Source organism: Myodes glareolus, chromosome 8 (genome assembly GCF_982192425.1).
Source record: "Myodes glareolus chromosome 8, mMyoGla1.1, whole genome shotgun sequence".
Classification (NCBI taxonomy): domain Eukaryota; kingdom Metazoa; phylum Chordata; class Mammalia; order Rodentia; family Cricetidae; genus Myodes; species Myodes glareolus.
The window spans coordinates 27,233,041-27,305,129 of record NC_142033.1 but is presented as its reverse complement, the minus strand read 5'-3'; the positions used below and the strand labels follow the sequence as shown (position 1 = coordinate 27,305,129).

Sequence of the window (72,089 nt, the reverse complement as noted above, 5' to 3'; positions counted from 1 at the left end):
TTCAGTAGTAGACAAAATGTTTTAGAGTAGCTCCCAATGTGAGTTGCTGCTTGTAGGGAATCTACCACAAAGGTTGAAAATATCCCATTGTCTGGGTGAAATTCATCAGCTTTCCAACCCCTGCATGATCATCACTTCTATCGTTCCAACTGAAATGCTTTGATGATCAAAAGATTCTGCATATTTTCAAAAGACTTAACAGTTTCCACAGCATTTTGCCAGAAGTATTTTATACATACAAAATGATGTGAGCAAAATGGCCATCACCCTCTTACTCCTGTGACATTTTACCTTCTCAAGATTTGTTTTATTGTCTCTTAAAATTGCTTCAGTTCCCTTAATGATTTTCCACGCCTTACATGGCCTAGCAATCAGATGCAATTGATTGTTGGTCTTCGGAGGCTAAGAAAGTTCTCAACAAATAAACAGAAGAATATTTTTTTTCATTAACTCAAAATAGTCCAAGAAAAGAACCTGAGTTTTATATTTCTGCCTAGAGAGGTGAATATTAATGTGACAAATGTAAGGCTGTGGAGAGTGCTCATTCAGTAAACTGCGTGCTATGGACATGAAGACTGAAATTTGATTCTCAGCACCCACATAAAAATTTGAGTGTGGTGTCATGTGTTTTTAATAGTGCATAGCTAGGACAAAGGCAGGCAGAACCCCTGAGGTCACAATCCAGCCTGTCTTATCATTCAATGCGCATCAGGTTCATTGAGAGATCATGTCTCCAAAAGTAAGATGGAACATACAAAACAAATTAAAAATAAGAATCATCCTTATTAATAGTGCTAACATTTTGGATTTTTTGTGTGTGTACTGAAAAATATGTTAGGACTAGCGTTTCAGAAGCTTGTCTTCTAAATAGATATAGTTCTGTGGCTTAAAATTTACAGCCTCAGTAAAACTAAAGTTTGGCTGGGCAGTGGTTCGCCTTTTATCCCAGCACTAGGGAGGCAAAGTAAGGCAGATCTCTGGGTTTGAGGACAGCCTGGTCTGCAGAGTAAAGTTCCAGAACAGGCTCCAAAGCTACAGACCAATCCTGTCTCAAACAAACAAACAACAAAAACAACCAAAAAACTAAAGTTTGTTATTTATTTTCAAAAGGATTTGTAGCCATTTTATCAGACGTCTCAGCAAATTTTCCTTACAGAAAACAAACTATAAAATGAAAAAAGCCTATCCCAAATGATTTATGAACACTCTGAATGCTTAATAAATAGGAACAAAATATGTTTGTTACATACTTTTCTCAATTGTTTTATAAATTTCTTTTCTACTCATGATTTCCCAAAGATATTTTGAACTTTATCTCTTATGAAATTTGTGGTGTTTCTTTGCACTGTTGATTTTTCTAAAATACAAAGTGTCTCCTAGTAAGTGCCAAAGTCAAATGCCGACTATCACAGGCATCCATATGTACCTTGCACTCAACATTGAGAATCATTAGAAAAAGACCCATGCCTTACTTCTATCAATCTTAGAGCCAAGAACAAAGTGTTCATTAAGTACTATTTGACTTTAAGAGTATGTTTAAAATGCAGAGAATGGTATAGTGATTTTTTTTTAATTTCCCTTCAGAAAGACACAATTTTTACACTTGCTAGCATTGTAATATTTTACAACTTAAGATCTTTAGACATTACTTTCCTCAGTCTCAGAAAATTTGTGAACATCTGTGAGGTGCTGCAATATTTATAGGCATATTGAAAACCCCAGCACAGAACCTGCAATGCAGAAGTTGCTTCATGCAGTGACTGAGCATACAGAGAAGAGGAAGTACATGAATGTTTGCGTTGATTAAAGGACTTTTTGCTGCTGAGTGGATAAACACATTTTATAGATGCAATTTATTAAACAGAACTTTATGAACAAAAAATATTATTCAATTAAAATTGAATACTTTATTTTTCTTTGACTGGAAGACTACTGAGAGATACATTTCAAACACAATATTTCCTGAGGAATTCTTGAAGTTTATCCGATTATATTTTCAATATCAAAAATTAGCAAATCTCATTTGGATAATTTTCATGGATGAGTGTTTCTGCATTTAGTTCATGATTATATCAAATTATAAATAAATCCCATAAATCACCACATTATTCCTTTCCATACCCCTCACTTCTAGTAATTAGTGGGACTGATTCTTGGCTTACAGCAGCCAGCTCAAAGGAATCTCTACACTTCTGAACATGCTGCAGACTTCTAGATTTATATGAGAAATGACCTCAATTACTTACACTGTTCACTTGTTCCAATTCCTTTAGGTATCAAAAAAGTACATTAGCCAGAATGATGTTCCACATATTAATATTTTCATCATTCAGTTAAATTTTCTCAGTTCTGGCCACTGGAACGCATCCACTCTTGTATAAATACTATTTGGATCCAGGCTCAAAATGTACAAATTTTTGCAAATCAGTGACAGCCTGTTCTCTCCGGAGTCTACTATTTTACCTATTGATAATATGAAGGCTATTTTTGCATAATATATATGTACTTGCAAATTATTTTTACTGAGACTGTAAAATTAAAATATTTAGTAACTACTATATTCTGAAATCTGTAATGTTTTCATCAATTTTCACATATACAACTTTTTTAAACTACTAAAATATCCACAACATTTTAAATTGATCATTTAATTCACCTGTATTTTAGATTTAGTTCAACTTATCATATTGTATTTTAATTCAGCTCTCTAGAAATGACTTATATCATTTCTTGTAGAGGTTAATGTGCAATTGTCTCACTCTCCAGTTTTTCACATAGATTTTATTGTATCATTTGTGAATCTATTTTTATGCTTTTTTCTCTCTTATTCAATTCTGCAAAATCAAATAATATGTGCAATAAAAGTATTCATATTTAGAAAAAAAATAAGAATAATAAAACAAAAACAACAACAAAATTATTAGTGTCAAATATTTGATAAAGAACTTTATAATAGAGCATGATCAAATCCATGATGAGCATATAAAGTATGCTTGCTATTATTAACCATAAAAATGCAAAATAAACCTCAATCGACACCTCCATACACCCTCACATACGTAAAATTAAAGAACAAATAGAAGTGGAAGTAGTATACTTAATAAGTATATTACATTTTGGTTTTGTTTGATCTATTTCAATTGCTGAAATAATGTTACTGAAAGGTTTTCTGTTATAACAACGTATATATGTAATGGTTTTACTTTACTGTGTTTTACATGTTTTGATGGATTCTAATTCATTTATGGGGGCTTTCATTTACTACGGTAAATATATATTGCATCATATGTGTATTTTTCCCACATATATTTATCGGATATTAACATTATCCTACTAGTTTTAGACAGGAATAACTTTGTCATCATGCTGCGCCCATGTTTCCACTTCTGAGTCTCTGTGTTTTATGTGTCTTTTGTAAGTAGCATTTGAATTTCTTTTCCACAAATTCAACCTAGTGTTTCTCTTTCAGTATTTAACCTTTAAATACTCACTCCCCAGTCATAAAATTCTACTTATCAGTTTTCTAAAACCACAGAAACCCACAAACCACAAACCATTGCTCCACAGGTAGATTTCAGAAATATCTCTCGCCTAAAAATAACCTCATGTCTTAAGTAAAGGTTATGATATCAATCTTTAATGTTTGGCAATGCACTTAGGATTTTCTCCTGTTAAAACTGCAGTAAAGTAGAAAAGTGGAGCAAAACTAACTACGAGTTTGAACTCATAAAGCTCCAAAGACTGCATTCCGTTGTTTGCTTCAACAGAAATATTAATAGACTGGAATCTTGGTGCCGGCAAAACAGAACTGAACTGAAAATCCTGGCACTGTGATAAAGCTTTGCTGATGTCCCTTGTCTAGTGAGGACAGCCGATCACAACTGTAGTTTATAAAATTACTTTAAAATTAGTGTTTTGTGTTTTCAACTATGGAGTTTACGTGGGTCTGTGTTGTGGGACAATGGTCTTTTATCCTGTCACTTGAATTATTTTTAATAAAATGTTCATTGGCCAGCAGCCAGGCAGGAAGTATAGGCAGGGCAAGAGCGACTCTGCAGGAAGTAGAGGTGTGGCAATGACAATTATGGAAAGAGAAAAGTTGCAGTCTGCAGTTGTTATCGAGGCACAGAGGAAACCAGACACAGAGCAAGGAAGATGAGACTGCCTCACCAAAAAGGTACCAAGTCATGTGGCTAACACAAATGAGAATAAGGGGCTAATATAAGTTATAAGAGTTAATACAAAAGCCTGAGCTAATAAGCTAATCAATTTATAATTAATATAGACCTCTGTGTATTTCTTTGTGACTGAACGGTTGCCTGACCGGACAGGACTGGGTCGGACAGAAAACTCGGTCAACAGGCCTGAGGATTCTCTCCCTCTCTCTCTTTTTCTCTCTCTCTCACTCTGTGTGTGTTTCTGAGAGAGAGAGAGCGAGAGAGAGAGAGAGAGAGAGAGAGAGAGAGAGAGAAGGAGAGAGAGACACAGAGAGACAGAGAGACAGAGAGGAGAGAGAGAATATATTTGTATAAGAATTCTCATACAATTTAACTTCTTTCTAGATATGAAATGGTCAGATGGTCAGACTTAACAACAAATGTGCTTTTAGTTTGGTTTAAAAATAATAGTTTTTAAATAACTAAATATATATCAAACATACTTATTTTTCCCTACTGTATCTCTTATTTACGAATTTCTTTTCCCAAACCGTAATCTGATTTCCTAATTCATTGCAGTTTATTGCATCACCTTTTGAATCATTGATCATGTTAAAACCCAAATATTTTCATTCTCTTATTTATTCCCATCAAGTACCTCTAGGCCTTTGGACTTATTATTAAGGAGTCAGATCCTTTTCAGTAGTCATACCACCTTATTCCTGTATTTCTGTATTGTGAATACACATTGTATATTGGATGGGCATTTCTTCTGGATTGAGATCATTTTCTTGTTGAGTACCAATAAGTTTTAATATCCATCTATATACTAACAGGAAAAAATGGACTTCAGAGATAGAAATAAAAAAATTATGTCAGATAATTAATGGATCATAAATAAATAAATAAATAAATAGGACAACTACTCTCCAAAAATGGTTTGAAAATGAAAGATTCATGATTCCTATGTTAGAACTAGTAATTTAAAGATAATCAATAGTGTTAATTTCAAATAATTAGAAAGAAAGGTCCAGAAAAAAAAAGGAGACACTCAGGATTGATGAGTACCCATATATGAGATGAGAGCAAAAGAAATAGTAACTAAGGGACTATAATAATATATACAATAGAAAATAATATATAATATTTAATAATATATACAAATATATACCAAGCAGAACTATTAAAAGAAAATGCTAGTCAACACTTACTCCACACCAAGTCAGATGCTACCTCCCACCCTCTCATCCCCCATTCCTACTTTCTTGCTAGGGAGTGATCTACAACTGCTACAGAGATGAATTCCCAACAGTGTTTTCTGCATGCACATTTGCCAAAGCAGTATGTGTTGGAACCACCCTTCAGCAGCTCCTGCTAGCTGAGCAAAGCACTGTGTCACATCAGAGATCCTCTGCAATGTAGCTGTGGGCAAGAGGAATACCAAAGCCACATGAGCCATCCACACAGAGAAATCTTTGTTAGCAGTGGGAAAGGCAAGGTCAAGCTTGATTTTGCAGTACCTGCCCCCATTTATGTTCCTACATGGCTGGTCTCACTCCTCCTCAGGGAGGTAAGGTGGCATTTCGCAACTGTAAGCTTTCTGTGATTCCCTGTGCAGTACACCCGGTGATTCCTAGCATGAGTGCTTCTTTCATTGATTGGGATTCAAGTCACAACTGGTTCCTGGGTCCATACTGATTTTCAGGCAGTCACTTATTTAGTCAGTGGAGAGGGGAAGGCCACTGGAGTTTAGAGATATAAATTCCTGCTCTCCGGGGCTGAGAATTGCCTGTCAGACAATTATAAGACAATACCCCAGCAGAACACTCTTTGGCAAGGACAGAAGTGCAGGGACCTTTCTTCGACGTCGTTTGCTGCGCTTTTCACAGTCTTCTATTTAAAAATGTATTTTTGCATAGTGCCAGATGGTATCCCTGTAGAGCTAATATTCCTTTTCTCTCCTTTCTATGGCTCCTCCAAGAGGGATTTTCCCCTCCACTATTTATTTTGCCTAGTGTCCATGCTAGGGTTCCTTGGTATATGTTGCAAATGCTGTTTCTAGAATCTGACTGGTCTCTCATGTCTACTGCTTGCTGCTGCGTTTCAGCTCTTTCTCAGGCCAGGAGCCACTCCCTGCACCGACTACATTAGTCTTCATTTCTTGTATAGGAAGCTAATCAAGAGTATGCAAAACTACTGATACAAAGTTAAATTTGTACGTCTTCCTTCTGTAAATCTGCCCATTATCTTTTTTAATTCTCAGGCTCAGTTACACAACATGAGAAAAGAGAAGGGTATTTTTTATTGAAATGATCACTTTATAAATTAGGAAGATTATAAACACTTATTTTGTGTAGCATGCAAAGTATCAATAATTCCTTTTGTTATTATTTTATGTAAGGTTTTTGCTATTGTAAAGAGTTACAAAAATTCATGTAGCATTTTACATGTTATCTTATTCAGTTTCTGATTATATTTTAACTATAGTATATTTCAAAAATATAAGATGACCAAGGAGATGTGGAAACCCTCATAAAAGAGAAACGATAACTGGAAATTTGTCCCCAAAATTGTAAAGTGTAGTATAAAAAGTGGCCATAACTGTGGCATTTCTGAGTCAAAAATGCTGAGGGATAATGCTTTTATACATCTTTAAGATTTGTAACTCATATTGGTTAAATAATATGCTACTTGACCAGTAACCAGTCAGGAAGTGTAGGTAGGGCAACCAGACTAGGAGAATTCTAGGAAAAAGAAAGGCAGAGAATCACTCATCTTCCAGACACAGAGGAATCAAGATGAGAATGCCTCACTGAGAAAAGGTGCCAAACCACAAGGCTAAACATAGGTAAGAATTATGGGTTAATATAAGTCGTAAGAGCTAGTTAACCCTGACTGCTCTTTGGCCTGGAGAAGGAGTGGGAGTGGGAGTGGGGGGAGGGGAGGGAAGTGGGAGGAGGGAAGGAGGTGGAAATTTTTAATAATGATAATAAAAAAATAATGTGAAAATAATAATAATAAACCAGAGTTAATGGGTCAAACAGTTTATAATTGATATAAGCCTCTGTGTGTTTCTTTTCTACTGAACATCTGCAGGACTAGATGGGACAGAATCTTCCATCTACACATAAAGTTGAGCAAAGAATAGCTCATAAGATGAAGGTATGGGTTAGTGCAGTCATTTGAAAGATAATGGCCCCTTGGACTCAAAGGAAGTGGTAATATTAGGAGATATGGCCTTGTTGAAGTAGGTGTGACTTTCCTGGAAGAAGTATGTCACTGGGGGTGGGCTTCAAGGTCTCAGAAGCTCAAGCCAGGCCTAGTGTTGTGCATGGTCTCTTCCTGGTACCTGTGGATCAAGATGTAGAACTCAAAGCCCTTCTCCAGCACCATGTCTGTCTGAATGACACCAGGCTTCCCACTACAGTAATAATGGACTAAACCTCTGAACTGTAAGCAAACTACAATTAAATGACTTCCTTTATAGAAGCTGCCATGATCATGGTGTCTTTTCATAGCAATAAACCCTAACTAACACAGAAGTTAGTATCCAAAGAATGGGAACTTGCTATAATAGGTAGGATTTTGCTTTTGCGTTGGAATAATGTGGACATTGGAATTTTGGATTTTAAAAGTAATTACAGTCTTTGATTCACTTGGATTTGCATTTTGTGCAGGGCAATAGATATGAAACTATTTGCATTCTTCTACATGCCAACATCCACTTACACCAGCACCTTTTATTGAAGAAGTTCTCTTTTCTCCATTGTAAAATTTGGTTTCTTTGTCAAAAATCAGGTGTCCATAGGTGTGTTGATTTATGTCTGGGTCTTCAACTCAACTGTTTTAATTCAGCTGTCAATAACATGCTCTCTTTATTACTATAGCTCTGTAGTAGAACTTGAAATGTGGAACAGTGATACCACCAGAAGTTCCCTTTTTGTATAGAATTATTTTAGATATCCTGGGTTTTTTGTTATTCCTATGAAGTTGAGCATTGTTCTACCAAGGTCTGTGAAGAATTGTGTTGAAATTTTAATGGAGATTGCAATGAATCTGTAGATTGCTTTTGGTAAGATGGCCATTTTTACTATATTAATGAGAAGCATGAGCATGGGAGATCTTTCCATCTTCTGAGATCTTCAATTTCTTTCTTCAAAAACTTGAAGTTTCTGTCATATAGGTCTTTCACTTGTTTGGGTAGAGTTACCCTAAGATATTTCATATTATTTGTGTCTTTTGTGATGTGTGTTATTTCTCTAATTTCTTCCTCAGTCGTTTTATTATTTGTACATAGGAGAGCTACAAATTTCTTTCTTAGCTAATCTTGTATCAAGCCACATCGCTGAGTATATTTATCAGCTGTAGGAGGTCTCTAGTAGAATTTCTGGGTTACTTCTACATATTATCATATCCTCTGAAAATAGCAAAAGTTTGACTTCTTCTTTTCCAATTCATATCTCCTTGATCTCCTTTTGTTGTCTTATTCCTCTAGCTACAACTTTGAGTACTATAGTGTCTTGTTTCTGATTTTAGTGGAATGGTTTTGAGTTTATCTTCATTGAATTTTATGTTGTCTGTTGACTTTCTGTATATTGCTTTTATTATGCTTAGGTATGTTCTATGTATCCCTGATCTCTCCAAGATTTTTATCATGAATAGGTGCTCAATTTTGTCAAAAGTTTTTTCAGTACATAATGAGCTGATCGATTTTTTTCAGTTTTGTTTATATGGCAGATTCCATTAATATTTTCATATGTTCTGATAAATATAAAGTAGATATAAATGTTGTAACTGCAATTCTTGCTTGATATCTGTCTTGTTATATATAATTTTAATATGTTAAAGCTAAAACCTTCCATTTTATTTAAACAGCAAAAGGGAAAGTGCGGGAAGTCCTTCTGTCTACGTGATGCTTAGCAGAATAGAACTAGGCAGGAAAACTAGGTGGTGTCAATGAAAAGCCATGTAGCTCCAACACAGACATGTACTGGATAGAACTTTACCTGCTAAGCCACAGTCATGTGGTGATACACAGATTAATGGAGATAGGTTAGTTAAGGATATAAGAGTTAGCCAAAAATGCACTTAAGCAGTACTTGAAAATAATATAGTTTCAGAGTGATTATTTAGCGTTATGAACAGCCAGGAAACAAATGAGAAGCCTCCGCCTACATAGGAGGTCTTCTCATTTCTGACAAGAGGTGGAAGAGAGGTGGATTTAGGAGGTAGTGCAAAGGGAAGTTGGGAGGAAGGAATGGGAGGATGGAGAGAGGGAACATACAATCAAGATATAAAATTAATGGAAAAACACGATCAGTTATCAAAAAAGTAGAGTAGTTGATTTTTTAAAGTAGAGTTTAATGGAGCATCATGGTTAGAAACCTGAAAGACAGTGGTACTGCAGATGATTTTAATATTGGGGGGCTTTGTTCCAGAGGTTTCAGAGGAGAAATATATTGGTATGTGGCCTCGAGTCAATTCTTATTATATTTTGGTTAAAAAATACCTACTCTTTAGCCTTGTCCAAAAATCTGCCAGAGGCAAAAGTGAAGGGTTTTGAATTAAAAGCATTAGCTGAGGAAAGTTCAAAACAACCTAGTATTGACTCTGTCATATGGTTATTAGTGTTCACTCTTATAAAAATCTATAATGAAAAGATGCATGCTAAGTTAAAAAAATGCAAAATGTATAATTGAAAGGAAAAAAGAGTGTTATACTCAGAATCTAGACTTCCAATGACTACCAAGAGACCACATCTGATAAAAAAAAAGCAACGAGTCTTTTAATTGTGAGTTTGAGCCCAGTCTTCTCTTCTGTCTAACATACCAGTGGTGTAAGAGAGACTCAAAGTAGCAGTGGGCAGGATATGTGTGTGTGTGTGTGTGTGTGTGTGTGTGTGTGTGTGTGTGTGTGTACATACACATATGGGTAAAGCAGGGAAGTTACAAACTGAATAGGAACAGACTGAGGATTGGTGTACCTCTGAGCTGGAGCACCTGACCTTGATTAATTGGCTGGTTTGCGCTGCAGAAGTTGCTATCTCTTGGGAAGTTGCTGAGGTTACTACATTTCACTTTTATCAGAAAAGAACTTCCAGAGTCTGCTATCCTAGCCTTTGATTCATTCTTTACCATATTGGGGAGGGGTAACTTGCAGGTTTTTTTATGTTTTTCTTCAGTAACTAGAGCAAGGTTTGGGGCACAGCACATGAGTCAGAGTCTTACATCCTGCAAGATCTTTTCTGCAGTCTGTTGTCTGAGTGAGGTCCTGGGTAAGGGTCTAGGTCCTTCAGGGACACAGTAAGTGGAATGGAGGAGGAACATTTTTTGTTCAAGGAGATAAACAGATTAAAGGAAAGCCTAATGTTAGTTGGAATAAAGGGAGTGGTAACCTCATGGCAATATCCCACTGAGCTAATCTTCCGATTTGTGAAAAGGAATTAAAGAAAAGTTTAGAACTGTGTATGGTGACTCTTGCCTTTAGCCTCAGCAATTCAGTGCCACTGGCTATCATATCTCTGAGTCTGAGTCTCCCTTAGTCTACAGAAAGTGTTCCAGAACATCCAAGCTTAGACCATGAAGGAAACTACCAAAACCAGAAACATGATGAAGATATAATTGAATCAGGGGTCATGTTCTGTTGACAGAGGTTTCTGTCCTGCTCCATTCCACAGACATTCAGTCCAAAGAAACACATAGAGGTTTACATTAATTATAAACTAGTTAGTCTATTAGTTCAGGCTTCTTATTAACTCTTATGTCAAGAATTATTAACCCATAATTCTTGTCTGTGCTAGCCACATGGCTTTATACCTTTACTAGCAAAGCATTCTCATCTTGCTTCTCCGGCATCTAGGAAAGGCTGCTGACTCAAACTTTCCTCTTCCCAGAATTGTCCTGTTCTGGTCACCCTACCTCTACTTCCTGTCTGGACACTGCCTATACTTCCAACCTGACTACTGACTAATCAACATTTTATTAAAATACAAACGACAAATCTTTACAAAGTACATGACCATTATCCCACATCAATGTTCCGTTCTCAGCAAGTAGCAGAACTTCAATCCCAGTAAATAGCATAACTTGGCAGTATTGAACCTGTGGCTCTTGTTTTAGAATCAAGAACAGAAGAAAAAGGTTATGGAATCTCTCTCTGCATCTAAGGAAAGTCTTTAAGGTCAAACTTGTGTCAGGTGTATCCCTTCATAATGCCAGAGAGGTAACTGTGTAAGTCTGAATTGCCTTGAAGACCCCAAAATGCTGGAGAAGCCAGAGTCATGGGATATTGCCAAGAAGAGCTGCTAACAGGTTATGAATCCAGCCCAAGAGAAAGAAGTTATTGCAGCGAACAAAGCAGAAAAGAGCTGGAGATCTGAAGAGTGCTTTGACATCAGACATGGAGATGCAAAGTTAGGAGTTTACCCAAATTGTTTTCTGTCTTGCTTTCTTGTTTTGTCCAGTACTTCCTCACGATGCTCCCATTTGGAATGGTAATGTATATCCTGTGCCACTATATGTTGGCAGTATGTGATCCGCTTTTTGAATTTATATTTTACAGGGGATTATACTTAAGAGATTACATGAATATCAAATGAAACTGATCACTAAATTTTTAAACAATGTTGAGACTTATAAACTATGGAAACTTTTAAATTTGAACTTAATGCATTTCTGCCTCATGATATGGTTATAAGACTATGGGGGTTAACAAGTGGAATGTGGTGGTTTGAAAGAAAATGGCCCACATAGGGTCACAGAGAGTGGCACTATTAGTTGGTATAACCTTGCTGGTGTAGGTGTGACTTTTGTGGAGGAAGTGTGTTACAGGGTGCAGGCTTTGATGGCTTAGAAGCTCAAGCCAGGACTAAAGTGTCCCACACTCTCTTACAAAATGCAGAACTCTAAGCTCTTTCTCCAGCACGATGCGTGCCTGAATGCCACCATGACAATAATGACTAAATTTCTGAACTGTAAAAGGACCCCAATTACATGTTTCCCTTTTTTTCTGCTACCACTGAATTAGAAAAACCTCTCTTAAAGGAGCCACAACATGTCACCAGCAAGCACAGACCATTTGGGATAAAAAAAAAAATGCACCTAAACTTTGTTTTTCAGAGTCTAGAATTACTTTCCAAAACCTCTAATGCTTTACGTGGATTTTAGTTGGCTATGTGGGTGCCAATTTGTAGCAGGCAAGAGCCACTTTGTTGGTTCCAAAATAATCAAAGGAAATCCCACATGTCACAGTAACAAAATTATAACTAAATTAGGATTTTGGTAAAACTAATCTATCACATTTGAACTAGAACTTGAATCAACCATTTCTCCAAAACAGATTCCTCAATGGTGAATGTTTAAGTTAATTCCTTAATTTTGCTAAACTCTGCTCCTAATTAAGCTAATTCTTTTAAAAAAATGAGTTTGTATTTTATATAAACTGTAAAGAAAATCACTAAAATAAGCTGTCAAAGTCAAATCACAACTATCAGAAATATTATTATTCCCTGTCCAAATTAATCTTGATTTTTTTTAAATTTTTGGATTACAGTAATAACTACCTACAGACAAATAGCCTCTAGCTCTTTTCTTAAATATTTTGAAATTCAATAATTAATTAGTATAATTAGTATATAATTTTAGCTTGAAAGCCTTTGAATGTCTAGTTATTTCCATTTATTTGATGAAATGAACTTCCCAGGAGCATTTCATAGCTTTGAATGTGGTGTAACCACCATCAGAGCTGGTAGCCAAGTATCTGGATCTAAATCAAATAGAAATGGATAGTTTCTTAGAGTAAATCTTCAATCTTCAATCTTCCTGTGCATTCCATGATATTAAATTACTCTGACAAGCAGCCACAAAATAACTTCAGGGTAGGGGCCATTGCTATGAGAAAATCACAGTGAACAACATAAAAAGGCTTGACAACAATGACTGGATTTTCACACATTCCAGTCTATTTTAAGGTTGTTGTTAAGCTTCACAAAATTTACTGTTCCAGAGTTAAAGGAGAGGTAGCATCATTTGCATAGTATTAATATTTCTACTCACTCTTTCTCTCCTTTGTTAGGAAAAATATTAAAGTCTTTCAAATCATAGGTTAATTTATCAATGTACCTCAAGTTTTGCTTTTGAGTGTTATACTTTATCAGACTGCTGTGGTGTTGGGAGGGGTGGTTAGAGGTTGCTTATTCATTTCCCAGTCACTCATACTCCCAAAATGATCACACAGAAAATATATTATTTGCAATACTGCTTGGTCAATAGCTTAAGTGTATTGCTAGTTATCTCTTACATCTAGATTTAAACCATTTTCGTTATTTTATATTTTACCATGAGGATCATGGACTAACAGCAAGGTCCTAGCTGGCAACTCATGGCTTTCCCTTCTGGTGGCTACATGGAATCTAAGGACTTCCTCTTCTTTCTCCCAGCTTTCAGTTTAGTTTTCCCCACCTAGCTCTGTTCAGCCCTGCTATAGGTCCAAAGAAGTTTCTTTATTAAACAATGGTATTCACAAAATACAGAGGGGAATTCCATATCAAAGTGGTTTGGTTTCATGAGCTTACATTTACATCAAGAGCAAAAAATTAAAATATAAATAGTATTATCCAACATTTAAAAACTCCAGTTTCACAGATACTCATACAAAATGCTATTTTTCTAAAAAAATGTTAAAACTAGCTTTCTGTGTTATGTTATTTACAGAAAAATGTTTCCTCTGCTTACCACTTGTATTGATACACTTAGGACAGCTTACTTCCTCTGCAAAGAACTATAATTCTAGAAAGTCTGAGTTGTGGGTTTTTGTAGAGTTATAAAATGATTTCTCATTATATTTAGAAGTATGATGCAGCTCTTTCTGCTTTTGTTTGTTAGTTTTTTAGAATGGTACCCAGTGATGGTTGTACGATTATTGTATGTCAGTGTGGTGTTTTCTCATAAAATTAGGAAACAACATTCCTCAAGACCCAGTAATACCACTTTTGGTTATATATCCAAAGGATGCTCATTCGTACCACATGTGCTCAACAGCAGCATTGTTAGTCATAGCCAGAACCTGAAAAAAAACTAAATGCCCCTCAGCCAAAGAATGGAAAAGGAAAATGTGGTACATTTACACAACGGAGTACTATACAGCATAAAAAAATAACATCTTGAATTTTGTAGGCAAATGGATGGAGCTAGAAAACATTATTTTGAGTGGGGTAACCCAGACACAGAAAGGTAATTATCACATGTTCTCACTCATAAGTTGTTTTATAAACATAAAGCAAAGAAAACCAGCCTACAAGCCACAATCCCAGAGCACTTAGACAACAATGAGGAAACTTAAATAGAGCTAGTCTACATGGGAAGTAGAAAAAGACAAGATCTCCTGAGTAAATTGGGAGCATGGGAACCTTGGGGTGAGTTGAAGTTGGGGGGAGAGGAAGGCAGGGGAGCAGAGAAAAATGTAGAGCCCAATACAATAAAGAAAAAAATACTGTATAATTGTAATGATTATAAGAGCCTGAAGACCAGGACAATTTGCTAAAAGTATAAATAAAATCTCAAAACTTTGTTCCTGAAATTTCAAAAATGTGGTCACTTACAGTAACAACAGAACAAAGAAAACACCACTTGACATGACAAAGTAGAGAAGAAATTCCACAAAGCTTCATTCCTATATTAAGATCTACAGGATTTAAGACTTCTGAGAGGAGGATATTCAGTCTTCTCCAGGAATGTCCCTGATAGGTTATCTAATTCCAAGTAGACCGTCCTGAACACATAAGCATATGAACAACTCTAGATGTAGCAACAATATAGAAGAAAAGATCATGAATTCAAGAGAAACTGTGCTGTGGGACAATAGTCTTGTACCCTGTAAAGATTTGTCACTTGTATTGTTTTAATAAATGCTGGTTGACCAGTAGCCAGGCAGGAAGTATAGGTGGGGCAAACAGAACAGGTCAATTCTGGGAAAAGGAAAGAGTCAGTCTGTAGTAGTCACCAAGATGCAGAGGAAGCAAGATGAGAATGCCTCACTGATAAAAGCTACCAAGCCATGTGGCTAACACGGACAAGAATTACAGAATAATGTAAGATGTAAGAATTAATTAATAAGAAAGCCCGAGCTAGTAGGTCAACCAGTTTACAATTAATATAGACCTCAGTGTGTTTCTTTGGGACTGAATGACTGTGGGACTAGGCAGAACAAAAACCTCTGACAACAGGAGTAGAAGGTTCAGGATGAGCTTTAGGGGTAGAAGAAGAGGTGGAAATGAGATAAATACAGTATTCATGTATGAAATTCTCAAAAAATTAAAGCAATCTTAAATTTACAAGAAATTCAAAAACTCATCAGGCTGTGGTGGCACATGCCTTTAATCCCAGCACTCAGGAGGCAGAGGCAGGCAGATCTATGTGAGTTTGCAGCCAGCCTGGGCTATAAGAGCAAGTTCTAGGATCGGCTCCAAAGCTACAGAGAAACCCTATCTCAAAAAACCAAAAAAAGAAAAAAGAATTTAACAAACTATTTTCTCAACTTTTAAAAATATTTCTAAGTGAACAAAACATATAATCTTTATTGTATTCATATCTAAAAAGAATTTTGAGAATATCATAGCCTCTTTTCATGTTCTAAGATATCAATGAGATTGTTTCAGCTAATAGAAACAAACAACATATGATGGGGTTGAAAAATAATTAAAAGCATAGATTGCAATTTCCAGGAGCATTTTTTAGATTCATAGCTTGTCTCGGAGCACAAGAAAGCCACCAAACATTTTATCTGAAGGGCATATGCTCTCATTTGGGACTACTACTTTGGTAAACAATAATATATCAAGAAAGTAAAGTAAGTAGGGAGGACAAGAGTTGGGGAAGGATAGATATAAAGAATAAAAATAAATATATGGTCAATGACACCAAAGTCAAGCTACTTCATATTCCATAAGAGTGTTCAAAACTTATCAAATTTTTCTTCGTCATAAATTAATTCTCAAATATATCCAGAGAACAAGAGTTGTTTTTTCATGAGACAGATACTTAGTCCTACAAAGTGTGAAGTGTTGTTGAATTTGAATAAACAAAATTGTGAATGAACTTCATACTACTGAAATGAGTACTTAAGATGGTAAGTTTCAAGTCTTTTGTGTTTAAAAACAATTTAATGAGTGGAGGTATTTTTCAGTTGACTGAATATGTACAAAAATGTATCAGTCACTTTTGAAATTGATATACAATACATAGAAAATATAAGCCTTAGTAACATATTAAACACAGAGTAATAAGATTTTATATATATATATATATATATGTATATATATATATATATATATATATGGACAAATAGATTTGTAAATAAAAAAACTTAATCAATACCATCTCTACTATTCTGCAAAGATTATGTAAACATATGTTAATATTGACAACGGGTTAGAGGGTCTAGCTTAATTACTGGTGAGGAAGTTATAGTATTTCAGAAATCATGTAAGGTTAAAAAATATCATTAGGATCCTATAGCCTTATAAAGAGATTTACCCACCTTAGGTCACACTCTCAAGTGTGTTTTTCTCTGATATAAACATTACTCTCCTTTTAATAACAGACAATAAAAGACACCTTTTACTACAATCAAGAATTATGAAGAATAGTAATGAGAGGACAAGGAAATGGTCCCATTCAAAGAGAACAACACTTGTGAGAGTGTTCTCATACATACATACATACATACATACATACATACATACATACATACATACATACATATGTATGTGTACATACACACACACATATAAAACAGGGGCTGTTTATTTAGAGATTTTTCTTAGGAATTTGACTGCGATCACTTTGTCTTTGTAAAGACCCATAGTCAGTGAATGAGGTAGAAAATTTTCATAGGAAGAGAGAAAAGAAAATAGAAGTAAAAGAAATGAGTGTGGAAAAGGACAAAAATATTTAAGCTGTGTTGTGAATAGAATTTTTGGGCACAGAATCTAAATATGGGCTTCCATGAATTGGGACACCACATGATTGATTACAGAGTACATTTAATATTCTTTACCTGATCCTGAAGAGTGAAATTAATAAAAGTTCAGCTGAGGTATAGCACAAAGGTGAATATATGTGAATCCATGGGTTCCATTTCCATCCACACCACCAAATTCATGTGTAAATATATGCACATGTGTTTATACGCAAGCTAGTGATCATTAATCAAGGCCTGGGTATCTATGTTGAGTGTTTTAGAGATTGCTAGCTGGTTTGTTCGGTTGTACAAGTTCTATTACCATGTACAGTCTGTTGCATATGCACTTAAACAGAGGGAAAGATACTGAGAATTCAGATTAGGAAAGAGTACAGGAAAGTCAGTAGGCTGAGAATTTTGTCTAGAACAGCAAAACCTTCTAAAAGAATCAATATCCAAAGTGAGGTCCAGGAAAGCAAGGTGAGACAGTTGGAAGAACTTGAGTGAACAATGTAATTAAAAGGTGCTTAACTCAAAGCAACACATATCTTGGTCCAATAGGAGAAACAAAATAAGAGGAAAGAGCAATTGGCAGCTAAATATATGGGTTTCCTCTAGCTTCTTAATATTTTACACCAGAAATTAAAGAATTCTTTCTCTCCAAAACCTTTATCATGTTCTACATGTTTTTTTTTCTTTTATATTTTCTTGGGGGTGGTGGGGAAAGGATGCATTGTTCTTGTGGATTCCTGAGGTTAATGTCACTTTTCCAGTCACTTTCCTATCCTACTCTTTTGGATAAGAAATCCAAAACTCATGATAAGACTAGTCTTACTAAGTAGCTTAAAACTGCTCTGTTTTCTGAGGCTGCATTTAATAGCCACAAAATTTACATGGATTCAACGGACCTTCTAGGACCTTCTACCTGAGCTTAGCTATCAATCCTTGGATACTAGAAGACTCCCCTATTCACTTATGGAAGCAACCATTCAAGTATACACAATTAACAAAAAGAAATTATTCAAAAGCTTGTATTAAAATTCATTTAACGTGTGTTCAGTGTGAAATTATCTTCATGAAAAGTGTTGTCATTCAATTGCTGCAAACCTACTTAGTTACATTTCTCTTCACTGTTAAATGAGTTGATCCATATCAGAATGAAAATGGTTTACAAAGTCATATAAAATATTGTTAGACTATCAAATTAATTCCAACATAAGATAATTTGAAGTGAACCATTGTCCTTTGTCTCCTCATTCATCCTTTATTTTTACTTTCTTCCACTTTCCTTCTGGTATCTTTCCTTTCTCTTTATTCATTTACACCTGTTTCTTGTTCTTTTCTTTCATTCTAGCATAGGAACACATATATTCTGATTTTTTTCTTTTTGTTTTCTTATTTTACAAATATATTTTCTTTTATGTATTACAGATAGATAGGTAGATAGATAGATGATAGATAGATAGATAGATAGATAGATAGATAGATAGATAGATAGATAGATAGATAGATAGACTTAGAAAGACCCTGAGATGTTCATATGTGCGGACAAAGTAATTACTCTAAAGTCTGTTATCAAACCAATATAAAGCACACACAGAGAAGGCAGTCTCTACTTTATTGAGCTCAGTCATGCCTCCCACTCCCCAGAGAACAGAACACAAACTCTTTCCATATGAAATGGCCTCACATAGCAAAGTATGGCCCTTACCTTTGAAACACAGAATAGCTAACATTTCTTTGGAAGTTGCCTCCTGATGTATTGACCTGACCATACCTCAATAATAATAGTAAACTCTCATTTATGAAGGACTGATAGCTGATAAGAAAATGTGATTGTGGACTGTCAAAGAAAGAGGAAAGTTAGCTGGACATTTTTAGTATATATTTTTCTTTGAGTTCAAGCAACTGATTGGTTTTCTGATGAAATTTCAAGTTGTGCACATATATGTTTCTTAATGACTACGACTGTTCTGACTTCGTGTGTAAGGCATTCTGAAGTGAATCTATGGTAGGTGGAAAATTATATTCAAAGTTCTAGAGTGCTTGTAGTTTTCTTATTCTCAGAAAATAAAAAAAATAGAATTAGCAATCCTTCCCCTGCATCTTGATCTATATTTCTTTAGAGGAAATTAAATAAGCTCAAATTTTAAAATAGTCAATCTAGGAACTCTCAAGTAATTTTAATATATCTTTTCTAATAGTGAAGGACAAGGGAAGGACATTCTACTAAAAACATATGTCCATGAAAGTGTCAATTATTTCTAAGAATAGAATGAAAACTAATAGAAAATGCAAAATTGGTTGGAATACAAATCCATACATTTTTGATGCCCTTCTTTCTCAGTTCATAATCTTATGCACATACTCCAAAATGGAAATTTACTTCTAAATTGTAACTGTGGTTTCTGTCAATCCACAAATTAAACAATGCTGAAGAACAATTTACTTCTGACTTCTGGGTTGACAAAGGGGAATAGAATTTATTGCTTTTTATGCTTCATTGAATCATCATTTATAGCAAGATCATCCATGCAAATACCTCTGGTTGGAAAAGTTATAAATAGTGGTTATTTGCTACACAGTTCAGATTTTTGGAACAGCCTGCCTATCCTTGTCACTTCTTCCTGGATGTCTCCCAGCCTCTACTCTCCATGATTCTTAGAGCAGTCAGTGAGATTTTTTTAAACTTCAGTCAGCTTTTGTCTTTTCCTTTAAATTTCTTCAGTGTCAAAGGCTGAGTCCCAGAGACATCAATGTTAGATGAGATTTGGAAGGCAAATGACTTGAGAAATAATCATACATGAAGGAAGCTGATTAATACTTGCTCTGAGGAAAGAACCTGAAAATGTAACACAAAACCAAAAATCAAAGCAAGGACATGATAACAGATAAAAGACCACTGAGAGTTGCTTCAACCTACCCCTACAAAGCAACCAGAAAGAAGGGTAGCTTTTCAATAGGATGATGATCTCTGCCTCTCTTCTTTCTAGCCTCCTTCTCCCCTCTCTTCCTCTCTCCCTCCTTCTCTAGTATGTATGTATGTATGTATGTATGTATGTATGTATGTATGTATGCATGTACGTATCTCAGATATCTATATTGATATACATATGAGAGAGATAAAGCTGTATTCTGGGTTCTTTGGGCCTTAATTATTTCCTTGTACTGTGGAGAAATTCAGATCCCAAAAGTTTGGGGCATTTCTCTACAAAAAGATTCACATGAGACAATTTCACCAATGTCAGTCTACACACAAAGAATGACAGACATCACACAGTACTTGGTAGCCAGTATTATTCTTTACCCAATTCTACATAGAAAGGAATCAAACACCCGTGGAATTTGTATGAATGAGCATTAGTTTCCATTATAAATGATGACTCATCATTCTTCCATCCCAACATCCATCACACTGAAACTCAACTTTACTCTCTTATTTTAGGCAACTAATTTTGAATCTTAGAGCCCTATTCTGTTTTACTTAATTCTATACCCTGTCCCCAGCATTTTATCTTTTATTTCATCTTAGATTCTGGTTTAAGTTCAAAAGATCTCCTTCCAAGCTATATCTCTTCACTGTTCTTTCAATGAAAGTTCTGTGTTCCACAAACTCTTGGTTAAATAAATTTATTTTCCTCATTTCTTATAATTTAGTAACACAAAACTATTAAATTTATTGTTTAACTGTATCTATCTTCACTCTCTGTAATGTAGACATCAACCTCCATTCATTGCAATTCAAGCATCAAGACTGTCGTGTTCAAAATTTTATTCTCCGCCACATTGTGCAATGCCTGACCACAACACATAAGCAATGGTTGTTTATGTAATCAGTATCTTTGGGGCCATCTTTTCCCTTCTTGCATTCTACTGACTATGTGACCATTACCTCTTTGATTTGCTACAGCCTATTATAGCTTACTCCTAAAACTGGACAGCATTCTATCAAGAAACAAATGAAACAATTTACAAAGGAACTCCCTCAGCATATAAGGAACTAAGCGTATCAGCTTTTAGAGGGCATCACCATGTTATGTTGAACAGAATTCCTCTCAGGGCATCTCAGTGAAAATTTGATTGATCACAAGGAGGGTACAGAAAGGCATAGTATGCTCTATAATGAGAAGCTATTATGACTTAAGGTAATATGCATTATAAAAGTTATCAATATTTATAAACACAGTGAACATAAAATATAAAACAGAATCCATGATCTATAAATTTCAAAGATATAAGCATGTAATTAACAATGAATCAGGTATACAGAGAGAAGTATATCTACACTGCCGGGACATAGCAATGCCTGTTATTCCCCTGGTAAGTTCTCCAACAGGAGTCATATATCTGGACTGTTATTTCTATTCATAGATGAGAACACCTTTTACTTTGGATAATTTGTGTTTGACAGTTAATTCAATGAAATATTGTATGGAGTAAAATGCAGTGTGCTATTTGTTTGTAGTAAGCTTCTGTGTGATGCTCCAATCCCAAAAATCAAAAGCGAGTATCCCATATAACCACCAAGAACAGAAAAAAAATAATAGACCAATCCCAAAATCAGATAATTTAAGACAGAATGAGAAAGTATTCTTTAAGCCTCACAATGATTATGGTATGGATCCCATTTTAACAAAAGCTTTGGCTTGTGACAGTGCACATGTAAGATATTATATATTGTTTTAACACAGGAAGATGATAGACTAAGTTTTTGTATCATCCAAGTTTGTGTGAGTGTATTCCCTGATATTTGCATTAAAAATGACCTCATGATATATTTCTTAGAACATGAACCCATCATTAGTCGAGGCATAATAACAGTCATTAATGATATATTCAGCAATTTGCTTTTGTTTTCTGCTTTAAGTACTTACAAAGTCAACCTCATTTGTCACCTCAACCAATCACCTGAATCACCTGAAGAGCAATTTTCAATTCATAAAGTGCTAAATAATTTCAGATTATGTCTTTAAATCTGTTTGAAGTTTTTGACAAATTGAAGGAATCTCTATGACACTTTCAGTAATGTTAGCATAACTCCATGATCTTATACAAATACGTCTTATTAGAAAATCTGCTCCTCATTCCAGTCTTGAAAGCATCTACTATTTTAAGCTGGATCTTTCTCAGAGTTAGCCTTAGTCTTCCACTGCAGTGGTGCCTTCTGTGCATGTCTCACAGATAGACGGGTTCAGGGTCCTTTGCTGTCCTGCTCTTTGGTTTCATCAAATGACAATGTCACCAGCATATGACCTTGCTGTTTCCCAGAGGACAAAGTGCATGATTACAGTGGCTCCGAGACTGATTCCATCATCTTCCTAAGGTATTAAAGTGTCTTTTTTTCTGTTACAAATACAGGTACAAAAGTTTCAAATAATCATTGCATATAATATGTACATTTAACCATTTGTGAATTTTAACAATGATATAATTTAAATCATATTTTGCATTTTGTTTTAACTAATATAAATGATGAAAATTATTTTTCTTTATTTACTACACATAATGTTGCTTTAATTTAGGTACTCAAACCACTAGAAATTAAGATTTTCATACTGAAGCTATCAACATTTAAAAATTTTTAATTATCATCAGAAGGCAGGAATCACTCAAATAACATTTGCTGACAGAAAATAAAATAGAAATTATTTTAAAGTTTATAAGAATAACAGGCCAACAAAACTTAGAAAATATTTAATAACATTTTTAAAATAACATGTATTAATATCTATTTTGTCACTATTTTCCACTTATGAATTGCTAAACAAATAGGAAAATCAGATATACAACTATTAAGCATGAAAATGATTTCTGCTCTACTTTACCAGTAGGTGTGTTAAAAGACACATATGTCATCTGTCCTCTGTCATACATATCTGTAAAGTATAGTAAGTTAGGAAGCAATATATTATACGGGGTAGAGAACATTCTTAGTATGTCTGTTTCTATTCCATAGGCAATTTCACTAATTAATAATAAGTATATTACAAAGAAATTAGCAACTATGGAGTAGAAAAGAGATCAATAGTAAAACTATTAGGCAATTCTAGCAAACAGTCAGGCATGCTTTGGAAACGTAGAACAACAAAAAGAAAAACATCTTAGAAAGTGAGGAGCACCTGGTCACTCCTAAAGATGCACAAAGGAGGATGCTACACTGCTCATGCTCACATTTCTCTCTACAGGATTAGAGGTTCCCATCCAAGGTCAGATTTGTTTACTTTTTAAACTATGAGAGATGAGCTTATTTTTGAAGAGTTCCACTAACGATTACCAGGTGGAGACATAGTTCTCAGACCCCACTCCTAACTAGAATCCTTATCCATCCACCCCAAATCCCAGTAAATAATGGGCTGAGGAAATCACAGAACTTGCTAAAGCCATAGCTGAAAACATATAGGCATATTAAGATTAGTCTCAACATGGAAATCTGCTGAAGGTAAATCTACAACAAAAAACAACTGTGGGAACTAGAGATAGGGTTTTAGGAGGTTTAATACGTGGGAAATAGGAACTTCACAGCAAGAGTCAATAATAGTAGCTCCTGGGACAGTTACAGAATATGTGTATTCATAAAATAGAGAGAAAGCTATGTCACCAGGTAGAGATTAAATCCCATTTCGAGAACAAGACAGAAATATAGAGAATCGGCTGAAACTGAATTTTGGCATATTCACCTACTAAGCATAAGATTGTATGCAAGTAGGTTAGTTTCTTATATACTAAAATGCACTCCAGTAATACAATCAACACCAAAAAAAAGAATTAAGATTTCTCTCTTGGAGTGCCAATTTTTACATTTTCAATAATTATCTGTAGGTAAGGATCATTAACTTTTTTTCTCTGGGAAAGAGACAAATAGCCAGAATTTTCAACACTTCAAAACAAATACTATTTCAGTAAGTATCTAACAATACAAACCCAAAGAAAACAATACAAGACAAATCTTTCCTGAAACTAAAACCATTTAAACTGTCCAATTTTTATGCTATTGGTATTTAGGAAATGTAAGAAGAAAACAGCTTTTACACCATATCTTTGCTTCTCAAAAGTTTTGTGAATATCATTTGCAAAAATAAATTGATAAAGACAGCAATATGCACTCCCTCCTCCTATGAAATGAGCACTAGTGAGTAAGCAGAATTAAATTGTCTCATCTGTCTCCTTTCTCCAGACTTTGGTTTCTGACTTCTTACAGTGGAGAATCTTAAAGTTCATCTATGCGCAATGCTGTATCACACTGGCACACGAATAAAAGGCCTGGAGTGTTTCTGCCTGGTCAATAAGCTAACAGCTGTGAACTTCAATCCCTCTGAACCTGTCTGCAATTTGGTGCCACCTGGTGGCAGTTGTCGCTCCCCATTTTAAATAATAAATGACTACTCAGTCTCATTTGGGTGGGAACCTGGGAACTAGAACTAGGAATGCGCCAAAACTGTTTCATCAGAGTTTTCATTTCCCTGGTCCAGCGTTAGTCTAGACCAACAGTCTAGAAAGTTCGAGTAAGAAGAATAATGCAACTATAACCGTCTTCTCGAGATGTAGGTATACGCCGTTTTTCTACCTTGCTTTATTTTAGGCTTAGAAGTAAAATGACACTTTCTGTTGGAAACAGGTTGGGAATAGAAAAAGACTTAATCAAGCATGACATGATGACCAAACTTGAACTACCTCTCGGTGAACATAGGATTGTATTACGACTCTTCCGGTTTGTTGCTTTGTCTAATTCTGACTTTCAGCAACTTCTCCAAAGCCATTGTCATTCTAGCTCTAGGCAGTCACAGCAGCCTAGGAACCTATTTCTTGTAGCCCTCAGACTTCATTGGTGTCATATATCTTCTTCCTAGGTGCTTCCCAGTCTCAGGTTCGTGGCTTGCTTGTGCATTCTTCCTTGGTGCCTCCTCAGCTTACTAGCAAACATCCATCTTGAGAGGTACATCATCCTCTCACCATGCTACATGCTTCTCTGCTTCCTGATCTTAAACTGCTCCACGAAGCTGATTTGTAATCCTTTCCTTCCAAAAGCTAACCGAAGTGGCCAGAATTCTGTCGATACTTCCGACTTTAGCCTTTTTTTTTTCTTTTACAGAACTCATGTGCCCTGAGTTTTACTTGACTCACAGTTCCAATGCTGTGAAGGGCACTAACACGACACTGGGTCTACTTGGCCACTAGTCACATGGCAAGAAAAGGTCACACAGAGATATAGAACAAGGCTGATATATTCAGGATTTCGTCTCATAAATCCACTAATATCATCATGGCCATACCCTATGACTTCATCTAAGTACTTCCCAAAAGAGCCTCCTACAAATACTAAAAGAGAAACAGCAAAATCCATCAGCCTTATTTACTACTTATTATATGCTAACTGGAGGGAGACCACATGAATTAGGTGAAATGGGTGAATCCAGACCTGTTAATGCATATGAAGTAGTTAATTGCAAATAACATAAATCTTAGGGGAGGGTAGCACAATTTTCAAAAGCCAAAAAATTACTGAGACATCACCAGTCTAAGTTGTATTTTTTTTGCTGGAATTCTGGTTATTTATTGTAATTTTGAGTTAATAGAAGGGTTAGAAAAAATGCTTTTGACATTCTGCTGTAATTGGTTTTGCTACTGTCAGGCTTCTGTTCGTAACCAGTATGCCCTCTGTGCCCTTTGCACAAACCAAGACGTCCTTTTCTGTTCCTTTTTCAGTGCATCTGCCCATCAGTATCACCTGGCATCTGTGGACCATGTGGCTATTTCAGATGTGCTGGATTTTGTCCCTGGGCTTTTTAATAAATGAGATAACAGAGGCAAAATTACTTTGTAACTAAATGGAATGATGCAGCATTATTATTAACATTATTTATTTTATTCTTTTATTTTACAAGCAAAATTTCTTTCAAGAGAGTCAGCAGTCATCATTTTTTAAAAAATGTAGCTTCAACATATTCACTCAGTGAAAGCTTGCTGTGCTCTGAGATTTTTCTGTCTAGAATAAGCACATCCTGCCTTTTCAGTTTGTCCTGAGATGTTCCATACTCACAAAAACCAAAGCTGTGTTTGAAAAGTTTGTCAAGCCAAAGTTTCACCATGCTAACAAAAATTTTAATTATACTTCCTGTTGATGTTACCATTGTTTTCAAAGTGTTTTATAACATGTGTTCACTGAAATATCGTTTTCCCTGGTAGTTAACATACATCACATGAAAAGGGGTTTTGTGGAATAAAATTAATCTAAGACTATTAAGTTATGTAAGAATAGTTACAATTTTGATAGATGAAATTAATGAATAATTCCTTAATATTTTAAGATAATTTCATTCCAAAAATACAGCTTCATTAAAAATGATTTATTTTCCTACATTATGTTCTAATCATACTTACCATTGCCTCATAACCTACCAGAGCCTCTCTACCTCCCACCCATCCAACTCCACACCTTCTTTCTTTCTTTAGCAAACAAATGAACCAATAAAAAGACAAACAAACCATAGCAAAACAGAAAACAGACACAAACAAGAGCAAAACAGAAGACAGAGGAAAGAAAAACCAAAACAAATAAAAAGCATGAGAAAAAATATACATGCAGATATACACACACATACAATGAATGCCTACAGACAACATCCATAAACACACAAATTCAAAAACCACAGTAAATAAGCAAAAGACACGTAAGGTTTAAAAAAACAAATAAATCAATCATTATGAGACAAAATACAAAACTACAACTGATTTCGCTTTCTGCTCACCGTCCACTGCTGGGCATGGGTCCTCCCTTAAGTGTGGCTTGTATACCCAGTGAGACCCTCATGGAGAAAGTAATTTTTCCTTTGTGAGTAGTTATCACAGTTCTTAGAAGGTACAAGAGAGAAATCAATGAAATTAGTCATTTTGAAATTGATGTTACAATAAATGATGAGGTTTTAAGATAAATAAAAACTTCAGGCAATTAGTAATGTTATTTCAAAATAAAAAATGATAAACTTAAAATTGGACCTTTACCTGTGATAGAAGAAAATGGCATACACATCTCTGTAATCACTAAGCTAAACAAATAAACATCAGTAAAGACACAATTTGTAAAACATGATTAGCGAACTCTGATAAAAATGGGTTTATTTTCAATTTCATATTATCCTGGAGATAATATTACAGTAATGTGTCATGCTGGATTATAATTTTTCTGAGAAATGACTCTCATAGAATGTACAAAGAAGTATAGATAGCCGGTGATACCTCAGAGGCAAATAACGTAAGGAACTTGCCTCCCGTACCTAGAGAAACCAAGAAGTCTTAAGTATGCAATGAATGCTAGAAATCCCTCCCCATAAAAGGCTGGAATACATATAAAAAGTGAAAACCCAAAAATTGCTGAAGTCTAATCAGTAATGAAACAAGAAGAATTTCGATTTTGTTATATTCAGGTCTCCAAATAATTGAATAAATCCTTACCACAAATTTTAGTAACATGCCCGGGCAATCAAAGTGACACAAATAGTTAACTATCAAACACAATACGATGTAAACAGCAGGGCTATGTTAAAATAGGAATATGTGTGTCTTCCAAATGTTTTCATGACAAAATGCAACCCTTTGAAAACCTCTTCTCTGGAAAAAATTCTATAGAACCTTTTTAAACTTCATTGCTGGTCTTTTCTGTTGTTGTTATTATTATATAATTTTTTTCTTTATACCCATTCAAAGATTTCTCTCCTGAATTTCCTTTTAAATCAGCGGGCCTTTTGAAATAACCATTGTATTACCCACCAGGTTGGAGGGGATTTGTCTTTTAATAACTAGTGAATTATTGTAATGCCCTCAAGTTTCTCCACATGTCTTTATTCCAGTGACCTTGGGTACCTACTTCCCACTGATACTTAGCATGACTCTGTCACTTTCTTTAACCAGTGAGAACACAGAAAGTTGCAGTGAAGAACTGAAAAACTGTTAAGGCTTCAGCAATAATCTCCCTTGACTGATCTTGTAACTTTGCTAGATGAGACAGAATGTTTTCCAGCCTTCCCTTCCCCTAAGCTTGGCATCCAACTCTAAAAATTATTTAAGATTTATTTCAAGAGTAAATAACTGTACATGCATTCATAAGTTTGTGACCAAATGAATAAACCCTGGGCTAAGTTTGTCAGTTGTATCGGTTTTATAAAATGCTGTTTGGCCAGTAACCAGGAAATATAGGTGGGGTAACCAGAATAGGAGATTTCTGGGAAGATGAAAGACTCAGTCTGCAGTTGTCACACACACACACACAGAGGAAGCAAGATGAGAATGCCTCACTCATAAAATGTACCAAGCCACATGGCTAACACAGGAAAGTTTTGTGGGTTAATATAAGATATAGGAGTTAATAGAAGCCTATTAGTTTATAATTAATGTAAGCCTCTGTTTATTTCTTTGGTACTGAACAGCTATGGGACCTGATGGGACAGAAAACTCTGTCAATATACTTTATTATCAGCATTGTAGGAAGCATGATGGGAAATGACAGAACATAGAAAACGTGGTGCTGGAAAATTCTACATTTAGATCTTCAGGCGGGTTGGAAAAGAGAGAACCACTGGGCCTGGCTTGGGCCCTTGAAACCCCAAAGCCCACCACTCCCAGTGACATACTTCCACCAAGAAGACTGTACCTACTCCAACAAAGCAACACCTCATAATGCTTCTCATTAGCACTACTCCCTAATGACTAAGCAGTCAAATATATAAACCTATAGAGGCTATTCTTATACAGTGCATATATACAATATTAAAATATTAATGTAATATGTTATATTAATTTTCTATTTATTTAAATATATTATCTTTAATATTTAAGGCAAAGGTCGATTTTCAGAAACATTTGCCAACGTGTGACTACTAAGCAAATAATTTACTATCATTTTTTGAATGAGGTCTAATCTATCATTTCCTGTTTTTTTTTAAATTTATGTTATGATGCTCTGTACTAACATTGAGTAACCAGGCTTTCTACAGTTAAACAGATATTATATTTTTTTAACCAGACATGTGTAGACATAGCCTCAAGAGCAATGCCCCAAACAGAGAGCAGAGAATGGATACTAAAAAATTGTTTGGTGAGTCTTTTCAATGAACTGCTAATGGTATTTACAGGAATATTTAATGAACAAATAAAGCAATCCCAGGCCATACCAAACACTCCTGAATAAAACAAACAACTGCAAGGTCAGAAATTGTTATTTTTTTAACTGCCTAAGAGTAAAGGCCAAATTTAGCCATCCTATGCCTCCAGCATGAAATACTTCCTGTTATGTAGTACTGCTTTTATTTCTTCAAACAAAAATATGGAAAAATAATAAGTTTCATTCAGTATTTATAATACTTAAGTTAGCCGTTGAATATAAAGCAATCAGAGTACAACATTGTACTGAATAACTTACATCATAAATATTCAAAAAGTGCATTACTCATTTCATTTACTGTTATTGTAGAACAATAGCACTATTGCTCCAGTATTATAATTTATTTCAGTGTTTTTCTTTGCATTATTGAATGAATAGCATTTCTAATCCTTTATTCTTGGAATGCATATGAGTAGTCATAAAAGGGTAAATATTCCATTCCTATCATTGCACAACTTTTAGCAGTAGTCACAATATTTGAGTAAAAAAATTCTTTATGGTTATATTAATTTTATTAATTTTGACACTCAAGCTCTGTGTATCTCCTTGTGAGATTACTTGATGAGGTAGACTTTGCAATTCACATCGCAATTCAAAAGATATATTAATAAGGTAAAAATACTTACAAAATCCCATAAATACATCAAATATTGAAAGCACTGATATTCTTATCATATATTATAAGATGAGACAATGTGTATGTGTATTTTATCAACTTTAAATAAAACTGGACAGAAAATTAATATCAAATATCTGATGAAAACATGCATTAATGACAAAAGAGGAAGGTACATAGAACTACTCTTCTTTTCTGTGTTCCAAAAGGAAATTCCATAAGTTCTAATATATGAGAAAATTTTATTCCTTTCAAAACAAATATTTCATTCAGAAAAGAAATATTTGTGAGTTAAACTTTTACTTTTTTGATTTATCTGTAATTCCCCTTAACAAAATATGTGTCAAAGAAAAGTTACTTAACTCTCATTTCTTTGGAAAAGGAGATTCCTTAAAATAAGATTCCTTAAACAGTAGTCACCAAAATACTTGTGCATAGGGTACACTAATGATAATGGAAAGTGTGGAGATAATTATTCAGTGTTTGTCTATGGGTAATTTTAATATATTTCTCCATGAATATACTTTACTCTCTTTCCCTTTGAAACAAAAATTAGTTTGCTTGTTGCAAACTTAACCAACCAGATTTATTACTTTGTAATAAACAAAATAGATGTATTACCTTGTAATAAATCTACTTGTATGTGAAAGAAGAAGGAAATATAAGGGGCAATAGTGTAAATGCTATAGTAAGAATTTTATTATAAGCAACTTAATTATTTTCACACAGATATGTATGAGTTGTATGAACAATATATGCCTGTGATTATTTTCAGAAAAAAAACTATCTTTAAGTTCATCTAAAAGACATGTATGATATAAGAATTTTGTGTCGATGGCTTTTCTATACTAAAAATGAAGGGGTGGTCTTAAATTGAACATTATTTCAGAAAAAAAAGCATCAAGAGTATTTATTTATTAAAATCCACAAATACTTTCTTTTCTCTCAACCACATTAATCACAAAATTCACAAATTTTGAGTGCTCAGAAAACCAACCGTAAAGTACAGGTAGATATGAATATGGAAACAACAGGAATCACATCGGGCTCATTGTGGAACATACCATAACTTCCTGTACTACACTCCATCACCGCTCAGGAGAAGGACTCAAGGACACACAATCTAACAGGTAAGCAGAAAACCAGGAAGAGCACACAGTATTTATAGTAGACCTGGAAACAACATGGTTTCTCACAGTGTAATCAAATAGGAAAAGATAAACAAATAGAGAGAGGTAAAGAATCCCCTAGAATCGAAGGGATTCATGCACTATATGTGCAGCAAACAGTTAATTGGAGAGAGGAGAGTTCAACCGTGGTGCAGGAAGAGAAAAGAGCCAAATGAAGAGTCTGCATTTTCATTGTGGTGATGGACATAAGGAGGATTTCAGACTAAATTTTGCCATGAAGCGGATGAGAAGTTAATTTGAAACAGACAGGTTATAGTGAAGAAATTTAACTCACACTGGGAAGCAGAAAGTGATTATAGTTAAGACAATAATTTCAACAAGTCCCCTTTTGGGAAATGAGGAGTCTTAAGTTACAAGAGAAAACTGGCATAAAAAGAAAACATTAAATTGGTTAACATAGTCAGAAAAACAATATTCTAAATAAATAGTTTAAAATAGTGCTGAATACTTTTTGAGTGTAAATACACTTAATACGGCTACTTAAAAAATATTACAACAATATTTATTTCAAGACAAATCTTTGTCCGTATTTCTGATTTCCTCTCTTCAAAATTTAACCAAGGAAAATAAAAATGAGCATATGGTATTCTAGTTTGAATATGAAATGAATCCCAAAAGGCTCATGTGTTGAAGTTTTGGTGGTAGACTCACAGATGCAGTCACTGAGAGATGACTGGTACCTGAGGACTATGACTTAATGTTAGGTGTAGATCCTGAGGGACTCATGATAGAAAGGCATTGCTGTTATTTAGGCCGAGTTAAAGGAGCACAGCATGTGGGAACTCAATAGAAAGATAAAAGACAGACTTTGTCCTTAGCACCAGTGTGTGTGTGTGTGTGTGTGTGTGTGTGTGTGTGTGTGTGTGTCCCTTCTCTCTTTCTCTCCCTCTCACTCACTCCTTCTCACTTCTGTACTCTCACATTCTCTCCGCCATAACATTCGCTGTTGCTTCAGGATCAAAGCAATGGTGGAAACCAACCAGGGACTGATACTTCTGAATCTAGAAGCCACAATAAATATTTTCTCCTTTTATCTATGTCAGGTATTTTGTCATGTAAATTAAATCTTACTAACACAGATGGTAATCTAAACACCCACCCACCCACCCTAATCCAGGTGCTGGGCTGCTCAGCTGATGGAGACCTTACCACAGAAAAGCTGCTATGACCACACTTCACTGGAATCCCAGCACTGTGGATGGTAAAACGACCCGATTTTAAGATTGTCTCAGCATTTCAAGGTTAGACAAAGATTTTGGAGACTATGTCTGAAAACAAACAAACAAAAAAAGACCCTTACTAATTAGAAGTCTTAAAATAAAAGTTGAACTACATTGTCTATTGATGTTGTTTTAAATCATGAACTAAGTGTGTGTGTGCATGTCTGTTTTGGACTTATTCTCTATCACAGAAAGGTAAGAACTTTAACAGAAAAGCCTATTTAGATTTTAAAAAAGTATCATTTAGTTTTGTTCAGTGTACCATAGTCTCATTCTCAGAAACATTTTGCATGACAAGCTTGGAATATTGAAAATTTACTTGAGAATATAAGGATATCAAACTCTGAATAGTTGTGGAAAATAAAATGTAGACTTTGCACCAGCTTTTTACAGTTTCATGAGGTTCCACTTATTAATTGTTGATCTCAGTGCCTGTGGTATTGGTGCTCCATACAAAAGTCTGATGAGTTCAAGATTATTCCCCTTGCCTCTTTTCTAACATGTTCAGTGTATCTGGATTTATGTTGAGACTGTGATGCACTTTGGCTTAAGTTCTGTGCATGGTGATAAATATAAATAAATCTGTTCTCATTCTTCTATTTGAAGACACCCAGTTTGACCAGCAAGATTTACTGAAGATGCTATCATTATTCCAGTGTGTATTTCTGGATTCTTTATCAAAAAGCAAGTGTCCATAAGTGTGTGGAGTTATTCCTGGGTCTTTAATTCAATTTCATTAATCAAAATATCTGTTTTAAGCCAATACCACAGAGTTTGTACTACTATAGCTCTGTAGTACAGAATTGTGGAAGAATTGTCTGTATTCTGTCAATCATATTTTAATAAAATGCTGATTGGCCAGGCAGGCAGTATAGGCGGGAAAGCCAGACAGGAAGTAGGGGTGGAGCAAAGAGACTGGGAGTATTCTGGAAGCAGAAGCTCCCTTCACCTCTCCTGCGCAGATCACCAAAGAGGCAGCATGTAACTTGCCCAGCTGAGAAAGGCAAGGAGCTGTGGAGTACTGGGTGGGAACAGATACCTCAACTAGCCAGCCCCTCATGCTACACTGTAGTACAACTTCAAAGTGAGACTGATGAGCTATTTAGCAGTTCTTCTTTTGTTCAGGATTGCTTTAACTATCTTGGGTTTTCTGTTTGTTTGTTCATTTTTCCATATGACGTTGAGAATTGTCCTTTCCAGGTCTGTAAAGAATTGTGGTAGAATTTTTGTTGACTGAGGTTTTCTGTCCTGTCCATTTTCTGCATTCATTAAGTCTCAAAGAAATCACACAGAGGTCCACATTAGTTATAAACTAATAGGTTTCCAGCACTGAAAGGGGAGAGAGATCATGTACTCTCGCTGTAACTAAGAAGCTATTTCCAATTGTGATGTAAGAGGGTCATCTGTCTATGGGTTACTTTCATTGGTTAAGAAAGAAACTGCCTTGGCTTTTAATAGGTCAGAACACAGGTAGGCAGGGTAGACAGAATGGAATGCTGGGAGAAAGAAAGCAAGAGTGAGGCAGATGCCATGATTCCCCTTCCTGAGACAGACACTGGCTAGACTCATACCAGTAAGTCACAACCTCATGGTGGCATACAGATTATTAGATATGGGTTAGTCAAAATGTGAGAGTTAGCAAATAAGAGGATAGAACTAATGGGCCAGTCAGTGTATAAATGAATACAATTTCCATGTAATTATTTCGGGTGTAAACTAGCCGGGGAGCCTGGCAGCAGGAACGCAGCCCACTGCTCCTTTTGCAACACAATTGGCAACCACTTGCAGAGGGAAAATTACTCTTTTCCAATGGTGTCTGAGTATATAGGCCACACTTAAGGGTAGGCCTCATGCCTACCAGAAGATAGCTAACACAAAGCAACCTCAATGGTATTTTTGGAGAGTTTATTTTGTTGCATATTGGTTTGTTTGGGTATTAAAAAAAAAACCTCATTGATCTTTTGCTTATATATAATGATGTAGGATATCCTTCTGTGTTGTTTTTATTGGTTAATAAAGCTGTTTTGACCAATGACTTAGCAAAGTAAATCAAGGCAGGAAATGAGAGCAAGTAGACAGAGACAGAGAATTGCTATGTAGCTTTCAAAGAGAAAGGTGTTAGAAACTTTCCAGTAAGCCGCAGCCTTGTGGCAATACATATATAAATAGAAATGGGTTAATTTAAGATGTCTGAGTCCTAGGCCAAACAGTGTTGTAATTAATACAGTTTTTTGAAATTATTCACATCTGGGTGTCTGGGAAATAAAAGAGCAGTCTCCATTTAAATATTATGGTTTCTGATTTTGAGTTTTTATGATTTTGTGTGTATGCACATATATTATTCTTCTTTGTTTTTGTTTTGTGCTTTACTTTTAAATTCTATTTTTTTGTTTGTTTTGATTATGTGTTTTCCAAAGAGAGAAAGAAGGTATGGAGTTTGATGGGTAGGATGGTTGGGATGTTGGGTAGGATCTGACAAGAGAGGAAGGAGTAGAAACCATAATCAGAAAACATTGTTTGAAAAAAAATCATCTACAATAAAAAATAAAGAAAAATAGAAAAACTATATTTTAAAATTCATCCAATATTTACATAAGCATTTATTTTGCAGCTGCTATAGGCTAATGTCAAAACTCACCACATACAAAGTTAATTGGCTTAGGGCAGCTAATCTTGAATGTTTATCTATAAGGATCTCAGGAAAATCATACCCAACTGAAGCTGGCAAAATACCTGAGTATGTATTCCACACATAAATCAATTAATTTTTCTAAGATGGTTAAAAGAGCAAAAATGAAGCAAGTTTATGAATTCTAAATCCTGTGTTAACTGTAGGGATAATGTAAATAAAATATTAAAATAAAATAAAAAAACTTTTGTATTGTTCTTCTGTTTCTCCCAAGCTTTTGTGGTAATTTTATCACTAAGAATTTACCACAACACATCAGGGTATTGAGGTGTGAAATAATATGTATTAATTATATCACAGTTTTCATGGCTCAAAGATCAAATATGGATTAGCTTAAGCGTGTCCTTAGTGGTTTTTGCAAGGCTAAATTCCACCTGTCAGCCAGAAACACATTTTCCTTTGAGGCTCAGTATTATCTTCCGACATTTAACTGTTTGAATATTTCATGTTTTTGTGGTCATAGCCTGAAATATCATTTTTCTGCAAGCATTTACTGAAGAATGCTCTACCACACTCTTTGTGAGCATCCTCATCTCACCAGCAATCTCACAGATATGCAATTCAGAATAGGCATCTGTTCTTTCAAGGTCAATAGGAAGAACCTACTTACCTGCAGTGTTTCTGACCTTTCTCTCTTTTGATTAATTCCAATTCACTGATTGGGAAGCTTAATTATATCTTCAACATCTCCACTGCCATAATATAATATAATATAATCAAAGAAAAGATATGGCATCGTGAGACAAGTTCCTCTCAAAGGGTTGGGCATTATCTAAGATGAGTGCTTCTGCATGTTGAGAACATTGAGAAAGACCTAATTGAGGGTTCAATCTACCTGACTCTAATTTGAATAGAATGGAATTTTACTCGTGTGCTTGTGATAGCTGTTAAGCATATAACATCTCAGAAACTAAAACAAAAAATATTTAACTAAAGCAAAAATATTAACATTTTTTAAAACAAAAAATATAGTTCTTTGTGAACTATAAAGTAGTAACAGAGTTACTGTATATAATTTAAGTGACTGTATCTGCCACAGATTGTCACCCACACTGAATGTATGAATGAAAATGCCATCACTCTGTTGAACTATGTAGCTACATATATTTATATTGAGAGCGTTGGTAAACATCTAGGCACATATATCAATAAAATAAAAGGTATAAGGCTACCACATATGGCTGTAATATATAAAAAAACATTAGAAACCATCAATTAGCTTTTCCCAAGAAAAGCCACAAGAAAAATAAATAATTTTATTTATTAACAAATATTTAATATTTGTTATTTAAATATTTAAATAAATAATTTTAACACATCAAAAAACTTACGTTTTAGGGAGAATAATTCTCATGCCAAAAGATAATCAGAAAAGTAGTCACAATTTGTGATCAGCTTAGTGATAACATTAATTCTTGGAGCCACATACTAGAATGAGCACCAAGGAAGAGATTTGATTGCTTGTGTATATAAAACATATATTCTGATGAGAATGAAGAGACTTGCGCAGCCAATCATAGAGTTCCTGCACCTCCATAGAGTTGTGTTCTGCCCAATGACCTCAAATTGAAGACCCAAAACAGATTTCCCATGGCCTAGAAAAGAGAAGGACATTAATGAAAACCACTAAGTAAAGGTATTCTTTCCATGGGACAGATGTCAATAGGTCCTTGTCCCTGATCTGGAGATAACTCTTCACCAAATAGGCTGAAATGCTATACAATGAAGAAACACTGATTAGGGTCACAAATAATAGGCAAGGTGTACCAAAGAACTGGAATTTAATCAGAAATTTAAAGAAGATTTCATCTTTTTCAAAATTATAATAAAATTACAGAAAGGTTATATTGTAGAAAATAATTCACACCTCAGGGAAGAAAGATATAATATACACTATGAAAACCAAATTAAAGAAAAGATGGAGAAGAAACACCTGGTGACATAACCAGTGTATTTAAACATAGCCCAGGTTTTGATCAGAATTACGATAAAGGCACACTAAAAGGGGCTCAGTTTCTATAATATCAATATGTCTGGCTTTCAGTGGAAAACTTTTGTTCAGCAAATCAGAGTGCTTTCTGAACCATAAAACAAAATAAAAAATAATACAGAGTAATGTTGATCATAAGAAAGAAGTTAGATTTGAAGTATTTCATGTTATCTTGATTTGTGGGAGTGTTTACGATGGAATGATGTGGGATAAGCTATTTCTTTCCGATTTGGAAAGAAGATAGGTCCAATATCTTCTATAAAAGAGTTTATTTATTTAAATGTAGGTTAGCGAAAATATGTTTAGTGACTATCCTGGGTTCAAAAGAAAAGCAAATTGGGTTTCATTAGATGTATGATTCTCATTGCCGTCCATTCCCACTCTATCTGGCACAGTTCTTTGCCATAACTTCTTTGTTGTGAGGAACACAATACCCCTAATATTAATATCTTTTCTCTCATCATGGCTCTAGCAAAGTTATAAAAGTTATAGGAGAAATACATAAATAAGATGATGAAATCAGAAATGTTCACATAGTAAAATTTTCATAGTTGATGACAACATAATATATCATAAAAAGCATGCTAATATATGCATATCATTTTGAGAAACCACACTAAGATCGATAAATGGAGAGAGAACTATGTGTTTATGATAGATATATGCACATACATACATACATTTATCATAGATGTATATATATGTGTGTATATATATAAAATATTTACTTATTTATTTATTATGCAATTCCTTACTTTGGCAGCAGGAAGAGTTTAAAAGCAACAACACTAACATAGCAAGAATCCAACTTACACAGCAAACTTTATTGCTAATACTATTCTCCATTAAAAAGTACTGGGGATACTTGAAACAATGGTATTTTTCTGGGATTAGATCAGGAAATATAGAAAATGAACTTAATGCTACTTATAGTGCTAAGGGACATTACTTGAAATTTGTAACTATTTGAAAAGCACAGTGAAGTTATATGCATAAGCTAAGTAAAATGTTCCCAAATGTCCAACTCTAATTCGTACATCAAAATAAATAGTTTATACTGTAAGTTATAAAAGAATTGTCTATTAATATTGATATAAATGGATGTAAACAGCAAAGAAAATACCATCCAAATGTTTTTGACTAGATTTGCATTGCATGGTATGCATTTCCTCCTATTGGGTAGATCTTAATCCAAATAGTCAATTGTTTCTTATCACCAAGTGGTAGTGCCACTATTGAACAATATTGTGTAACTTATGTACATAGTCATAATATACTACTATGTAACTACAAGTCTAATGACTTTCAGAATACCCATCTTTGTACTCATAGATAAGTGTTGCTTTCATCTCTCATTAAGCAAGGTTCTTTTCACAGAGAGAGCAGATATTGCAAAGACCTGCAATGGGGTGAAGATGCAAAGAATATGCAATTTTTAGGAGCCCATCCCTGATTGAGACATCACAACTCCTACATAAAAGGCTACAGGGATGGCATAGAAGAAGGATGGGATGACTATTAAATCCAGAGAACTAGAAGAGTCTTCTGAACATGACAGAAATGCTGCATAGAAGAACTCTTAACAATGTTGTCACCTAGAGAAAACAGCAGGTTATAACCTAGCATTAATAGAATAGAATCCCAGTACTAGCTGAAGATCTACAGGAAGTGAATGGTTGGAAAAGGAGAGAGACAGAGTCAGTTTTTAAAAGATAAAGTTATCCTGATAGACTGTGCATAACCAAGTGACAGGCCATACTAATGTCCATCTATGTATTGATAACTCAATGGAACTAAGCCATATACCACATACACACGCACGCACACACACACCAAAACACTAGTCTCTATATTAATTAATATGAAAGTACATGTAACAATAATTATAGAAGAGGACATTAATTTGAAAGAGGAATGTGGCTATTCTAATTGTATAGATGCATTTTGGGTTTTAAAGTTTGCATCTGGTTAATGGGGGTATAATTTTTATTTGTAATGCTTTTATAATAAAGTATAAATTTTTAAAAAATAATTATAAATAACTAACAATGATGTTCTGTTCTCAGTGATATGAGGGTATCTGCTCCCTACTTAAATATGAGTATAATTGTTTTCTCACAGGAATTCATTATATATAAAGAAGGCAAAGAATTACTTCGTATTTGAAAGAATGTCAAATTCTACTTCAGACAGATGATTAAAATTGATACCATCAGGTATGAGCCAAGTATTCAGCATAAACCCCTAAAATGATGCAATAAAAATGATACTATATCTTTGGATAATCCTCCCCCAAAAGACATATGCCTCTTTCAACTTCAGATTGTAATTGCTTCTACAAAATACTTAACCATTAGTTCTCACAAGTGAAATAAGTATTAAGTCTTTGAGAAGAGCATGCACTATAGTTTTATTATATGTACCTCTTCCCCCAACTCCTGTCCACTTCATTTTCTTTCATATCACTTCCCTACCCACCCAACTTCAAATTCCACCCCTCCTCAACCAAGTCCAGATTGTGTTGGCCAATTATGCTCAGAAGTGGAGCCAATTAGAAGAAAAATATTTTTAAATGAAACTTCTGCATTCCAAGAAGTTATTAAATACTAATAGCTCCTCAGTTTGTGGGAGGACTTGGTGTCCAACACACTGGAATTTTGTCTGGCTTGAATTTTTGTCTGGAAGCTTGCTCATGGTTTGTGCATGCTGTCACAAATGGTGTGAATCCATATGTCCAACTTCCTTATTTTGACCAGAAAATACTTTTTCCTTGAAGACATTTGATGTGGGAATCCCCTCTGTATGCTGTAAATGTTTTATTACGATTGGTTAGTAAAGAAGCTGCTTTCAGGCAATGGCTTAACAGAATATAGCCAGGCTAAAAAGGATATGTATAGAGAGTAGGTAGAGTCAGGCAGAAGACACATATTCACTGCAGGAGACACACTGGGTGTTGGACAGAAACTTATCAGTAAGCCACAACCACATGGCAATACACAAATTAATAGAAATGGGTTAATTTAAGATATAAGAGCTAACTAGCAATATACTTAAGTGTTTGGCAAGCAGTGTTTTAATTAATACAGTTTCTGTGTGGTTATTTTTGCCTGGTGGCCAGGAAACAAATGAGCAGCTTCCAACTACAGTCATCTACCAACTCTTGCTCTTACAATCTCACTGCTCCATCTTCCAAGAAAATCCCTGAGGTATGCAAAAGTTGTGTAGTATGTGGGTTTCCCATTTAGGACTGTGTACTCCATAGTCTCTTATTTTTCGAACGTTAACTAATTGGCAGTTTCTGTATTAAATACCTTCTACTACATGGATGAGCTTCTCTGATGAGAATTGAAAGTGCACTGATTTATGCATATATCACATATATAATTAATTATTATTCATTTTAACATGAGATCTCTTTGACAGAAGAATAGTATTACATTCTTCCTTAGGGCCTATGGCCTTTCCAGGCACAGGTCTGTGTCCCTGTAAAAGTGGCATTTATGATTTCCATCCCAAAGAGTGCGCCTTATAGCACATCAGAAACTGGTTGGTTACTTCCAAACTATTCATGCTAATATTGCAACAGTAGGCATATTTTGTCGAACCAGTGGTTATTGTAACTTTCACCGTTTATAGCTGGATGAAACTGATAACTACCCTTTTCTTCTGGTAGTATGCCTAATAACTTCAAACACAATGGAAGCCAGCTAATAGGGATCAAGTTTCAAGGATTAAACCAAGTTGATTTCTCTATATTTGGTGACTCAAGTATGTGGTATATTCTCAGTAAGAATGTCTTATTAATAAGTTCAGAAAGATATTTGAGAACACTAGAAAACGAGCATAATTTTTGTGAAGCCTGGAAACTTCACTGGCCAAAAATCCCAAAGAAGCAAACCCTTATTGGTACTGGGCTTTTTGTTTGTTTGTTTGTTTGCCTATGATAGCTAGTAGGGTCTTTGTTACTCCATTACAAGAGAATTCTCATTTCCAATTTCATTGATACAGTTGACTTTATTTCAATTTCCCAAATCTAAACTTGAATAAAACTATCCCCTCCACCAATATTAGTCTCTTAGCTTCTTTCAGTAGATATTGCAAGACATTTAGGATCCAGTAATAATGCTAGTATAATAGTTTTAGCTCTGGATTTTATAGGCATCTGATTATGAGTGAGTGTCTCATACTCCATGACCTTCCAATCTAGTAATATCAAGCAAAACACTTAATAATTGTCTCATTTGTGATTTAACCACTTCTTTAATGAACTGGTTATTGTCAAATGTATAAACTGTTACATTAGCCTCCTTATTCGCTGATATCTTAGAATCGAAAGATACAGTATTTAAATACAATTCTTTAAGTGCATCACCATTAGGTACTCTATTTATATTTAAATTTTATAGTTATATACTCCACTTAAATAATTGCAATCTAATTAACACAATAGCCCAAAATGTATATTTATCCTCTATTAGCACGCAATAGCCTGCTCTGCACAGATTTAAGGAAGGGTGCCTAGGTATGGTATGTCCCAGTGATGGTTAATGTTGGTTGCCAACTTGACTAAATCTGGAATCAACTAAAACCCAAGATTCTGAGCACTCTTTTGAGGGATTTCTTTAATCAAATTATTTGAAGAAGACTCATGCTAAATCTGGACCATAGTTTATGTCTGCTTGCTCTCACATTCTCTGGCAAGTTTAACTTTCCTGTTACTATAATTGTCATTAAATCAAATATGTTAGTCAGGAAGTGGTGATACATGCCTTTAATCCCAGCACTCAAGTAGGCAGAAATAGGTGGATTTCTGAGTTCAAGACTATCCTGATCTACAAGATCTAGTTGCAGTACAGATAGAGCTGTTACACAGAAAAACCCCATCTTGAAAAATAAAACAAAACAACAATAAAAGATCCAAAGTCTTGAGTTCTAGTGTAGACTAAAACTGGATTCTCTCTATGAATAACCCTGGACTCCAGCACCAGAGAGGAACTGCTAAGATATCCAGCTATGTGGACTGACAAACACCTAGATGCTTGATCTATTGTGAAACAACTATTGTTGGACTATCAGGACTACTTCTTATAAGCCAATGTAATAAATTCCTGTTTAATATGTATATTCATCCTATCAGTTCTGTTCCCTTAGAGAATTCTGCTCATTAAGAATATTAAATGAATACCTCTGTTGTAGAGTAAATTCAGAAAAATCACTGAAAAATTGCTTGTTCTGACTTAGTGACTATATTTTGGAACCATTTCTGTCTATTTCAGAATCAACCTTATATGAGATTATAAAAATCAGAATGTTAATGAATTATCCTCAAATAATAATAAAACTACGTAAAAATTTTCTTCGAAAAAGTAATGAACTCTTTGAACATTCTTCACTGATAATGTGATTCTTAGTGATTCTCAATGACATTAGCATTGAAGTTTTTCCATGTTAACCACAATAGTAACTAGGACTGAAAAACAAAAGCTATTAAGATATCCATATTAATTCAACTTAAGGTAGGAAAGGTATAATCTGGTTCAGAGTTTGAAAGATTAATCCATCCTGTGAGAAAGTGATGGAGGAAGTCATATCTAATCAATTATCAGGAAACAGAAAAAGAGGAATATTTGTGTGTTTGATCAAGTCAACTGATTTATGTTCATTGAGTACCCATTTCAATGGTACTGCCCAAATGCAGTGTCGGTTTCTAGAGACTTTTAGGTCAAAGCCCAGGCACTAAAAGCCCCAACGTTTACATTAAATCACCTGTCTTCAATAGGACAAAGGAACAAATCACAATAAAGCAAGAAAAACTAAATTCATTCAATGTGACTTAACTTTGGAAATAAAAAGTAGGTCCAAATGAGAAGCAGAGGGAGGGAGATCGTGAGCAAGGAAAGCAAAATCAGAGGGGGCCTTCATCTGACGATGGATGGAAATAGAGACAGAGACCCACACTGGAGCACTGGAAGTCAGGACCGCGAAGGGTGCGTTCACCCACTGATACAAGGGGACTGATCGAATGAGAGCTCACCAAGGCCAACTGGACTGGGACTGAACGAGCATGTGATCAAACCGGATTCTCTGAATGTGGCTGACATGGGGGCTGACTGAGCCCCCAAGGTCCAAATGAAGACTGAGAAGCCATTGACAATGGAACTGGGTCTTGTTTCGTCTGCATGGACTGGCTTTTTGGGATCCTGGCCTGTTTGAATGCTCACCTTCCTGGACCTGGAGGGAGTGAGGAGGAACTTGGATTTCCCACAAGGCAGGAAACCCTGACTGCTCTTGGGAATGGTGAGGGAGGAGGAGAGGGAGTGGGGGGAGCGGGAGGGTATTGGGAGGAGGGGAGGAAGTGGAAAGAGTGTTTTCGGATTCTTGAATAAACAAGTCTAACGGAAAAAAAATAAAAAATAAAAAAGTAGATGAATAGCTTCAGTCATCCACAAGTTTGTCTTTGGGGCTTTCATATGGGATTTAGGTTTAACTTGAAAGCAAAGAGATGCAAAAGTAACCAGTCATTACCAAGGTATGGTCTTGCATGGGCTTATTATGTAGGCTCCATTTTCTTCTGCATTGATGGTTTGAGAATCTGTCAAAACTCAATGAAAACTCTTTTGATTTTTCCTCTGCCTGTCACTAGGTTTATATTTTCCTTCTCCCTGCATGAAGTTTGTGGGGAAGGCACCCCACAACCTTGAGGTTTTTTTTTTTCAATAAACTCTAATCAGAAGAACAAATGTGTCTTTGGAGTATCTTCATTCCTTTCTTGAAAACTAACCATAGGTCTTGCTTCTTCAGTTAAACCATTCTGGAAGCACCCTCCTAGATAAACCCAGAGAGATGTCTACAGTGTTTCTAAATATAGCTATGCTTACAATAAAGAATAGTTAACAAGCATTTGTTTGGCTTCAGTGTTGCTTCCAAAAACTTGTATTAGAATATGATAACTATCACTAAAGTACTGTGATGTGGAAGGTGAGACATTCTCAGCAAATTGTTTTTACAGGAGACCAGAGTTCAGTTTTCAGTACAAAGCTGCACAATTCACTCTTACTTCTAATAACAGGTCCAAGTGACCCAATGCTCTCCTCTGCTTTCACGGACAATTACAGTCACATGCACATAATGATAAATAATTAAAATTAGTAAGAAAAATAATTAATAAAATGTATTTAGGTCATGTGAGATCCCTCTGATTAGAATTAAGTTCTCTGTAACTAGTATTATCATGCAACATTTATCCTTTCTGTCTTCTGTGATGTGAAGATACAATCCGCTTTTCCTCCAGAGAGAGGTTAGAAACAAACATAAAACCCTCAGATAACAACGAACTTGGTGATGCTTTGGTTTCATACTTCTTAGTCACTGGACTGTCAAATATGAATTTCAGAGCTTTACAAATTATCAATTTTGGCTACTTTATACTAGAATAAAAGTAATTTCATCTGTTTATTCATGACAAATAGTGAATATGACCTTTTTATGCTGATTGACCATTTATAAATTCTCTAACTTTGGAGTGTCTAGTCAAGATTTTGCCCATTAGTCTTTGGAATTTTTATTACTCAATATCTCAACATTTTGGTGATGATTATCTTTAATATGTGATATTTTAAATCCATTAAAATACTAATAATATTTGGCAAAAATGTTAGTATTTTTGTCTAATGATTTTATTGTACACTCTTGTCTTCTCGATCAGTGTGTAGTTATTGAATTTTCAATAAGTATTGAACTATTTCATTATTTAATATCAAAATTTCCTCATTGAGATATCCGTAACAAGAGGGGTCTATATCAAACTAGTATTTTAGCAGAGAGATTTATCTTAAAGTTCCTGTCTTTAAATCCTTTAAATAATTGCTTTTTCAAAATTCAATTGATCATCCAGGAGTGAGACTATGTTTGTGGTGTTTATCTAATTGTTTCTATCCACCAAAGAAATCGCCAGGGCTCCATTTGTACTTACCATCATGAAGCCTGGCTCTAGAATTTCCTTCCTCCTTAGAAAACTCCTTTTGTCTTCAACTTGTATATAATTGTCATATTCAATCACAGCATTAATCTCAACAGTACTCTCCTTTCAGTTCAAACTGCTTTTTCTCTACAAGTGGTGGAACAGAAAACATATCTCTTTCAGTTCAACACATCAGAGGGGGCAGAAAATCCAATTTCCTCACTCCCTGCTCTGTGTTCTCTGTATTAGAAACATAATACCCTCAAGTGAACTTTAGCTGGTATATGTATAGAAAGTCTAGCATTCAGAGGCACAAATCAGCGCTGTGTACTGTCACCTTCAAATTTAGAGGGTGCAGACAAAAGGGATAGAGGGTGAAACAAATTAGTTGTGAGGAGTGTCTTTGGGTGAAATTTCATTTACCAACTTTTAGTTTTGTTTACTCTTCAACTCCTACACTCTTTTTGTGGTATTGCTGCTTCAAGCCACTAAAGGACTTGACAGAGAGAAGATGAAAATAAACAGAAAAGATATAGTTGGTAAGGACAAGGTAATTGTGTGGTAATACATAAAAACAATGCCTGAGGTAAAGGATTCTAATTATGGACTCACATAAACACAACTATACTTAAAAATATCTAGACATCATAACAGATAGTACCTTTGGAAGCACATCATTAATAAGTTAACAGCCTTATACTGGCAAACTTTTCCATCTGACAGTAAAATTAGAAATACTAAATCATCAAACCTCATCAAATATTACTGTATATGAGTGTGTTGCACTCAATTATACTGTGATTGTAGAGAGCACAGAACAGTCTCCCAATATTACTGGCATTACTCACATTAATACTATAAAATAGAATAACACAGTAAGAGCAGAGGAAGGGTGTTTCATTAAAGAAATAGAATTGCTGTTGTTGGTCATTGGTTCTATCTTTTGGTTGTTCGTGTGCTATCGGGGGAGCGGGCTACTTGAAATCCCACTTGACTAGCTTACACCTGAAATAATCACACAGAAACTGCATTAGTTAAAACACTGCTTGACCATTAGCTCTAGTGTCCTATTGGCTAACTCTCACATCTTGACTTAACCCATTTCTATTAATCTGTGTTCACCACGAGGTCATGGTTTACCAGGAATGATTCAGCATGTCTGACCTGGCATCTCCATGGCAGAAATGTAACGGAATATAAGAAATAAGCAAGTTTTAAATTTCCACTCCACATGCCACCACAATACCAACCTTCCTCTTTAATGGAGTAATAAAAGAATATAATCTGTTAGTGGTATTTCAATGGTGTTTTAATAAATAAATACTATCTGAAGAAATGAGAGTAAAACAGTCCCACTGCTCAGCCTTACAGACCATGTTATGGTAACACACACTGTTAATCCCAGTAGCCATAAAAACAGAGTGGTGCATGACTTTAATCATGGTGGTGCAAGTCTCTAATCCCAGAAATAGAGAGGTTTATAATACAGGAAGAAACAGCTCTAAACACAGTCTCATTCTGAGTTTCTGGAAGGCAGAATTACCATTTCAGACTGAGGTCAGAGTAAGAGCCGGTAGCTGGCTGTTTTGCTTTTCAGATCTTCAGGTTGAACCTTAATTTCTGACCCTGAGTTTTTATTAATCGTGTTTTAGTAATCAAAATATATTAAAAATAGTAAATTAACATATTAGAATACAATTCTGTTTATTTAAAACTCAGAAGACTTTCTTTAAAGTGGAGATATGAAGGTGGTTCACACAGGCATTTCTAGTATTCTATTGTTTTCTATCTGCTATATTATGCAATAGCCTGGAAAATAAAACGATTTTCAAAAAATATTAATGGGAATTTCTTATTTTAAAACTAATAAAATAAATTAAATCAACTTGACATGTTTTAAGTCATCTACAAGCCAATTCTCATCATTGTCTGAAGTAGAATTTATAATATCGGGTCACATTACAAATATCTAAACTTGGACAATAAAAGGAGGCATATTAAGTCAATGTGGATAATTTTTAAAAATCTTTCAAAAGAAACTGAATAAAACATATAAAGAGAAAAAACAAATCAAATTACAAAGTTCATATGTAATAATAAATTCATAAATATGATCAACTTATTTCTAGGTCAATATGAAAAAAAATAAGGATGAAGAGTATAAAATCCATCAAATAAGTACCTACTAAAAATCATATTTTATTTTATAATGACATTATTGATGATATAATGTGTTATGCTTTAATAATTTAAATTATAAAGTCATAAGCTAAATTAAAAATTAATTTAAAATTTTTGAGCTTACTAAAATACTATTCCTTTTATAACTGTAAATTATTCATATTACATTTTGTAGCTAGTGTAAAATATAATAAGCTTGTATTTGCGATAGAGTCAAGTACTATATTCAAACATACTATATTCACTAGAGACACTTGACAATAACCATGAGAATATATAATACAAGATAAATCATTGTGTTTGATCTTGTGGACCAACTTGCTTTCCGTTCTGCAGAAACTTATCACCTAAAATCCACACTTTGCTGGCCACTTTGAAATAAAGGTATTGGATGAAAAATCTCTTACTTTGATTAACTTTATTCCTGCTATTTTTGAACAGTGAAGTCCTTCTAATGGCAGAAATGGTCAAACACTTGGGAAATAAAGTAATCAAAAGAGGAAGGATGCCTTTTAGCTCACATCTGGAAAGAAAACAGGGCATCACAGTTAAGAATGAATGCTGACTGAAAGGAGTGGTTCATCACACTGTCCTCAGACATCCAGCTGAGAGTGATACACATTCATACTTTAACTCTTGTCTAGAACTCAAGCTCATAAGTCTGTGCCAAACTTTCTTTTTAGCTGAACTTTTCTGAAAAGATTTTGGCCTGGCAGACACACTCACAGCTATATTCCCATCTCCAGACTAATCCTAGTCAAGATGATTAATATAAAACCCATGGTTTGAATTTATCAGTCAAAAATTAGTAGGAAAGAGAGGCAGTTGTAGAGAAAGATAAGGCAGTTTCTTATGGGAGTGTTCATCAAGTCAATACATATGAGTGGACCTTGATTCTCTGGCAATTCTTTGATTTATTATCTACCTATACAATTTCCCATATAAAATTCCCTAGAGATAATTAAAAATTGCCACCTAAAATCTACTCTTTGTAGTTTGTTACAAAACTATTTGCCTATATACATAAGACTATACATATGTCTAGATGTAGATTTAAATAGACTGAGGACTTCAGGAGGTGTAATAATATTGAAAATAAGCAATGTTTTAATAATTGACATCTAAGATTAAAGCAAACACAATGAAAATATTAATAAACTTGGTGGAACCAGTGAAATACTGTACCATTATTTGTCTATACAAATAATTAGAAAAGAAGAGATGGAAAGTAGCCCAAAAATAAATATAGTGCAGGGTGTTGCATTATACACTAGCTAAACAATGGCTATACATACTGCTATGGCACACTGCTAGAGAAAGAAATTTTAAATAGATTGTTCAATTTACAATAGTTAATGGAGTGATGATAAAAATAGAAATTAAAAATAAAAATCAGTTCGAAAAGTACAATTTATAAATAATTTGAAGAAAGAACTTATTTAAATTAAGGCAGTTAAACACAGAAGTGTATGCCACATAATAATTCAAAGTTAATTCATTACTAATTAACCAACAACTATACAAAGTTTTAGCTGAAATTACATTTGGATGTCTATCTCAACATTTTAGCTGTGTACAGATCCATTTCCGTGATTGAGTGCCTGCTTTTCATGCATAAGAACTGGGATTGGATCATCATCATGGCAAAGGAAAGATGGAATGAAGGATGGGAAGGATGAAGTGGGGACGAAGGGAGATAAGGCAATAAACAAATTTTTTAAATAACAAGCTCAGGGTTTTTCTGAAATAAAGTTTTGTGGCAAATCACCTAAAGGAAGTGTGTATTTAAGCAAGCATTATATTTTTATGTAGTGTATATGTTATATACAAACACAAAGCAACAGAAAAAATAGGAGAACTCTTGACAATAAATGTAGGAGGCAGAGTATTAACATACTTGTTACACAAGGAGGGCAGAAAAACAATGTGCTATGGAAAATATGGAGCATATCAAATGCCAGATTCTTATCTTCAAAAATATATGAAAACCATATATTCTCTTATGTGTTTAATAAAAGCCTCTGAAAATTTCAGTTTTTAAATGTTTAGAAATGTAAATATGTACTATGTAGTCAGGTTTTAAATTGGAAGATTGCTTAAAATGAGGACAATTAAAAACATTACAAAATTTTTATAACATAACATTTAAATAAATTATCATGTCTGTAAGAATGACTCTGAAGTTATTAAAATATCACTTTCTTATAATATTTACTCAACAAATAGAATGCTCAAAACACATGTGTGGTGAAAATCAGTGTCGCTTTTGTAGGCTAAAATATCATTTAATATCATCATTAATTACATTCTGGAAGGAGTTTAACAAAATTTCAATTGGTTATAGAACTATGAGTCATTGAACTTACTTTGTATTTTCCACTTTCTTTAATAATTATACAGCAACTGCATTTGCTAGCAACATGAACCACATTGCAATCAACAGTTTGAGGGTACTCATTTTACACGGTGGAAGCAGATGTTATAATAGTTAGAAAAACACCAAGATGTAACTGTATTTTCAGTTTAAAGAAGCCCATGAGGGCATAATACTTTTTATTAACTAAGACTAACATTATTCACGAGAAATGATTGAACATCTCAAATTATTTAGAATTCAAATGATAGTTGCGTAGCAATAGTTAAGATAAAATTTCATGTTTATGCCAAAATATAGATTATATATTTAATCAGTGTAAAATAGGTGTAGCTTTAGTCAGAACTGAATATATCTACATATGCAATTTTTTCTTCTCTGTACACCTTACTCAATTTTCCAAAAAAAATAATGGGAAATCACCAGGAAATATCTATTTTTTATAAGGGTATTAAGATGATAATAATGGTCTAGGACTTCAAGGAAGTAAACACCAAGATAAAAATTCAGAACATAGAATTTACAATGATAAAATTGGTTATTACAGTCATGTTTTGCAAAAACAAATTTCTATAGAAATAAATGACTCTAAGAGTCTGAGGAAGAGTCTTTATTTCATTAATTTCCCAAGAGGTTTAACACAGTATTTAAGGAAGAAATGTATTGGTTTGTGAAATAGAATTTTCATGTTATTGTGAACTTCTTTAAGGTAGATACTGGGAAACTGATAATATTGGTCAAACCCTCTTCTTCTAATTTCTATATTTCCATTCAAGTGTGAATTCAGTTTTTAGTGTAATTTTTTTACATCTAATATTGTATAAATTATTGTTACTTGTTCTTTCTTATGTAAATATTTTTTGAATAAACAGGTAAACAAATTATGAATGCTGGATGGAACAGGTAATTGAAACTTCAAATATCACAGCTTCAATTTGTCAGAAAAAAAATCTTGCCTCATATGAATCTCTATGTTCCTTTCCAGAGTAGATTTGAGAATAACAGTGTGATGCTTTCTCCAGACTTTTTTCAGAGATCAGCTTCAAAAGGTAATTTTATGACATGATCAAGGACAAAATAAAAAATAAGTGGGTAATATCACAGGTTAAAACTGAAGTATTGCTACAACAAGATATTGCATTACTATCAAAGAATGAGAATGATGAGAATGTAACAAATATTTACTTTGGATGTCTGCTTATAAATATATTTATATTTGATGCAAACTATAAATTGTGCCTATGAAACAATACGCGTATTTCCTTCAGTTAGGAAAGTAAAAAATTTAAGAAACATTCCAAAAAATAAGAGTTAACACTTGCAAAAGGCTTCAAGTTGGTTGATTGAGCCAAGAGACTCCAAATATACAGTTGGCTGCTCAAAGCGAAATCAATAAACACTTTTCTTTGTAGAGGGGATCTTACAGAATAGAGCACAAATGTGAAAAAAGACTATAACATTGATGACCTGTTAAGACATATTGGTTGACTTTTATATTAGAAAGCAAAAACAAAGTACAAGAATGGATGACCCCACTCACTGAAGGCCTCTTCGTTACAATTTTACCTTCAGTATTCTTTCATGGATTGGTAAAAATGTTTTTTGAACTGGTTTCAAGGCGGGAATCCATTGATTTGCTTGGAGACTAGCTTTCAATACAGTGTCTCCAGGCTGTCTGGCATGCCAGTCACCTTCAGGCAGTGTTTTAAATGAAGGGTTGGTAAGATGCCTCTAAATTTATTGTAGAATTTCATATATTGATTAAGAATTATACTAAATAATGAAATATGGAAAATGCCCATCGGGTCATATTTTCATGATGTGTTGATAATGAGTCTCTCAAAACAACATCATAAAAGCACCACAAGTCTTTGCAAAGTACCTTTTGCAGAAAAATCTCTAAGCTACTTAAGAGTAGCTCGAAGAAAACATTTGCCCGTCCTGTGTGTATGGAAACTATGCAGTAATTGTTCTTAGTCCTAGAACTAATCAGCTGCTTGACTGGTTTACAAATCTCTGGTGAAAATGACGATCTCTGGTTTCTAGTCTCCTGAGGACACTTACAGGAGCACTACTAACCTTTCCACATCCCAGGACTTGCCATGTACATAAAACATGTATAAATCATGCAAAGTCATCATTTGTTGTTTTGGTTTAATGTATTCTAATTTAATTTTTTTGCTTCATTCATTTTCAGTTTAATTACTTTCCATTTTCTTTTATTATTTTTCTTTCTTCATGATTTTTTTATTATTAAAAATTTCCACCTCCTCCCCTCCTCCCACTTCCCTCCCGCTCCTCCCTCTCCTCCCTTTCCCTCTCTTGGGAATTTTAGTATAATTACAGCATTTTTCTCTTCCCTTTCCTACCTCCAAATTCTCCTATATACCCCTCCTTTTTCTTTTTAATTTTTTTTTAAATTTTATTGAGCTAACTTTTTTTTTTCATTTTACACATTGACCACAGTTTTCCCTCTCTCCACTTTCCCTCCCCTTCCTGCCTTCCAACCACTCCTCTTCCCTCTCCACTTAGAAAGAGGCAGGTCTCCTGTGGGCTTGAACAAATCATGACACATCAAGCTGAGGCAGGACCAAAGCTGGGTGAAGTAATCCAGCATGGGGAACAGGTCTCCAAATTTAGTTAAAACCAGGGACAAGTCCTGATCTCACTGCTAAGAGCCTTACAAACAGACCAAGCTACACAACTGTCACACACATGCAGAGGGCCTAGGTCAGTCCCATGCAGGATCCTGAATTGTTGTTTAAGAGTCCATGAGCTCCCACAAGCTCAGGTCAGCTGTCTCTTTGGGTTTCCCCATCATGATCTTGACCACCCTTGCATATTTAATCCATCCTTCCTCTCTTCAACAGGACTCCGAAGCTAGCACCTGTGCTTGGCTGTGGATCTCTGCATCTGCTCTGGCAGTTACTGGACAAAAGCTCTCCTATGACAATCTGATTTCAGAAGAAGGCCAGTTCAGGCACCCTCCCCAGTATTGCCAGGAGTCTTAGCTGGTGGCATCCTTCTGGATTCCTGAGGGCTTCGCTGGCAACTGGTTTTCTGTAACCCCAAAATGCCCACCTAGCAAGATGTTTCTTCCCTAACTCTTCCCCTCCAATCTACCCCCAACCTGTCTCCAATACCCATTCTGCCCAACAGGCTGCCTCAAGTTCCCATCTCCCATTCTCCCAACCCCCAGCTCCAGTTTTCATAGGAGATCTCTTCTATTTCTCCTTCCCAGGGAAATCCATGCATTCCTCTTTGAATCCTCCTTGTTATCTATCCTCTCTGGGACTCTGGAGTGTATATTTGTTCTCTTTAAAATTTACGACTCCTTTTTATTAATTGTAGTTTGTATTTTTAACCATGCTTCTATAATGCAGTTTGTAGAAATAAGATGATGAATGAGACACATTTTTGTCTGAAATTTGAAAAGTTTTAAAGTAAAATTCTTCAACTATAAGAATGTAAGGTTTCCAAAAAATCTTGAACATTTTCATGCAGTTGTATTTGTCTTCCACAACGATGATGACAAATGAATGCATCATGCTCCTCGGATTCATGAAACAGCATGAAAAGAACAAAAAAAATGACAAATGCTTTCAGAAGCCAGGACTACTACATTTACATGAATTGAGAGAATAATAAAATAAGAATAGAAAAGTTGCCTATCCTCAGATTTCTTTTTAAAATTTTCATTCCAGAAAAAAGATCTATACTGACTAGATGTGGACTAGGCATATTTGAATTTTATGGAAGCAGAGTAAAGTGATTATAGACAATATTAATGAATATTTAACGTATATACACTTACCATATATTCCTCACAATTTATACACATTTATACTACAAAACAGCGATACCAGTACATTCTCTTGTTCTATTTCTTCCAACTTTGCTTCACTACTTTGTTGGAGATATAATGCACTTTATTATTTATTGAACTAAGTGATTATATTGGCTGTATTAGTGTAGTAGAAAGAACAATTAGAGTTCTTTAGAAAGGTACCAAATTTTCTAATAAAATAAGAAACCAGAGATGATTTTAAACACAATGTTCACATTATTTGATCATCAGAAGCTTAAAACTAAATTCATGTCTAATACAATAGGAAAGAGTTCAGGATGCTACAGGACAGTTTTAAGAGCATGTTGGTCTTTGCTTGATGCCCTTTAATCTTGAGCTACTACCACTTTGACAATAAAGCTAATATACACTGTGCAAATGAAGTGTTAGCACAGCAAAGTGTATTGAGTTGCCAGAGACCTGCTTGGTAGATATCCAGTCATGTCCAGGAAAGACATAATAATGGAACAGTTTTATAGTTACACTCTTTAAAATATGACTTATGATATGATGCTACTGTGATATTGTAGACACTCAGACTAGTGTAGAAAAATGTTCATGAGAAGTTCAATAGATCTGATCAGACATATTAGCAATTACAGTATTAATTATGCCTATCTGCTTTTGTTTGTTTATTTTATTTTAAAAGTACTGTAGTGAATTTTCCCCTGGAAAGTAGTAGTTAATAAAAAAAACCATTATAATCCTATTGCTTTAGATAAATTTTAATGTTAGTATACTAGAAGGTACACAGACTAAAAAATTGCATAACACAAAATATTTTGGGTTTTACATGTTTGTAAATATGAGGGCCTGCTAGTTGGGGTTTCTGTACTGCCCAGTTCCCACAGGTAAGCCCTAAAGAAAATCACACATAGATTCTATATTAATGATAAAATGATTGGCCCATTAGTTCAGGCCCATTAGCTCAGCTTTATTAGCTCTTGTAGCTTATATTAACCCACTGTTCTTATCTATGTTAGTCACATGGCTCAGTACCTTTTTCAGTTGGGCAGGTCACATCCTGCTTCTTTGATGATCTGGGAAGGACTGCCAAAGGAGCTTCCTGCTTCTCAGAATTCTCCTATTCTCTTTGCCCCACCTCTACTTCCTGTCTGGTTTTTCTGTCTATACTTCCTGCCTGGCTACCAGCCAATCAGCATTTATTTAAAACATTGTTGACAGAATATAGACAATTTTTCTCCCACCAATTTTTTTCTTGTCACATTGCTAAACGAATGCCCTTGAACATACCAGACATATCAGTTTCAATTAATATAAAAGCACAATTCTTAAAATAGAATTCCCATCATCAATTTTCATGTAACTCATTTACCTTACTAAGAGGTACAGATACCCCTTGTGTACCTAGTTTCATCTTTATAGTAATTGACAATATTTTCTTTATATAACAGGCATCAATAAATTGTCTCAATTTTAGCTAAGAAAACAATTTTCAAATATAGTATCAAAGCTATTCCTTCTTTTTTTATTTTTTATTTTTGTATGTTTTCTCTGCATGTATATATACCTACCACTAACATTTCTGGTGTCTGTGGAATCCAGAAAGGTTGCAATGTTTGATGAAGCTGAAGTTACAGGCAGTTATGAGCTACCAAATGGATGCTGGGAACCAACCCACATCCTCTGGAAGCACAACAATTACTTTTCACCACCAAGATATCTCTCCAGCCCTTGTATCTTCCTTTAGTTAATGCTCCTGATATATATTTTCCCTTTATGAAACAATGAAGTATTTCCCTGAGTAACAATTAAAATTTCATAAAGGTGTCCACTTACTCTTTCCATGTTACTCTTATTTTAAATTGTCTTGCTTTTAGTGTTCTTAATTTGTTTTTGAATAACAAAATGTACTAAGCTAAAATAAGAGTATTCATATTTGTGAATAGACTTTTCACACATTATGTAAGTCTGTATCAATGCATACAAAGGGAGTAGAAGGGCAAGTTCATTGTCATTGTAAGTAGAAACCAAACTCAACTGAGTTTTGAGAGCTTGAACAAGATACTTATATCCCAAAATGATATTTTCTCATCTCTATGTCAAAGAGAAATAATAATAATACCTGCTTTCAAAAAGCTGTAGATGCATCAACCTGGTAAATACACACAAAACTCTTAGAAAATAATCAGACAATATCTGGGGAACTATGCAGGGGCTATCTTCACAATAGTTGACTGTATTGGAATAAAAGTAGAGCATATGTTAAAGAATATTTGCTAATATCATCTGATTATCTATTTAAGTAACATTTAGCTATTTAAAAGACTGCATCAAAATCTATACAAATTTAATTTTCATTTATGTCATTAGTGCTCCCTAGGAAGCTTTCTTCCAACTGTCTTTTTAAACGATTTACCTTAATATGTGTCCGTAATTTTTGCCCATCTTTTCAACACTCCCATAATTTTTATGTCCTAGGCCCAGCAAGTGGCTGACGCTGACTCTCACACAGCTGAGTAAATCAAGGACAGCATCCAGAACTCCCACCCCTCACCCTGGACAACAGATTTGACAAGATTAACACCCCAATCCCTCTATTTCTGTTGCTTCCTTTACCAATATTTACAGATAATTATATTAGATTCTTTGTTCCTCCACCACCCACCTTCTCAGAGACTGCATGAGTAGTCAGCAGGTCTGTATTAGAATAATTCTTCTTAGAATCCTTTGTAAAACCCTCATCCATCATATCTAGAGGCAGGCCATCTTCATTTCTTTGTCTATGCAGGTAAATAGGATCAGCATGTGTCCAAAATCCAATCATACAATCATCTTTGATATTTCCATTTCTGGAGTTGCAATATAAAGCCATGATTTTTTAATACTTTAGTAAAAAATATGCATAATTTCCATAAGTTCATAGTGATATGGTAATCATCAATATCCCAATCCTTAAAATACTGCTAGAACATTCTATCAACCAAGGAATATCAATCTTATCTTTGAAGTATTAAAAGGAATACACCAATATTTGAAAAGAAAAATAAATAAACTCTTTTGCTAGTGGTTTACTAAGTCACTCTCTGCTTCTTCATGAGAATCAAGTGATGAATATTCAAAATATTTTTTAGCAAAATGCCATGCACAGGTTTTATGCACACCTTTTAGACAGAATTTGATTATCGAGGCACATAAAAACTAACTTTCTTCTCATCAGACTGCTCATGATATAATCTCCAACATCACCACTACCACCAACAACAAAAATCAAACTATGATGAGTAAACTTGATTGAATAAAACCTAACAGTATCTTCAGGAGGCCTATAGAAACAGTCACCTATAATCCAGAAAAAAAAAAAAAAAACACAACCCAGTGTTTCTGGTGATCACTCATTTTCTTTATCTACCACTGTCAAAAGTGGGATGGGATAAAGAAAATTTTTCATACCAGATTCATGTTCTTTCACCTATCTGAGCAAAAGATCTTCGATATCAGAGTTATCTGAAATAATATGAAGCATTGTTTCATACATCAATATGAGTGAGTCAGATTCTACAGTTCCATTATATTGATTGCTCAAAGAATAAAACACTAATGGTTTATTTAAAAAGATTGGTTTATTAAATTTGCATTTTGACACAACAGATTTATAATAACAGTTCAATCAGAAAGTGTGTAACTGAATTATAGTTTCTAACAGTGAGGGCCAAGTTGTAGAAGGCGATCTTCAGGTCTTCTGTAGAATAGAAGTAAGTACCAGTTGCTCAGAAGGTGGCTCACAATTCTCTTCTCATACAGAAATTATGATTGACTACCTACTTTATTGGAACAAACTCCGGAAAAAAATATGTTAACCTTTTAGGACTATAAATCTTATAAGATAGTAAATTTATCTGAAAAAGAGCAAAAATGTTAATATAAAGAATAAAATGTAAAAGTAAATACTGAGGGCAAAATATATGTCAAGAGGAATTGAAAGTGATCTTCGCATATACCAAAATTACTGATTCTAAAAATCAAGTCTTGTTGATAAAAGTACTTTCAGTCTTTAGTCTACTCTTACTCATATTCTCAAGCTAAAAATATGCTTTGATTGGAATCATTGTTACCATAATCACCTGTGCTAATAAGTAGATGACTGCATACTGGAAAATTTGCAAGGAGTTGGTTAAGTCAAGGATACCATGGAAAGACATCACAATATCTACATCTTAATTATGGCTCACAAGAAATACCTCAGAATAATAAACAGTTTAGGGTGAGAGACACATGGGGGTCAGCATAATGAAACTGTAAAAAGCATAAAGAGTTAGTTTATGACACACACAAAAGCATAGCCTGTTAGGATATTCAGCATACTTCTCTGTGACAGGAGATAAAGGAAGGAAGATAACACAGTGTCAGCTGTCAGTCTACCTGACAGAGAACTTTGTATTATTATGCATAAACTAAATATTTATGAATACATACTATATTCTGTTTGCTGATCTACATTCTTCATATTTAGAATACGCAACTATTATAGTAATAAAAACATTAAGAGAATTTTAATACTTAGTTCTTTTCCAATTCTGTTCAATTTGATCTCTTCTATTTTTATTAATTAAATATATTCATTTATTTTACATCCCAACTACAGTTTCCCCTCTTTCCTATCCTTCCAGCCCTTCCCCCATCTCCCTCTCCAATCCCCAAACCATTACAACTTTGTTTTTGTTCAGAAAGGCCAGGTCTTCTATGTGTGTCAACAAAACAAGGTATATCAAATTGAGGCAGGACTTCTTTTAAAGCTGAACAAAGACAATTCAGTATTTGGGAGAAAGAGGTTCCTGGAAACCAGTCAGAGTTAGGGACAGTACTGCTTCCAACACTAGGAGTTCCACACATAGATCAAGCTACACAACTGTCATACATATGTAAAGAGCCTAGGTCTGTCCCATGTAGGCTCCCTAGCTGTCAGTCCAGGGTCTGTGATCTCCTATGAGCCCAGGTGACTTGTTTCTGAGGGTTCCTTTTAGATGACCTTGACTCACCCTCCCCTGCTTGTCCATCCTTTCCTCCCTCTGTTCAACAGGATTCCTGGAGCTTGAGCCAGTGCTTGGGTGTGTATATCTGCATTTGTTTCCATCACTGCCTGAAGGTTCTCTAATCACAATTGGAGTAGTTACCAATCTAATTGTATGAGATGGAAAGTTCAGGCTACCTAGCCACTATTGCTAGGAGTCTTAGCTAAGGTCACACTTGTAGGTTCATGTGAGTTTCCTATGCACCAGATTTCTACCTAACCCCAAAATGTGCCTCCACTGAGACATTGCTTTCATTTTCCTTCCTCTCCATTCACCAACACCCCAGCCCTATTCCCTCATGTTCCCACTCCTGCTGGCCTCAAGTCTACCCAGGAGATCTATTCTGTTTCCCCTTCCCTGGAAAATCCATGAGTCACTGAGCCCCTTAGGGCTCTTATTACTACCTAGCCTCTCTGGAGCTATGGATTGTAGCATGGCTATCCTTTACTTTACAGGCAATATCCACTTTGATTAAATACATAGCAGGTTTGTCTTGCCTCATTCTGGATATTTTCTGATTTCATAGATGTGCCTTCAAATTTCCCGATGTCATTGTTTCTAACAGTTGAGTAATACTCCATTATATAAATGTACCACATTTTCTCCCTCTATTCTTCAGTTGAGGGGCATGTACGCTGTTTCCAGGTTCTGGCTAATAGGAATCAAGCTGCTATGAACATAACTGAACAAGTGTTCACCTTGTGGTATGATTTAGCATCCTTTTGGCATATGCTAAAGAATGGTATAGCTGGCTCTTGAGATATATTGATTCCCAATATTCTGAGAAACCTTGATATTGATTTCCAATGTGACTGTAAGATTTTGCATTCTCACCAGCAGTGGAGGGGTGTTCTTGTTCCACATCCACTTCAGAGTAAGCTGTCATTAGTGTTTTGATATAATCCATTCTGACATGTATAAGATGATATCTCAGAGACATTTTGATTTGTATTTTCCTAATAATGGATGTCGAACAATTCTTTTTGAGTGTTTCTTGGCCATTGGAGATTCTCCAGTTGAGAATTTTTGATTGTTGTGTGATATAAGATTCTCCTCTGTATGCTTTGAATATATTTTATTATCATTGGTTAATAAAGAAGCTTCTTTGTCCTGTGGAATAGCAGAGTAGATCTAGGCAGGAAAATAAAACTGAATGCTGGGAGAAAGAAGATGGAGTCAGAAAGAAGCCATGTAGCTGCCTCAGGAGAGAGACGTCAGACACTGAATGCTGAATGGAACCATACCAGTAGGCAGATCAATACAAATGGGTTAATTTGAGATATCAGAGCTAGCCAGTAAGAAGCATGAACTAATAGGCCTAGCAGCATTGTAATAATACAGTTTCTATATGATTATTTCTGATCTGGATGGCTGGGAAAAAAACAATCAGCCTTGGACTATAGATCTGTACTTCAATTTTAATGGGATTATTTGGTTGTTTGATGTCTAGTTTCTTGAGTTCTTTATGTATTTTTAAGATTAGCTCTCTGACAGATGTACATTGATGAAGATCTTTTCCCATTCTGTAGGCTGGTTTGTCTTATTGATAGTGTCCTTTACCTTACAGAGCTTTTTTTCATTTTCATGAGGTCCCATTTACTAATTGTTTATCTCAGTGTCTGTGCTACTGGTTTTCTATTCAGAAAGTTATCTCCCATGCCAATGCGTTCAAGGCTCTTTCCTACTTTTTGTGACACAGTCTTACAGTATGGTTCAACTGGCTTCAAACTGGGGCTTCTACTGTGTTCATCTCCCAAAAACTAGCTAGATAGGTTTGATTTTCTTGCTGTTAATTTTCTGTGACCCTTTTGTTAATTCTCTACCAATCTATGTTCCTCCAAATTACCAAGATTGCAAAACTTGTGACAGGTAAAGTTCCTTCCACTAGCAATCTGTTGAGTGGGTCAATTTCCAGTTTTAACCCGACACAGTTGTCTCCTGTGTAACAAACTGGAAGCCCTTTGTGTCTTCACATCTTCTCCACTATGGCCTAATCAACACCTACTAGTGCACAAACTGGATATTGGATATATTTGAGAATAACTTCACATTTTTAAACCTTTATAGACATAAGTTATAATTTCCTACATATCTCTGTTCTGTATCTCTTGGATATTTTTAAGTGACTATTCATAGGTTTCTCAAAACAAAATTTCCAAATGTGACAATACTTTCTTCCTTCTTTCTTTTCTTTATGTCTTTTTCTATTTTTTTCTGTTTTGAGACAGAATTTCTTTGTGTAGTCTTGTCCTAGAACTCACTGTATAGACCTAGCTGGCCTCGAACTCACAGAGATCCACCTGCCTCTGCCTCATGATTGTTGGGATGAAAGGTGTGTGCCACTACCTGAAGTGACAACTCTTTATCATTCTTTATAAGTGAACAGACTGGATACCATTGATATCAGCTACACCCACCCTTCTCCATCACTGTGTTAATCCATGTATGACATAGATTCTCCCTGAGACTCTTGCCATTGTAATTCTTCTGCTAGTCCTCTTGCTGTTCCTCCAGAACACATTTGTTATCAAATGAATTAAAATTATAATCCTCCAAATTCTACTAAATTCCCTTTATTTTACCAGAGTGATCATTCTAGAATTCAAGTTTTATTGCTTTTTAGTATTTTTAAATATTTAAAATTACTATGATTCTTCTTAGGATAGATGTTAAATATTTTTTTAAATTAGTCCTTCAAGTAATTCTTTATATGCAGACATACGATTTTACACAGAACACATTATCCCCAAAGAGCTTATAAAAACTACTAAATTTTCCAATAAAAATTGAAACGTTTTCATATAAATACATCATGTTTTCTGGTAAAATAAAATGAAAACTTTCATGATTTTCTTGTCTTAAAATAGATTATTCTCCTTGTAATAATTTACAAAAGTAGTAGGGGCTGGGCCAATAGCTCAGATGACAAAGTGTTTTCCTTATAAATGTAGTGACCTGGACTTGACCCTAGAACCTGTGTTGAAAATATATAAAATGTAACAGCTATTAGTGGGAAAAAAGCCATGAATTTGAAAGAAAGCGAAGGGAATGTATATGAGAAGGTTTGTAAGGAAAGAGGGAACGCAATAAGTAGTGTAGCTACATTATAATCTAAAAATTGAAAGAAATAATTTTTAAAAGAGTCACCCTTCTCGACGAGTGGTTACTTCACCAGCGCTGTGAAGGGAGATACAGGTGGACTTTGATACAGGTGGATACTTGGAGATTTCTGCTTAGCCACCTTAGACTGCTCAGCACATACCCAGCCAGTGAGAAATCCTGTTTCAAAAACACTTTTATGGACTGTGAAGAATGACAGCTGGGAATTTCTAATGTATACCTGCATATACAGGAGCATGTGCCTACATGCATACAGTAGGAAATTTCACATGAATACATGCATATACAGTTATATTTGAGAAAATACCTACATTCATCAAAAACAATCTTCACCATTTGTAGTGAGGGGCTGCAGGCAGGCCTGCTTTTCGCCTCACCCGGCTCCCGCACGGCTAGCTTAGTCCCAGAAATAACAACACACAAATTGTATTCATTTAAGCACTGCCTGGCCCGTTATCTCTAGAGAGTTAGTTACTGACTAACTCTCATATCTTGATATTAACCCATTTCTAATAATCTGTGTAGCACCACAAGGTGGTGGCTTACCGGAAAAGATTCAGCATGTCTGACCTGGTGACTGGCTCCATGGCTTCTGCCTCATAGCCCTCTTCCCAGCATTCTGTTCTGTTTACTCCGCCTATTGTGCTGTTACCTAATTTTCTGTCCTATCAAGGGCCAAGGCAGTCTCTTTATTAACCAATGAAAATAACACATAAACAGAAAGCCCATCTACATCAACCATTCTTACTCCCAGTTTTTCTCCTCCCTACCACTCCTACCTAATTTTGAATCTGCAGTCATCCAGTTCTGGGGGAAAAAAAATGACGTGATATTTCCCAATGCCATAGTATGCTGCAGTCGTTAACTACTAAGATGCATACATTGCTAAAGAATCGTTATTAATAATACTCAGTGTACTTTTAAAAAATTACCATCTCTTTTCTTTCCTTAACTTCAAAAACATGATCTTGTGTCTCATTAGTTATTGGAGCCTCAGGGTGGTCACCGTATAACATGCCTCCTTCACTTTCTTAGTTGTGTCCCCTATGGGACACCAATCTGTCATTTCTCTTTGATAAATTCTTCATGTACATTCCCAGACTTAAACATTGAATAAATAAGAATAGTCATCTGGTAATCATACTGTCAAAGAAGAGGACAAACTTACCTGCACAGCCACTTTGATTTCAGAATATTAGAGTTATACTAAGCCCTCTTGCTTAAATCAAAGTATGGAAAGTCCCATTGCTCATATTCAAATATCCAGTCCATAAATTGGCTTAATATTCCAATACTACCAAGAATAGTTTATCTTTCTTCACATTTGCTGAAATATTGCCAAATATTTTCTTTGTTTTTTCCTATCAACTTTAATTACCAAAATGTATCTAATGATGTTCAATTTAAGCAGAAAACCATTAAATTTATTAAATTTCTCTCCATTTTATTACTATGAACACTAATGATTTATTATTTAATGTATTAAAACATTCCTTCAAGCATCTCATGTTCAATTGACCTAAAAGCTATATTTCTTTTTTAACTTTTCTTAGCATCACATTTTACCCATTATGTACTTTCTTGTGCTCCATCGACTAAAACAGAAGAAAAGACAACTATAAAGCCACAACTACAGACAATGCCCTTCATAACAAAGTTCTATTTAAGGCTTGAATTATTAAGTCTAGACTAACCTATCAGAGCACAGGAAGATCCATAAAGTAAGCCAATCAGTACCAATTGAGGATCGCTAGACCAACCCCCTGCTCCACTCTGAAAACAAGGTAGTGATCATTGTCAGAGCTCCTTCTGCATTCAAATCTCCCTGAGAAAAGAGTTGGCCAAGCTTATACAGGGCAAGAATCACCCTGACTCTTGATCCTACAATTATGAACATATAAAATGCTTGTGGTTATAAGTTTTAGACAATTTTATTAAATAGCACTCAAAAATCAGTATTGTAGAAAATGATTTCTTCTCTTATGTTTGACAGATAGAGAAGACAAGGGTGCTACATACTATTATTCCATGCCATAAAAATAATTCTTTAAATTAATAAAGTAGAGGCTGCATGTTCTCTTCTATGTCCCATAATTTCACTAGCCCTGGGTATTTAAATAGATTTCAGTACCAGGCATGATACAACTCTTGTTGAATAAGTCTTACATCCAACTAGTCAGCTGTTAAATTTCTGCATATGGAGTATTTTGTAGTTTAGTCTTATGATTGCTGTTTGATAATTTCAGGTCTATAGTGAAAAACTCTTATTTTATTAGTAATTGATCACTCAACATTTTTTTCATTTGTCAATTTTGCTAACATTTTACCAATTTAATTTACTTTTCACAGAAATGGCTTCGCCATATTTATCAATGTTTCCTTGTAGTTTTGTTGAATTCCGTTTTAAACTCTATTTCCTTTCCTATTTTCCTGTTTTCATTTAATTTTATACTTTCATTTAGTATTGTTTCTCTTTGTGAAGAAAGCGTTAGTGCTATAAAATTTCATTTTCATGCTAATTCACCAATGTCCTACAAAAGTTGATATATTCTTATGGGATTAGTTTGACATATTGTTTTATTCCCTTATTAGCTATTTATTTTTATCTGTTGGTCTCTTCGAAGAATGTTGCTTTGTTTCACTGACTTGAAGATTTTCTTAATACCTCTCTATCCTTTAGATACATTCCAATTGCTCAATGAACACACTCTTAAATTTTATTTTTTGCAATTTGTTCTCAGTTCCTTTATGTCTAAGGCATTGTCAGTATCAGTGTTTATTCCACAGACATTCTAAAACAATGTATAACACTATAGTTGGGCAAACAGTAGTGACTTTCAATATAATTGATTATTTCATGCCAAGTTGTTCGTCTACTAAGTAAGAAACATATAATTTCCAACTCCAGTTGTAGTTTTTTCTATTTGTTCTTCCAGTTGTATAAGTTTTGATTCAGGTATTTTTTAATTTCTTGACTCATTTTGACATATATAAACATATCATTATATTTGATAGATATGTTCGATTAGTTGAAATTTTGATAATTGACTTAATTTGGTACTGTGTATATCATTTTGCTTCTCAGATATTACTTTGATATTGGACACTGATCTTTTTCATAGAGAAAAGTTTTGTAGTGTACACTTTTCCTTCCTTAAATCTTCAGACAAATTGCATCAGGATATTTTAAGTGAATTCATGAAGAGAGAATAGAAAGGCATTATTAAATTCAGTCTCCTAATCGCTGTCTTTTATTCATGCATTTAGATTCTTTACACTTCATATAATTGTTCATAGTCAAAAAAGAACATCATTGGAAATCCTGTAACTGAACTCATAGATGGCTGTGAGTCACCATATGAGTGCTGATCACTGAACCTGTGTCCTCTATTAGGGCAGTACAACTCTTAATTTTTCCAGGCTCAGATTTTTATCACTAATATTTTTAATACTACAAACACCAAAAAATATTTAAAACCAATAAATACCATGAAGTCTTGCACTGAGTTTTTAAAACAAAATAATCCAAATGTTTTCTGTATAGTTCATTTAGCAACTCAGTTATCAACTCTATCATAGATATAAGGTGAACTTTTATACCCATCAGTTGTGGACAAAGTCTTGATCTTATAGCTCTTCTTTCTTCAGTAAGTGATTGACTTACATCATTGGTTACACTGTTTAAGCCTTGTTTTAGTTCTAGTTAGAGGACTAGATTTAATAACAGTAAATATTTAAGTATGTACATATACCTCTATTTACAAGGATCTGTTTTGTTTTCTCTTGTTTCTTCCCCATGCCCATAGTTATAATAAGTTATGAATCAGCCTACTTTAAACCAGATGACAGTATTAAAATACAGAATATATACCGACGTGGTGATAGCACACACCTTTAATCCCAGTACTTGGGAGAAAGAGGGAGGTGGATTTCTGTGAGTTTGAGGCCAGCCTGGTCTACAAAACAAGTTCCAGGACAACCAGAGCTATTCCACAGAAAAACCCTGTATCAAAAAAATGAGAGAGAGAGAGAGAGAGAGAGAGAGAGAGAGAGAGAGAGAGAGAGAAAGAGAGAGAGAGAGAGAGAGAACAGAGAAATAACAAAATAATGTCACAGAGAATGAGAGAATGGTACTGAAGGAAAATTGTTGTGTTTATTTGCATCTGTCCCAAGAGGAAAAGAGAGCAGTTTTGAGTTTACCTCTAACATGATATATTTGTCCTTCTGCAAGGACTGCATTGAACAGTGAACCTAGAATGGGCCATGAAAGGAACTAGTCAAACAATGAAGCTGTCCCATGCTTGAATGTGGCTCGTACTGGATGTGTGTTTGCCTGTTGGATGGCATAGTTCAATGAAAGAGAACTCCACACAAGTATCAATTGTGATTCTCCAGGGTCTTTTTAGATGTACTAATCATTCTAATTTACAAACCGCTTCTTGATATGCTACTTCTAAAGAACTTTGCACTTTCTCTATCATCTAGGTTTTGTGCTTGCTAGCATCTGTTCTGTACAGAACTTTGAACAAGACAAGCATATTAATAATATGTCTGCCTCTCAGACACAGTCCAATGCAGCTTTGAACTTCTTTGCTCATCTTTTTTCTCCAAACAATAATAATTTAAAACTCTTATGCAAACCCACTCGTGCCTGTGCCTATGGAAATTAACTAGGACTGAAGTAGAATGGATTATTTATATTGTTCCTAGAATTTAAACCCTCTGGTGCTTTTGAGCATTGTAATTTATAAAATTATCCTCTCCCAATATCATATGACAAATAGGTCACCGCTATTCGTCTCCTAAATTTATTAATGTGAAAAATGAAGCACAGCAGGGAGAAAATCTTGCACATATGAAAAGCTCACTGTGATAAAATGTGAAAGTCTTTCGCTAGAAAAGTCGCCATCTTTCAGGCTCCAGTTGATTTCTGTGTTGTTTCTGTTGCTTATCAGATTAAAAACTGTGAAACTTACATAAGAAATAAGGAGTGCCATGGCAGTAATTAATGGCAGCATTTTCTTTGTTAAAGGGTAAGTGTCTAAGACATGTCGGAATACTTGCACATTATCATGGCAGTTCATTTCTACAATAGAGACATGCAACATTTATTAAAAATAAGTAACTATTACTGTAAATAAAAATCAATATGTAAAATATGCTAAGTGTAAATTACATGGTTGAATACATGGGAGCACTGAAGTGCATGCTAAGGAACAACTCTCCTCTTTATTGAAATCTGGTCAGTATCTACTCAGTACTTCTCACTACATTATCAAGGTGAAGGATGTTTTCAGACAGGATTTTGTAAAGAAACAATGTCATTCTTTATAAGGCCATATCCTCTAGGTTGTTTACATCAGAATCCTTCTAGAAGGAACTAAAGCAGTTGGGTTCAGTTGCCATTGCTATGAATTATTATTTTCTCAAATTTAATATACTGAAGCCATAACCCCCATTTATAATAGTATTTAGAAATGAGTCTTGTAATGGTTAGATAGAGGACTCTTTGCCATTTAAAATCTCATGGAAAGAGAGTTTCAATTAGGCATTGTTTAGGTAAGGTTGGCTTGTTGGCCTGTCTGTGGGGATTATCTTGATTACATTAATAGAGGTGAGGGGAAAAAACATTCACAGAAAGTGGCATCATTTTCTAAGCAGGAAATCCTAAACTTTTCAAAGTGGAGAGGAAAACTTTAGCACAGGTACAAATGTATTGATTTGTTCCATTCTGCTTCTGGACTGTGCATACAATATTTTCAACTGTCTCAAGTTTCTGTCATTGTGATTTCCCTGTATTGATCATTTATAACTTGGAAATGAGCTAAATCAACCCTTCCTCCTTAAGTTGTTACTATAATGGCATTTTGACACAGCAACAGAGGCAACGTTTGAGAATTAATTAAGGTCAGATAATGTTGTGAGGGTGGGAAGAACATGATTGGATTAGAACCCTTAAAAACAGAGAGGGTTTTTACTTCACACACATACAAACAAGAGATGTGAGCAAATAGAAAGAAGGTCTCAAAAAAAGGAGTCTTTGGAATCGATGGTAGCTTTTTTAACACCTGGCTCTTAAACTCCTAGCTTCAAAAAAACTCTGAGAAATACGTTTCTTGATTAAGCCCCCACATTTATAGTACTTTGTTATGGCAACATGAGCAGATTAATATACAGGTGTTCTAATTCATTGTGCTCTAATAGAATATAAAGGAAGTACTTAAGAAACCTACTCTCTAAGGAGAATGATACAGTTAGCCTGTTCTTTATGCTGTCTCTTTCAAATACCAGATGTTTGCGAAGTGATTTTGGCAAGTTCCTGGTGACATATGACTCAAAGTTCAATTTTATATTTCTATAAAAATTTCTCCTGTGAAGTAGTTGAAAGAGCAACACCTCACAGATTTATAGCTATTTAAATTTCACAAACAACATTTGTTAAATATTATCTTATCTACTCTTATTATCATTACTCTTATCATTTGTTAAATATCATCTTATCTACTCAAAGTCATTGTTTAAGACTTTCAAAAAAATCAAAGCCTTTAGAAAAACTGTGTTACCATGAGCTAGTTAACTTACTAGTTATTTACTATAGATTTGCAGTCTCTTTGTGGTATTCTTTCCAAGAATTGAACCTGAAGTGCCATTGCTAATGATAAAAGATAGAGATGCTGTCTAGGCTTTGTGCCCAAACCTCTCTTTTCTAATCCAGAAGATGTAGTATCTACTCTTTAGGTTCAGTAAAGTCCTCAGCTCTAGGACAATCCAAATTCCTTAAATAGAGATGAGGAAAGGTACTAAGTAACATTTACTAAAAGTTTGTTTTCCTTTTTTACCCATAGTATGGGAAATGTATTTCTAATTGAAAAACAACAGCTTGTTTCCTATCTAAACTCTTCACATCATTGGGGTACAATCCAGACTTTTATTTGGAAGTCTGTTTTGACTAACACCCAACTATTCAAATCATGAGGATGTTACTTTCTTCACTCATAATTCAGTTCCTTCAGTTATATACAACCATTATTAATATTACCTTTCTTAGAATATTTTGTCAGTACCACACTAAACTATGAGGTGCAAAATAAACATCCATTAAAACTAACTACTTATCATTAAAGAGATACAACCATTGCCATAGCAATAACTATTCTTCTGACAATACAATGCAACTTAATTTTCTCCACTTCACATAACTATCTACCCCAAATCTATCCTACCCAGATGGCTAAACATTTAATCTTATCTCTTACTTTGATGCCAGATGTTAGTGTCCTGGAACCAGTTTCTCTTGCAAGATAGGAGGCTATGGACCAAATATTCTCTATCAACAGTCAGCTCTGCCTTCTGTACAGTTGGAAATCATGGTCATCACTGTCACAGGGTCTCCCATTTGAATAGACTCTGCCATTGTCACTTTTAAAGGTCTCTGTCTCTGTTCTAGTAATCATATGTGCCATAGACATACTCAAATGCTTTTCCACTATCCTTCAGAATCTATTCTATAGCAAGAAAATAATCCCCATTATATTACTATTTTTTCAAGATTTTAATATATTTATATTATTGCTCCCTTTCCTCTCCTCTACCCAAACCCTCCCATAATCCTTCCTTGTTTTTGTCAAATCCATGCCTTTTTTCCACTATTGATGTTAAATGCATATTATATATATATATATATATATATATATATATATACATATATATAGTCCTAGATATAACCTGCTCTGTCTGTATAATGTTACTTACATGTATGTTTTCAGGGCTGATTATTTGGCTGTGGATAACCAGTTGGTATGCTCTCCTCTTAAGAGGACAATTTCTCCCACTCTCTCACTCCTTATTCGTATGTAGTGATTTGGGCTGGGTTGAGGCTTCATGGGATCTCTCTCATCCACTTTGTCATGTCTATTGTTGCAGTCCTTCTTCATTTCTCATATGAGCAATCTTGTTGCTGAGATTTGATGGGTACAGCTTCTAACACTACCAGGGGAGGCAGTCTCATAGAAAAAAATTCCTGATCCTCTGGCTTCTAGACTCATTCTATCCTCTATTCCACAATGCTTCCTGAACGTTAGCTGCTACAGATGTTTGGTAGATGAATCCCAAAGACTGGCCTACATAACTCTGCATTTTTATTGGCTGTCATTTTCTGTAATATACTCTCCCTATTGCAGAGAGAAGTTTCCGTAATGAAGGGTGATAACTAAACTTATCTATGGATATGAGGACTAATATTAAATGTAGTTAGGGATTATGCTTGTTTAGTTAAATATTGATAGATTTTTCTCAAAGATCTATGATTTTACTAGCCCCAGTTGATTAGGTTTCTGGTACCAGGGTAAATTTAGCCCTTGTTGAGTGGGTTTTATTTCCAATAGAGGACTAATGATTACCAGCAAGATGTGGGAGTCACTACTGGATCCTTAGGGTTATCATACCACACAGAACCTTGTGGTTCATAGGCATTGTAGATGGGTAGGACTGTTGCTTATTCTCGCTTTTAGAATCTTGTATGGTACCTTCTGATTAGTTTTAAATCCTCTTCATGTGGACTTTTTAAAACTGAAAATACCATAGAAGTTAGTATATGTTCCTCTTCCTCAAGTCCCAGATTTCAAATAAATTGAAAGTGATAAAACACTTGATAATTGTTGGTACTCAGGCTTTTCCGGTTGTTCGAGGTGCTATGTAGGGCTGTATCTCCTACCAGCCTAGCTTCCTGTCTTCTCCTCTGCTTGCTCCACTGGCTTGGAGAAGTAGCTTAGAGAGCTTTATCCTCTTTTGATATGGTAATTCCACCTGCAAGCAAAGGTTCCCGCAGCGGCGCCTGCCCCCTCTGACACTGCCACCAGCTCTATACCCCCTGATTGGCTGCGCTGCAAAGGTTATTAAGATACTGCCTTTTCCAGATTGCTTTATTTTAAAAATATATACCAGTTTAATCAACACAAATTTTTAGATCGGTTTTAGAGACAAAGTAAGATGTCAATAAACATCAAGATGGATAAAAATCATGCCCGCCTGAGGGTTTCAAGCTTTCCACCCCCCCACACACACTGGTTTCTAAACTTTTCACCACCAATCTGTGGATACAGCCATAAGAACCAAGGCTATGTCTTCAACCAAAGACAACAAGTGCATCTGTCGTCCATCATTTGGGATGAATGCTTGTTTATGTCCCTGACCTTATTACCAAGCCCTAATGGCTGGAAACAAGCACTCTTAGGCGCTAGCTATGACAATAGCCAAGTGTTTTTCTCAGCTGCTTTAATTGATTATAGGTTTTACATGGCCAAGATCCATGGAATAGAAAATCCTTTCACATAAAAATGGAGTTTTGTACTTGAAAGAATGAAAACCACACTAAAATTAGAGAAAAAAAGAAAAAAGAAAGAGAAAACTGTACTATATAGCTCTTTGGTACCATGCCGTAAGGAGTCACTTGTTCGTCTGGCTGCCCAGAACCGAAATAACCGCACAGAAACTGCATTAATTAAATCACTGCTTGGCCTATTAGTTCTTGCTTCTTATTGGCTAACTTTTACATATTAATTTAACCCATTTCTATTAATCTCTCTATCACCATGAGATGGTGGCCTACCAGTAAAGCGTAAGCATGTCTGTATAAGGTGGTGGTGGCTCCATGGCCTTGTTTTAGGACTCCGCCTTTCTCCCTCCCAGCATACAGCCTAACTTCTCCTACCTACCTAAATTCTTCCCAATTAACAGGCCAAGGCAGTTTTTTTATTCATTAACGGTAATCACAGCACACAGACGGGACTCCCACATCAGTACCCGAAGACATTTCAATTTTTTCTTAACCAGAGTAAAACATATATTTAGAGCATTGAACAATGAATACCTTGGAACTAGGAAGAAAATTTTACTTAAGATTTACATCCTAGAAAATGCAATCCTAGGACTAGCCATGTTCTTTGGAGTCAGTGTGCAAGTTCTAATAAAGTTCATATGAGGAAGTTCTAAAATGATTTTGACTCCTTTATTCTTCTTTGCTGTCTCTTATATGACCTACTCCATTTAGCTTGCTTTTAGAGTCTAATCAGAAGAGCTGGTGAACATTGTGAGTAAAATAGAGGACTTTTGATAATATGTGACAGTAAGTAAACAATGATTCAGATATAATCAATGATTCAGGTTATATGTTACTCTTGCCCAGTCTTGTCTCTTTACTACAAAATTCTTAGTCAAATTAAAAGTTGGACATAAATGGATCTTAACAACATCATTTTCTTTTATCCATTTATCCCTGCACCCTGTGCACAGAATTCATAGGAAACATATTAATAATTAACAGCTAATCAAATTGTGACACTATAAAATGGGTATCACCCCTTATAAAGAGACTGAGCCCTCAACACACAAATAAGTGTGCTCTCAACAGTCTCTTTTAAATCTTACCTTACTTTAATGATGTCATTTGAGTTTGATCATATCTGGGACCCATCTTTCGGGAATCACTGTTTACATCAGTTTATAGTACTCAAAAAAAAGACTTCTTTCCTCTAAAATACATTTGTTTTATTTTAATGAATCACCAATAATAATAATAACATCATTACTTTCAGATTTAGTTT

At 34.8% G+C, this 72,089-nt stretch overlaps 1 long non-coding RNA gene across 1 annotated transcript; it reads left to right on the top strand.

The window, feature by feature from the left end:
- Positions 1–33,794: 33,794 nt before the first annotated feature.
- LOC125408171 (uncharacterized) lies at positions 33,795–53,236 on the top strand. Its single transcript, XR_007234408.3, has 5 exons — positions 33,795–33,867; positions 39,095–39,189; positions 50,361–50,391; positions 50,474–50,537; positions 52,359–53,236. It is a non-coding gene; the product is annotated as an uncharacterized LOC125408171 (long non-coding RNA).
- The last annotated feature ends 18,853 nt before the right edge of the window (positions 53,237–72,089 follow it).